The sequence below is a fragment of the Glandiceps talaboti genome, chromosome 8, assembly GCF_964340395.1.
Source record: "Glandiceps talaboti chromosome 8, keGlaTala1.1, whole genome shotgun sequence".
Taxonomy (NCBI): domain Eukaryota; kingdom Metazoa; phylum Hemichordata; class Enteropneusta; family Spengelidae; genus Glandiceps; species Glandiceps talaboti.
The window spans coordinates 15,654,668-15,726,756 of NC_135556.1; the positions used below are offsets into that span (position 1 = coordinate 15,654,668).

Genomic DNA, 72,089 nt, shown 5'->3' on the forward strand with positions numbered 1-72,089 from the left:
AATATCCATGGTCTGAATAAATTAATGAGAAATCGATGTTTCGGGAAGCCAAAGTCCTGTATTTATATATATTAGTAAGACAGAAATTTCGAAGCGAGTCATTATCGCAAGCCAGAGCTCATATTTTTGCTGCAGAAGAAACGAAATATTGGCGGTGCGTCTTGGACGGTGCCGTAAAAGAGGCTGTCGTTTACGACGACGACGACGACGACGACGAAGGGAGTGTGAATTCATAGAAATAAACGATGTTGTCCCTAACCCAAAAGAATGATGGATATTATTAACAACCTAACAATTTAAAAAAAACCCTCATGGTTTTAATGGTATAAACAATTCCCAGCATGCATTGAATGTTGTCCATGAAACCTCCTCTCCCAGTTTGACCACTCTATGATTACCATCATTGAAACCCAACCTTGCCGGTGTCCATGATATGATTACTAAAGGTCCATAAGCAATCACCATTCCATCATTTACCACTATAGAGGAATGTCGTTATCTTTTGAAAAATTCATCACTACTTCCTGTTATTCCGTCATGTTGTATGTCGTGACCATATCAAATACCTCATAATCCATAATTTCTGGGAAGCTATGCCAAGATAAAGAGATAAAGAAAAAAGACCTCACAGTGCTTTTTAACTACATGATTGTTATATTCGTCTTATCTTGATAATCGCTTAATGACTTTAATACGTGAAACCAGTAGTTGAAAGACAATATATTCATTATTACGCATGATGGCAGCAGACATTGAGTCGGATTCAGAGAGTTTCGTGGTTTCAATGATATGGAATTAATATATATATATATATATATATATATATATATATATATATATATATATATATATATATATATATATATATATATATATATATATATATATATACACACACACACACACACACACACACACATATATATATATATATATATATATATATATATATATATATATATATATATATATATATATATATATATATATATTGCGCTCTGCCACTGCGGTATAGAGCACTATCTTAGCAGATTGGACCAGGATACGTATCCGTATATATATATACATATATATATATATATATATATATATATATATATATATATATATATATATATATATATATATATATATATATATATATATATATATACGGATACGTATCCTGGTCCATCAGCAAGACAGCCCAAGCGTACAAGAATAAAACAAAACGATGCAACCTGTGTTTAACCGGACAGCTAACCATTATCAAAGCAGACAAAAACTCCACACTAAACAAAAAGAACTGAGTTGATATCTAAATGCCGACACGAGAGTAAGTTTTATTTGTCCAACTTCAATAGAGCATCTATCACCTAAACTAAACCCGTTAACTAACGGAACACCAAAGCCTGACATGAAACAACCCGCCAACACCTACTTGTCCGCACCCAATACCTCATACAATAACAACCAACACCTCCAAACACACAGCACCAACCCACCAACACATAGACAATAGTGATGATACTTCTATTGTCTGCACTCTATATAAACAGCACACCCAAAGAGTAGAAATCAGTTGTCTGATGATAGCACTATGCGTGAAACTCCGAGTTACAACCAAGAAAAAACTATATATTATATATATAGTGAGTATCAATCTGCTAAGACAGTGCTCTATACCGCAGTGGCAGAGCGCAATATATATATATATATATATATATATATATATATATATATATATATATATATATATATATATATATATATATATATATATATATATATATATATATATATATATATATATATATATATATATCTCGGTGAGTATCAACCTGCTAAGACAGTGCTCTATACCGCAGTGGCAGAGCGTATATATATATATATATATATATATATATATATATATATATATATATATATATATATATATATATATATATATATATATATATATATATATATATATATATATATATATAAGTCCAATTTACCCATCTTTACCCAACCCTTGACCCACATAACCACCATCTCAGTCCAGGGGTAGTACGAGACGCAGTGTGTCGGAGTCTATTCTCTCAAAGCAGCAATTTTTAGTTTAAAACACTGCAATCTAGTGGTGTACATCTTCAACCTTTTTCTTGTGATGACTTGACAGCCACTTTTCCCGAACGTTCAAGGGAAAGCTTTATAAGCAAGTAAGGTTACTAGTTACATCAACATTTAGAAAATGTCAGATACACAGTAAGTTGTTAATCGTTGATTCGCTATGATATACCTATATGAATAAGATGCCACCTTGTCTATTTACATCATTATTTCAAACATTAAGTTCTTTTTCTACAGTTCATTTGAATACTGTCTATCCCACATCGACTATTAAAGGTTCGAGGTGCTTAGCACACACTGACAAAACTTCAAGGGTTATTCCCGAGACGTCAGTTTGTTTTATTAACTTCTGTGGCCCTCCTTGGACTGATAACATTCTACTTAAGCGTGAAGGCTTAAATGTATTGCCATGCTGAGATATCCTACAATCTGCACTCTAAGAAACATTCATGTCTAAATAACCAAAAAAACAAATAATTAATACAGGGTAAAGACTGAAACACACTAATCACATATCATGGCATAATCTATACAGCGTTATCTTTACCCCTCTAATTGTCACATCCCGCTACAGCAAACGCGTGAACTCTATGTATCCAATCACATATATGAAATAGACGATGTTACGGACAGTACACTTTTAAAAAAAATCATTACTCAGATATCTCTTACGCATCTATACTGTGTTCATTTTCTTTTAAAATATAAACTATTATGTAAACGACTTGTTACCCAATACTGTCACAGATGACATATTTATATTTTCAGTAAACTGAATATTTTAACAACATCGCATGGCCTAGTTTGACTGAAAGGTCAATAGACTGTCTCAAGGATATTGGATTTAGACCACACAGGATTCCAAGCATACTCGAATACATGAGACGACAGTCTGCATTTCATAAATATCTAGGATTCATAGTGATCATTCATCAATGTTTTAAAATTACTTTTAGGGTATTATAACGCCCATGAAAACTCTATATGGAGTGCATTAATTATTTGGCCATTGGCCATGCGTTATGTATATTTAGACTTTAAGGACGTCACAATAAAGCACACTGAGACAGGCACTTCAGGTCAGATTTGGCAAGAGGACTTGGCTTCGCGGAAAGTCAATGAACGAGGCACTATGCTGGGTGTTTGCCTTCGTCTCGAGTGTAGATTTATACACAAACTGTGTAGTCTGAGCTAATTCCCTTTAAAGTTCAAGTGTGATCCTGGTACGTACATACAGAAGTTGAGTCAGATATGAGATATGAGAGTGATTCGGGCGTTATTACTTGGTCTATCAGCTGTGTGCGAAGATCAGTAGTAATATTGGTGGCGATCCGGGGCTTGAACAACCATTTGTGTGTATAATGAATCAAGTTTGAACCTTACGAAGACTTACCGAAACCTGATAAGAAGACAACACGTATCGCCATTGGGTGAGTAACAAAAAAATACTACATCAAATGTAAAATGGATGAACTGAATCAACAAAACGAACATGGACATGAGTTTGCTGATGTTATTAATGATCTGCGTCAAAGGATAAATACAATAAATGTTGTTTCCGACATACTTCCTCTAAAATACAGTGGGAATGACAGTCCTGATTTATGGCTTCCCAAATTTAATGCATATGTTGCATTCAAAGGATACAATGACAGACAACGCAGAAATTTGTTTGGTTTATTTATGAAAGGCAATGCCGAACTTTGGTTTGCGACTTTACATGATGATATCCTAGAGAACTGGAATGACTTAGTGGAGGCATTTTTGCTACAATTTCATCATGGCAAACCTAGATGGAAACTTGACAGTGAATTAGACTCTCTACGTCAACAGCATGGTGAATCTGTACAGGAATATGCTATTCGTGTGAAACACATGTGTCATCAATGCCAACGGAATCAAGATGAATTATTAAGTCGATTTATTCAAGGATTATGTCCCTCGATTATGAAGTTTACTGTGACAAACAATCCGGTTGACTTTGAACAGGCATGTGCATTTGCCAGAAGATTTGAAATTATTGACAGTTTGTCTGACACTAATGGAAATACCAAGGATTTCAAGAAGACAGTACAGAACAACTGTGACAGTAGTAAAGACAGTGTGACCTCCGAGGATAGACATTTGACCTCTGTGAACTCTGTGGACAACATACAATACGGACAGACAGTTGAACAGCTGCAACAGACATTGATTAGTCAACAGGTGCAGCCGCAACGTTCATTAACTCAATGGGATGAACGGGAATTCCTGAATGACAAAGTAAGCGAGGAATACATTCCTCACAATTATTTTCAATCTGACTCTAACTTTCAGCCATTTTATCCAAACCAGTTTGAATGTCCAAGCTGTGACGGACAACAACACCACAATTGTAATAACAGAAATCGTTTTAGTCGATCATCTTCTAAACATTTAAGACGAAAATGTTATAACTGTCAGAAGCATGGTCATATTGCTAGTCAGTGTCGACAAAAGCGACCATTTCATACTTCTAACTCTACTGTAAAGCATGCAGGAGGTATCAAGGTAAATACATCCAGCATGCTAAATAAACCTTCTTTAAGTAATATGGAAATTGATGACTTTAAAGTTTCAAATAATAACATGATAAATGTTGACATATACAACCACAAAATTCCAGCACTGATTGACACAGGTGCAACAAATTCAGTTATTTGTACTACTTTGTTGAAAAAGATACCTAAATTAAATCGTTTACGAATTTCGAAATCACAACATCGATCTATAAATTTACCTTCCGGTCATCAATTGCCAATTATTGGAACTATTGTAATTCCAGTCAGATTTGGGAACCGTTGTATCAATATGCCAGTCCATATAATTAGAGATTTACACAAGAATCTAATTATAGGGATGGACTTTTTGACTAAACACAAAGCTGTTGTGGACATAGCCAGTCGAAAATTGTCACTGCGATCAGCATTATTAATGCGCGCAAATGAGAAATGTTTGATACCTGCTAATTCAGAATGCATTATAACTGCGCGACTTAGGAAAAATTATCCTAATGGTGTTTTAGGTATAACACCGAATATAAGTTCATTAAGTCATTTAGGTTTGGCTACAGCAAGAGTGTTAACCAAAACACACAATAATTTGGTTTCTGTTAGAATAGTCAACACAAATGACAAAGACATAATTCTCAGAAGGAATACTCGTTTGGGGTCATTTTCACCACTACCAAATGACACTGAACTATACCATTTTGACAGTGACCTACATACCAGAGACCGGACAGCTGTTAACACCACAACTACACAAGGACAAGACGAATTCTTTTCACAATTTAATCTCAATGAGGATGACTTGACAAACCAACAACTACATGACCTTCGCTCAATTCTTTGGAAGCACAGGGATGCCTTTGTAGATAAATCTGGTAGATTAGGGTACTGTGATTTGATCAAACATCGAATTGAGTTGGAACCTAATGCTAGACCAGTATCTAGACCACCATATCGTGTTTCACCAGAGAAAAGAAATGAAATTAGACGACAATTAGATAATTTGCTAGATCAAGGAATAATTAAACCCTCCACATCACCATATTCGTCACCATTACTACTCGTTAAGAAACCTTCAGGGGCGGGGTGGCGCTTAGTTGTTGATTATAGAGAATTGAACAAACAAACAGTACCGATAGTATTTCCGTTGCCAGGGGTAACAGATGCAATCGATATGGTGGGAAGTCAGGCTCCAAAATACTTTACTACATTAGATATGACAAGCGGATTTTGGCAATTGGCTATAAATGACAAAGATTCGTACAAAACCGCGTTTGTTAGTCTTGATGGGAAATTTGAATGGAAGACTTTACCACAGGGATTACGCAATAGTAGCTGTTCGTTTCAGCAAACAATGCAGTTTCTGTTCCGAAAAATGCTGTGGGAAAACTTAGTAATTTATGTGGATGATTTAATTTTGTTCAGCAAAACATTTAGTGATCACCTAGATCACCTGGAAATGGTCCTCACACGTTTGCGTTCAGCTAATCTCAAACTTGGTCCAAAGAAATGTCATTTTGCCAAACGAGAAGTTAAATTTCTAGGACATATCTTAAATGAGAATGGTATTGCAACTGACCCAAATAAAATACAAGCCGTCAAAACTTTTCCAGTCCCGAAAAATGTGAAACAGTTAAAGTCCTTTTTAGGCTTAGCCGGCTTCTATCGTAAGTTCATAAAGGATTTTTCCAAGATTGCGGGCCCATTATATGATCTATTCAAAAAGGACAAAAAGTTCGTCTGGGATGATAAATGTCAACAGGCATTTGATGCATTGAAACATGCACTGGTCAATGCTCCGCTATTAGGTTATCCACGATATGGACAGCCATTTATCCTTTATACCGATGCATCTGCGTATAGTGTTGGCTATGTTTTAGCACAAAACCAGGACAATGTAGAACATCCAATTTGTTATGGAGGAAGATCGCTTAGCCGTAGGCAGCGAAATTATACAACGACTGAACGTGAGGCTCTTGCAGTATTGCATGGTTTAGCTCAATGTGATGCATATCTTCGTGGAAACCGTTTTACAGTAGTTACTGATCATGCAAATTTGCCATATCTATTCAAAACAAAAACATCTAGCGGTCGTATAGCCAGATGGGTATTAAAAGTACAGGAATATACATTTGATATCGAACACAGATCAGGTTTGAGTATTCCACATGCAGATTGTCTATCAAGACGTAAATATCCAAAAGAGACATACAAAGATTCAGATTTTAGTACATCTGATACTTGCACAAGTCAGGCCACTCAAACTTACGATGTCACTCCCTCAGTGTTAACTCTGGAGATACCAGACAATACTATCATACCTGAAATTGCACATATGCAAACAAAAACAGCTGATGATTCTATTGTTGATATAAGGTATTTATATGAGAAATCTGATAGTGAAGTTGCATTAAGCCGGCAAAATAACTCGCGAAACTCAGAGATTACTTCTTCACTTAATAACGTTATAGATGTTGATGACTTCGACATAAGGTCGGAACACATGTCAAAATTGCAAAGAGCAGACCGGCACATAAAGCCTATTATAGCTTATTTGGAGAATGGTGAACTACCAAAAGAAGCAAAACATGCACAAAAATTAATTCAAGGACATGCGAATTATGTGTTATTAAACAATGTCCTATACCATTATTGGTCCCCCACAGGAAAGTCGTACAAGGCGAAAGATTGTATTAGACAACTTGTCGTGCCTAAAACATTACAACTTTACATACTAAAGCGAATTCATGATGATGTCACAGGAGGTCATTTGGGAACTTCAAGGACATTACATGCGATCAGAACAAAATACTATTGGGATAATCTACTTAAGGACGTCAATGATTATGTAGCTTCATGTTCTCATTGTCATATGAGAAAAAGAGGGCGTCGTTATAGAAGTCAATTATTGCCAATACCTGTTAATGGTTTAATGGACCGCATTGGTTTTGATTTCTTAGGCAAATTAAAGACTACGAAACGCGGAAACAGTTACATTCTGGTAGTTACAGAATATCTTTCCAAGTTTGCATGGGCCTTCGCTCTTCCGAATACTCGGGCGGAAACAGTCGCTAAGGTATTATTTGAGGATATTTTTTGTGTATATGGATTCCCAAATTCCGTGTTATCAGATCAAGGAGCATCGTTCATGTCACATCTTATTAAGGAAGTATGTAGATTTTTTGATATTACAAAGACACGTTCATCTGCATATCACCCAGCATGCAACGGGCTCACTGAACGTATGAACAGTACGCTTTTAAATATGTTATCAATGTATACATCAGACGAATCTGATGATTGGGATGTATATCTCCAATCTGTGTTATTTGCATATAGGGCCACACCCCATGAAACTACGAAAATGTCACCTTTCAAAGTGATGTTCGGTACTGAACCTAGACTTCCGGTTGATGCTGAAATATTACCGCGACTAGGTGTATCAAGGAATGTCGATTTTCATCTTCATGAAATGGCAAGATGTAGAAACATGGCGATACAGTTAGCAAAGGAGAACATAACAAAGGCACAAGTAGTTATGAAAATGCGTTATGATGCAAAAGCGAATACATCACATAAGTTTACAGTAGGTGATATAGTGTATCTTCATCATCCAGCCGTAAAAGTTGGATGCAGTCCAAAGTTTCATCATCCATTTCGGGGACCTTTTCGTATCAAGGAACAAGTCTCACCTGTCAATTTCAAACTTCAATATATTGACAGTTCTAAGAAATACAATAAGGTGATTCATGCAAATAGGTTAAAACATGCCCGTTTACGGCCAGACCATCTTCTAAGTGGCAGAAATACTGACATGCACACTTCAGACGATGTAGAAGATAGCCAAGGCATTGATCCGTTAGTGAACCAAAGAACACAAAGTACAAACTACCATTTACAATCTGATACAGAATTGTATAGCATCCCACAGGACCAGAGTGCTCCTGAAACAGGAAGCAAGCAAATACAGACTACAGCCTCTAAAACTTGGCGTAACAATGTACGCACACGTGCTGAGAGACGGAGGTTAGAACAGAGTGTTGAGAATGACTCTGATGTAAATACTGATAAAGACGACAATGATAACTATTTTAGTATAGAGAAAATTATGAAAGGACGGTACAAAAATGGTCAATTGCAATATCTAATCAAGTGGGCTGGATTTTCATCCGACAAAAACTCATGGGAACCTAGTCAGAATCTGAACAAAGCTGCATTAGAGGTCCTCAAACGTGCACCAGTTCCAATTATGGGGTCACCAAAAGGCAAACAAAAATGTCCATAATCATTTATAGATACAAAGAAAATTGCACCCATATACTCGATGAGAAAGGACTATTTTCACTTGAGCAGCGTGCATAATTTCTAGTGGTATTGATTCAAAGGGTATATTGAATTGCAATGAGAAAATTACCAACCTACTTATGGTCAATCAGGTTACTTGTAATGAAAACTAAATTGACTTATTGGATTAATATTAATGGTCTTAATAGTTCTGTACAAGTCGTTAACATACTGAAGATGTCAAATTTTAAACATGGATGAACAGCTAAGATGCCTGTAATGTTTAAATAATGACGTAGGGTTTCTTACACGACAATGATGGTGTTGGCGCGACTGACTTCTCTTGATGACTGTAACAGCTGATTAGTTAGTGTAACTTAAGGATAGCTGTAAGACAATACATTTAGGTCAGTGTTCTTGATAGCTGATATCAGGGTGAAATCACAAGTTACTAGACTTAGATTACTTGAATAACATTGACTAGTTAATTTTGACTTCACTAAACAAAGACGACGTCACTGACACACACTTTTATGCTACACCATTTTTCATAATATTGATTTCGTCTGCAGTTAAAGATTCAATTTGGAATATGATCACGAATATGGCATGCTGACCATTTGTCAGTGACAATTTTCAATATTGGCGTGATGAAATATTTAAGAGTTAATATTTATTCATAGCATAGATATTTAATGTCATCATTTGATTTTACGAGACAGATACCTACATTCCTTTCAGATAGGAATACTTATGTTATAATTTAGTTATGTACACGATGAATCGGGTATAACTTGGTCAACATTAAAACATTCTCCTATTTATATTTCTTTATGTTCAACTTTTAAATGCTGCAGATATAATATTCCTAGCAAAGTTCTTCAGACCTGAGAATTCTATTGATGACTGTACTTGTCTGGTAGTGTTAATGAAAATAGAGGGGGCCCGAACAGTACGTTATGGATGGTCATATCTATCAGTATGATTGTGTGAATGATTGAAAAAGACTGGCCAGTCGAACGTATGTTTGTGATGTGATTGAGAAGTACACAATTCAATAGCCAACTCAGGATTTAATTATTCTACGATTCAATTTTCGAATTATCTGTGATGTCTCTCTTTGATGTCATTTATTCATTGAAGTACATGTTGACTAAATAAGTATATCTGGTTCGGAATTTGAGATTTTAGCACTCTTAGTTTTCAAGGGTCGTATAAATTTTACATTTCTAACACTTCATACGAAACAGCATTAATTACTTCTAAGACTTTTCAATTTTCATTTATGAAGGGTAAATTATTTTTTAGATATTTTAGTCTGTAACGAGGGCGTTACAAATTTTGGAAAGAGGGGAAAGTGTCACAGATGACATATTTATATTTTCAGTAAACTGAATATTTTAACAACATCGCATGGCCTAGTTTGACTGAAAGGTCAATAGACTGTCTCAAGGATATTGGATTTAGACCACACAGGATTCCAAGCATACTCGAATACATGAGACGACAGTCTGCATTTCATAAATATCTAGGATTCATAGTGATCATTCATCAATGTTTTAAAATTACTTTTAGGGTATTATAACGCCCATGAAAACTCTATATGGAGTGCATTAATTATTTGGCCATTGGCCATGCGTTATGTATATTTAGACTTTAAGGACGTCACAATAAAGCACACTGAGACAGGCACTTCAGGTCAGATTTGGCAAGAGGACTTGGCTTCGCGGAAAGTCAATGAACGAGGCACTATGCTGGGTGTTTGCCTTCGTCTCGAGTGTAGATTTATACACAAACTGTGTAGTCTGAGCTAATTCCCTTTAAAGTTCAAGTGTGATCCTGGTACGTACATACAGAAGTTGAGTCAGATATGAGATATGAGAGTGATTCGGGCGTTATTACTTGGTCTATCAGCTGTGTGCGAAGATCAGTAGTAATAATACCACATTCACCTGAGCTGTTCGTGATAACCGAATGGGGTTTTACACGGTATCAAGCAGAATCAAAAGCATGAACAACTTTTGAATTCGAAGAGTGATGATCAAGAGCTTATAAAGCAAAATCACATTCGTTCAGTACAATACCACACCTTTCGATGTTTGTTTCATTGTTTGTACCTTCGGGTCTTCTGTTAGCATATCAATAGTCGGTATATGCGAAACATGCCAAAATTCACTGTTAAATTGGACAGATGTAAATAGTAATGCGCAGCCGTAGGAGAAATGACAAGGACATGGTTAATGAATTTCACTTCATATTTACATAAATATTGTAACGCGTACGATAGCACAATAATTTATATATCCATAAACATACTTAGTGTTTGTAACTTCACCGATGTTGGGATTCGTCCAACGTCACGTGATCTCTAAATGAGTTAACCTACGTATGACGTAGATGATACCAACATTGTGTATGTCAAATACTGAGAGTGTATACACATAGTTGGCAGATATGCAGTGGCTGGCATAACAATTGGTCGTGTCCAATTCTGCTCCCCGAACTACTACTAACAGTCGAGTTTGCTTTTCACAGTCTTAAAGGCGCTTGAACTTCAGACGAAATAAGTGCAGACAAAAGAAGCGAGAAGTATCAGCAACGTCGATATTGACAATGGCATTCTTCGAGCAATACAGCAACACAAATTTCACACAACCGCCGGAGTATTGGGCTGATTTAAGAGCTGAAATTATCGCGTATATGCTTAACCGATCAGCTACGGAAGGAAGATACTGGGACCGCAAAGAGATAGCCGTCAATCGCACCGGGGATAGCGAAGAAATAAATTACCAATATATTGGCCTTCCAGACAGCTGGGTAACAGCTTTAATATGTGCTTTCAGTTTCAACATAGCGCTTTCAATAATTGGCAATGTCATAGTTCTTGTCGTGCTTACGTGTGGTCGAACAAAGTCGGATTTGAATCTTTTCCTGGTGAACCTGTCCCTTGCTGATTTGACCATGGCTATTTTCTGTATGCCATTTACCTTCACCACTATAATGTATGGACATTGGATTTTCCGACCTGAAATGTGTCCGACCGTGGTATTTCTGCAACAGGTAAATACTATAAAATTTCTTGTAAACGGTTACTCTTCATCAGAAATGTTCTACATATTTCGGCCAAATATGTCTGTGTTTTTGTGTGTAAAAGCAGACTTAGCGTTGTTGAATTTCAGAATTAATGCACGACAGTTTATGTTCCTGCCCAATATAAACATTGCTTTTAGTAACTATAGAAAAAAAATATAAACGAGTTGCTTGCACACCAAACAACATAGGTATAATTTCAGTGCGAAAATACTTAAACTTAGTATAAATGTAGTGGCAACTGCAAACATTAAAGCTAACACCGCAAAAGTAGCATCTGTAACGTTATTTGCCAAGGTGAAAAGACAATGCATGCATGTTATCCAATATGTCACAACGGTGTCTTTGCAATGATGCCAAAGCTCTAAAGGGGTTGTTGATTTTAAACAAGAATATCGTACTCCGTACTAAAGAACTAACATCTGCTGTTTTAACCATTCTGTTACATGTAAAAGTGCCTGATATTTCACATTTACCTTTCTCAGTAGTAGATTGCAATTTACGTCTACAGTTCAATACATTATTGCTCTTTCATAAGGAGGAGGTAAATATTCCTTTGAGTTACACGTGCAATGTCGTTACCAAAAACGCAAGCTGTAAAAACAAAATATATCCCCCACCCCAGGGCGAAAAGAACATCCAAAATTTCATTTGTGGGTTTGGACACAGACGAATACGTATGTATATGGTTGTCAATGATATTCATTGAAGACATACGCCATCGCATCACCTTTCGTGAAACGTTCTACTATGTCAACTCACAAATCATGATGTTACAACGTGTTAACTCGGCGACTTCTATATTCGATGTCTTGATGGAAATATAATACTTTGATCGAAGAGCCAAGTATTGAAGTCCTATCAGATATGTTACTCGGTGAATGCAAATAATGTCCAGTCAAATGGATGAAAATCATTGCATAGACTTTAAAAGAGATCCACTCGCACCAGACGTCTCCCATCTGTGCAATCGATAGGCAAATGAATTACTCGTTGAAGCGCTTCTTCATTGGTGTCGGTTTGGTTTCAATTTAACTGTTGTGAGACCGCTGGAGTTGTAACAACGTCAGTGACTGATTTTACTATTCGTTTCTGTGTTTCCAAAGAATTCGTGATATGTTGATAATATGCCAATCATTTAACGTAATGGGCTGTTAAATGACAGCGTTTAAAGACATTAAAAAAACTCTAGCTAAAGTTTGAGTTCTCCTTAGTATTGTCACTGACTTGACATTTTCAGATTCTGTATACAAATAATATGACTAAAATGCACGAGTAGTAATAAATGAATTTATCAATCGATATATCGATCTATCAATCGATGTGCATTGTTTCAGATATTTTCAAAGTATTTTCGACAAATTTCTATGATTTTGCCCAATCATAGCAATAATTTGTATTTTAAAACATTCACAACATATTGTCTTCTTTAGGAATAGATTCTGAACCCTATGCTAATTTCCAACGTTCCATTTTTAAAATTAAAGAGAAAAATAATTGTTCGCATAAATGGATTCAAGTTGATACGTTTTTATCTTGACTTATCAACACAGTGATTGAAATGGTACGTATAGATACCGGCAGTAAACTAGCGTACGTATGTGCTTGACAGCCGGAACTATAAGTTTACAAGGCCCCGGCTTTTAATTTCCCCAGCGAATTTTCCCTTATCACATCGCATTTTCAACATCGTCTAAGTGGTGAGTGTAGAATTGGTCAAAGTTAGTCGGACTCTGCTTAGAATGGATAATATAATATATTTTGTACGATAAGGCTTGAAGTGCGCGGCATAAGTAAATGAAAGGCGGAAGTTTTTGAAGCTGTTCGGTGAATAAAAGCAAATACAATGTATATCATTGCCATTTGCCAATCTATCCTTGGACTTGGAATGTCAACGTCGGTTCAAACGTGACTATCAAACTTCTAAACCCTACTGTTCGACTGCCCATATCATTCTGTATCCGAGACTACCAACCACAACAAGTCTTACTTCTAGACTAGCTAGAATCCAGTCCATTGGTTTTTGTAATTATAAATATTTGTGTCTTACATAGAGATCCCGAAGGAATGCAACTGCTAGTGAAAACGTGCATATATATCGCGGTGTACATAACATAGATATAATGGTTAATGCAGCCAACATATTAACCACCAATTTGCACCAGACGTTGACTGTGGTTAATAGGTTTCATATGGGGACATTGGATGTTTGGGGATAACTTTTCATCTCCGATAGAAATATTAATATTGACAGATTGTGTACAACTTATCAATCCAATATTCATTACTTTTAAGAATGGCAAATATGTAAATAATTGAAGATAAAAAGGTCAATGATTTTTATCCATTACGAACTACGTTATGATAGATGATACATTGATTGTAATCAGTCATAATACCACTGTTATAATGGATATAGCTTAAAATAGAATAATTACTATAGTAACGATAGTATTCACATAAACACATACTTAAACCTCACCTAAACGAAATGCCCCAAGACATGAACGTTACTTTTACGCTTCTCTATCTTTTTTCCCTCGATCTAAGCCTGTATTTGGATACTCGCTCTGAAATAATCTGAGCAAGCAAACACAAACCTATAACCGTCGTTCTTGCTTAACTCTGAATCCGAAGTTTTAGATAATGTGATATGTAGGCGAATTTGGTAGAATCGTTGTGGATGTACATCCATTGTGCTATTAAACGGTTCAGTGTAAGTGTTATTTAATAGAAATGATAACGGATAATGTTGTCATGGCACGCGATCCCTTATTTATGACACTCCAACATTGCACTTAAAAATAAGCGTACATGTATACGCTTTACTTTCAAGATGGCAACATCTCTCATACTGAGATATATCAGCACAAAAACTTGAAACTTTCACTTCAAATCTAATGATTGAATCTCGTGTTGTAATTTGATCTTGTGTTCTATTGCCCAATGCGTTGTGGATAACATGTCTCGAGTTTTTATGGATTTAGTACTACAAGTCAGGGGCGCCGGAACTGCTCGACAGCCTGTAGCCATTTATCACCATTAGCTCTTTCAAATCTCTTCGACCTTCCAATTTGTATGGTATTCTGCCTATTTCAGAAAATATCTTGGTTTCAAGAGTTCAGTCATCAGTATTGCTTAAAGAGCGTGCCGCAAATGTCCAATAAGAAGTGATGATTTTCTCGTCGAGGATGTTGAAATAAATAATATATTTGATATCCGCGCATTTGTGAGACATGCTCTATTCAAGTGAAACATTAAACCATCTACAGTCATGAAGACAGATTATTACAAAACTCAAATACACAAATCCAAACTCAAAACCCACTAATAATTGATTCGAAAGAAATCAACTGGATTGGATTATATTCGAAAGAGACAGTGGATTATGATATTTATGTCTGTTCTTCCGTGTAACAAGATCCTTTCTGACCAATTAAGTAAAAGTAATTAAAAACTAGTAATACAGATTAAACCAGTAAATCATCCGCATTGATAAATGCTGGGGATTTGCAAAGATCTGTGTACTTTTAGATCAATAGATATATTGTCAATTTGATATCAGTATTGCACTAGATTTGGACTGAGTGTACCCCAGCTCGGTATAGTTATTCGTGACGATTTGCAGCCTTACAGTAAAGGAATTTGTAACATATAGAAATGCAAAATATTCCTCAGATGTTGGGGGCTGAAATAGCAATCGTCAAAATGTTTAGTCACTCAAAATTCTGAAGAGTCAAGGAAGCGTGTAAACAACTCTTCTCGATCAACTCTACACGTTCTTTTAGTCCAAAATGTAAGCTAAATAATGTCTCTCCAACAATATACTGTGGTAGATATTTATCAATAAGTTAGGAAAATAAAAAAGAAAGGAACATAAGAACAAACATTTGCAGTCATTATCAAGGTCTAAGAGGCATTTCTATCCTTACTACTATGTGATTTGAAAAATGAAAAAGTAATTAAAATTACCTCATAGAAATAAAATTAATATGCTAATTAGTATACTTAATATGTACGGATTTCATTGCTTTTAGCTATTGCCTTATAAAATATATGTTCCAAATTTTAGATCAATTAAGCAAAGTAGTTCTTGTAAATTTGATGACACAGCCAGAGACAGAAAGCCGGAAGGACTGACGGATGGACACACACACACACACACACACACACACACACACACACACACACACATGCATACATACATACATACATACATACATACGTACGTACGTACGTACGTACACAGACAGACAGACAGAACGACAAACAGACATAACTATGGAAGCTAAACTAAAAGATACCTTCAAAGGTTAAGAACCTACGCGAACCATTTATATGATGACATTTTTTTATAACGAGGGTCTACAAGATTTGAGCTTCAAGCTACCTTCATTATCCAGTATTAAAGAGCTGACTCTATTAAAAGCAAGGACATATCTTGTTTCACAAGAACCCCTTGCCACCAACAGGATTATATGTCTAATTGCACATATTAGCTAATTACGTTAAAAAGATGTGCATGACTTAAGATTAGTTTATATTAGTCAGACAGGCATTTCCTTGTTCAAATCGTAAAGCAATTTCGAATCAATAATTACTTTCAATGAGGAGGACTAGGTCTCTGAGACACTCGGGATTTGCCAAGCCAATTAGAGCAGGACGGATGCCGTACATCATAATAGTTTATTCCTAGCTGAGCACTTTTTTTTCAATATATCCTAGAGCCCCTAGAGCAGTGTTACCATTACTATGCTTCTTAATCATGTGTTAAGACAGAGGGCGCTGTAATATCACATTACATTTATCTTTATACATGCCATGAAGATACTGGCAGAATAACTTTGATTAAAACAAATAGTAAATTGGGATCAACAACCGTCGACTATTTAGCTATCCCCTGCAGTCGATGTTCTCGCTCCGGGTTCTCGCCCATGGCCACCGACGGTTACCAGTCATATTGAAATCAATTGGTAGAAAAGAAACCATATATAGATGGACAGAAGCCAACCAAACACCGCACAGATGGGTGCCCTTGTCCTTTGGCAGTTACAACATAAATTGAAAACATTATGCGTATGTTATAATGATGTTACAATTGGGAAATCACACAGCTCCAACTGAATTAAACCACCTTGAACATTTCAATGTGTATTTTATCCTTCAGTCTCTGTGTTCGGTCAATTACGTCACCGTTATAAATATAAATGGAAGGTGCAAAAAATAGTGAACACAAGCGTATCTAATATTTTCTCTACAAAAGAAAAGTATAACTAAGTATAGAGGTATAAGGTAAATAGGTTCTTCGTTTTTGACATACGAAATATGTTGAAACAGTTTTTTGACTAGCAGCCCTGTAAAATGAATTTAGACCATTGAACGACTAAGGCTAAGCCTTACAATGTCAAGTCAAGAAAAGAAATGATTTGTGAAGGAATGCAATCTCATATTTTCTCTTTGACAGTAATATGCATAAAGTTACAAAGTGAGTGGGTTCTTTTTTCTCTCAAAATGTTCTATATTTTTTAATGAATTTTGAATAAGAAAGAGAGCGATAATTAATTGAACCGCTCAAAATCTTTCAAATCCAAACAAAGAAATTATTAGATTGCTACATGAATTCAGAGATCGAGAAATTATATGGGTTCGGAGTTCCTACAGTCGAGCATTTATGTCAAATAAGCAGAACAGACTGACTTGATCCCCTAAGATACAAGATCAATGTATCACGAGAATGATACGTGATATAAACACATTAACCCTTCAAGTTTAGTTTCTACAGGAGACTGACTCTGCAAATATGACATCATTGCACTTGGCTATGTCCGGCGTTTTGTTTGCCAATAATTGGCTTGAGTAAAACGTTAACTTCGACTTCAGACATCCTTGTCGTCATTAGCAAAGACTTGTACCAAGGGAAATGAAACTGTATAAGTAGATAATAGGTATAGATAAATAGTTAATGACCATAGAATCCATCATACAGTAGCAAGAGGGTGACAAACAAATTACAATCTTGACGGAATTAGTATTATGTCACAGTAGTATGAAGCCATCGGAAGACAATGGTGTCTAGTCAACTGCACAAAATGTTAATCGAAAGGAAATTACATCTGAGCAATCTAACGGCAGTATTTGATGAAGGTTAATAAAATGACTCACAACTGTTCAGCAATTTTAGATTGAAGAGCACGACTGCTGTATATAACAGCAAAACAGTAGGCATTTAAATGTTTCCCTTCGATACTGAACGTTACATCCGCAATGTTCCACAGTATGTGAAGATCTCATCATTTATACCCATTCGCAAGCATGCGTGACACACATATGCGTGATCCCAATTTTAAACTGCTTGGGATTTGACTTTATGTATACTCCATATAAAATATAAATGTAACAATTACGTAAAAGCACGTTTTCGATCCTTTTTAGGGAATGATGCAAATAAAGACAAAAAGAAAAGTATTTTATTCATAGAACCTATCATAGGGAATTGAATGTTATACAGACCAGACTTAAACTCTATGAGAACAAAAACTTACTTTGTCCAGTAAGGATAAAGACTGATGACAAATCTGCACAGAATTTTGGTATTGTTTAAACCCAGCCTTTCAGTGATTTGTCAGACCATACTAATCGCTCACACTAATGCGAGACCTCAGACTATCTAGTAATCCTGATTAGACAGTTAATTAAAGTTGTTACCTTTGCTAACATAAGATTAGAGATGACGTTATTCTATCAGGAAAGTGTGATATGAATAAATAATTGAATTGAATTGAATTAAATTGAAATTTATTCCACCAGAAAAGAAATATATATACACGAACATTGAAAGCAACGGGCAGAACTGATTAAAAATCTGATGTTTCATTCTTGACGCAAACAGTGAACATGGAGTACTGCTGCAGTTATGGATGTAAAAGCAATGTAAAATAAGATTAGCCTTTCTTTGATCACTAAATACACAATGACGTCGTAATGAGACTATACTGTCAATTAGCCTCAAGTGATTAACGACACGTAACAGTAACGCAACATTTTCATCGATGAATATACATTTTTTTGACATATTTAATAACAAACGTACTCTGCGTGAAATGTACAGAGATTACAGTCACACTAATCGAGAGGGCATTCTTGTGTCAAATGATATAAAAGATCTCGCTGGGAACGATTTGCAAATAATTTGATGAGAGAGACAGAGTGAGGGCATTTGAAGAGATGTTGGTCGGGGATAATATATAGGCTTGTAGGCTTGTCATGCTGTTTAGCTTTTAAGATCATAAAGACGTTGTTCCATATAGACTTCTGCATATATATATATATATATATATATATATATATATATATATATATATATATATATATATATACACATATAAATAACATAGTATTAAGTAAGATACACAGGGGCCATTATAGTGCTTCACGCTGTGGCGATCATCAGACGACGAACACTGGAACACTATGTAACAGAATTGAACACTGTTTACTCCAGTATAGACATATTGCATATACTGAGTGTATACATATATATATATATATATATATATATATATATATATATATATATATATATATATATATATATATATATATATATAGACATACAGAACGCAAGCATGATGATGGGGAGTAAAGTTATGACATTTATATCCGGATATACTAACTATCATTTAATCTGAATGGTGAAATGTCAAACAGCATGACACGCTCATAACCTCGACTAGCAGTCGTTGGTTAAAACTAATCAAAAAATTTGAAATTAGAAAATTGATTGATTATTTAATTGATTAATGAATCAAATAATTAATTAAAATTAATCTGAACTTCCCACCGTGCATCTTATGCGACCGTTACGTTTTATAGCAAATTGTATGATCATTAGAGGAAGAGGTGTTGTGAGTTGATTGAAACTAGTTATTGCAAATTGTATCAAAAAGTACAACAGCTATTACAGACTACTCCATAAGTTATTGCAGATTAATCAGTACTATATTAGAAAGTACTAAAATTTAAACTCAAGTGTCCGTCCCATGACCCGTTATGAATGGCTGTTTAATAATTTGACATGACTAGAGTGTGCAGTGGAATGTATCCTGTAACAATGTTGTATGCTAATTTGTGTTTGGAACAACAGTTGTTGACTATGATACAATATAAACAAGGTATTGATACAGCTTCTTTGTTTAATTACATGCAGGTGTCCGTGTTCGTCAGTATCTACACCCTGACAGCCATAGGTATCGACCGCTACTATGCTGTAATCTATCCCCTGAGAGTGCGTGTTACAAAACACAGAAGCAAAATACTTCTTGGAGGGATATTCATTGTAGCGGGATCACTTGCTGTTGTTCAAACAGTATTTACTAAAACGCACCAGGTATTTCACGACGGGCGCATGGTAGACTACTGTTCCGAATGGTCTCCTCAAACCGAATTGTTTGAGGTTTACGAAGTGTTCATAGTGCTGACTACTTACTTTATCCCGATGGTTGTACTCGTGTTTACGTATACCAGGATAGGGGTCAAACTTTGGGGTAGAAGTATACCCGGTAACGCTGACAACAACAGGGACAAGTCGTATGCGGCATCAAAGAAGAAGGTAAGACGTCAATACGTAACCACAGGGAGCAGCGAGCATGCGGTCGATATTTTTCTATTTTTAATTTTTTTAAGGAATAAAACTGGGTTTGATGTTTACTAAATGAGAAAAGAATATAACCTATAGTCTTTTCATTCGGTTGAACACCCCCCTCTTTATCCTCTATCTAAATACACAAAATCCTAACCTTATAATTACCAAAGCAAGGCCTACCTTACACCTAATTAGTGTATGATGTAATGTATATTCAATGTGGTATTCTCATTTAATATAAGGGGTCCAGGTGTAATACATGGTAAGCTGAAACATCGCTAGCTCATTGCAGACAGAGAGAAAACGACATGTATATTAGCTCATTAAAAGTTTGGGTTAAGAACAACTTTCGCTACACTGTGTTAAATCTATCTAGTTAAGTATAATCTAATGCAGGGCATGACAACTTTCCGATAAGAAAATGAGCTCGTGATCCACTAACAAAGATATAAGCCACACCGGCTCATCAGTATGGATACTTAACGACGTAAAAACACTTGAGGACTATGTGAAGTGAATTTGACGTGAAGGCTGAATACAAAGACTCATTACGTTCTAATATTTAACGTTTAAGATAGGTTGCCGACTTTAATATAATCGTGTGTTGAATGATAACATATGTATGCCAAGGGTAATGGTCATGGCTTATCAACAGTACCTCAATAGGTCTATAGGCCCTAAGTGACTATTTGAGTACATCTCTGTAAGCATCGATAGTTCCCCATACTAGAGCTCACTTCATAAATACTTATGTCGTACACAAGAGTCATGCAAGTTGTTAATTTAATGCTAACATTTTCCTACTGGGGCTACGGTGTGATTGACCACAAGATAGAATGCTACTTGACTAGTTAACGCAAGCATACATTCTTTTTCCTTACTCTGAAGTCACTATCTTTACAGCCCAAAGAAAGAGCAATTCCTAATCAGCACAATTTGTAGAAATCGAAATTTTGAACACCCTGCGATATGATTGATATGTTTGTTCCTTTTGTAAAGATTATATTGAACTGTATTGTATTGAAATCCTGAAATTTTCTCTCTCTATATATATTGCTTTATGTATTCTCCAACCGCGTTATTCTCATGATGTTCTGAAAATGTTATCAGACTCTATCACGGACAGCGTGATACCAGACAACGATGTTTTCATGTCGCTAAATATGCCCCTAACTGTGTCACATTGAGTATTTCATCCAGAAAAATTCAATCACTTCACTTCCTTCTAAAGATTTCCCTACTGCGTTTGGTAAATTCAAGTGGTTACAAACATTTTATATGAGATTCCCGAAATGGTTTACACTCGTCACAATACCAGCAATGGTAAATTAATTCCAAATGTTGTACATCTGCAAAAGGAGAGTATTTATTTGGATGAAATGCCAGTCATGAATGTTTGTCGCAACTTTTCTATTTTACTATTGTATCTTCAATTCTCCAATCACACGTAATGTATTTCATTAGTACAAATAGTGTGCTGCCTTGTCAAGAACTCAATACATTCACGTCATCCAACGTGCGTGTGTGTATTGACATTATAAGAAAGGTCTCAATTTTATTTCACGTATTTGAATAGACCTTTAAAAGCAGTGGATCTCTCTGATGGTAACATTGTGTCGAACAGGAAAGATGTATCCATTCACTATGTCAATATTGGGATGTATGTGTTTGTGTTAATGTATACATGTGAGTGTTTTCGTGGCCATAAAATAGAATTTAATTAACATATAGGACCGGATATGGGTGTCTTTTGAAAATGCGTGATGTATGTAAATGCAGTTAATTTGGTACAAGTAGGAAATTCAATCTATCTCTAGTAGGATGATGTAGTCCCATGGTCAAGTAATTGAAAACCTCTTGCAAAACCTCCTTATTTCCATACTTTTGGTAACGACCTGGATAGTAAAAATGCCTTTATGTGATGGTTTTCAATAGGTAGCATATTTTGTCAACTTGAGAATAATAGATACCTTTTCTTTGCCGCGCGTGCTGCATCGTTGCCGAAAAGAGGTCTGTGGTTTTACCTCAATGGGTATTCCTACCCCTACCCCCCTCCATGGTCGTAGGCGTTCCACACCTTTATGTTCAATCTAATCCCATGAAACCTTAACAGAATAAGAATAATAAGATGTACGGTTTTATTTAAAAATATAACCAGTAAAATTAAATGGCAAAAACTGTATGCTAGAAATGAAATTATCTCGACAATAATCCCGCTTTGCCAGAAACAAGGAAGCTACTACACTATCCTACCACTTCCCGTTTCATGTTATAGTGTTCACTGGCCCTGTTTGATATAACCATACATTAAGCAATATGTAACTACACATCCTATACTTCAAGATAAGATTGCAATTTTTTGCTACATATTGTCTAAATCACAGTAACGTACTGCAACTAGAAAGAGACACGTGGGCGCCAATGTTTTGATGTGTACATGTTGATGTCTGCTAGGTGGTACGCTAGTTCATTTTCTTTTACTGAAAATGTACCTAAAATTCATATTCATTTAATCTTGCTATCTTAAAATGTAGCATGTGTAATTTCTCACTGGTTTCTGCGTGTTTGTATCAAAAGGATCCAGTGATATTACGCGGAATCTCTTGATGCTTTCAAGTGTCAACAGGCAACATATCTTGATGAAAAAAGCCATTTTGTATTTATTCAGTTGTTTGTTTGTTTGTTTGTTTGTTTATATATTTATTTAATAACCTATATTTACTTGTAAATTCAATACCATATATCAGTTGTGCACACACTAGCAAAATATTCAATATATAAAGAGCGACTAATTATTGAAGATATATTTTTAGATTTAGATTTTTAGATTTGTGTCACAGAAGTCAGGCAGACCGAACGCTTCATTTCATGAGGTACTTTCTGTGGGTGTGCCCAAAAGGTACCATTGACATAAGGATAGTGGGAAACGACACACGAGTAAACCTGTCAATGCTATATGGATATTGAATGCTCTATTCAATGCAAAAAATAGCATAAATATGATGCAAGAGGAGTTTATATATATATATATATATATATATATATATATATATATATATATATATATATATACATATAAATACATATACATACATATATATATATATATATATATATATATATATATATATATATATATACATATAAATACATATACATACATATATATATATATATATATATATATATATATATATATATATATATATATATACATACATGAATGAAGGAATTAAACATTTACAGTTTAAAAGCATATAAATTAGGTAATATTTCACATACATATAAATATATTTCGTATATATATATATGAAATATATGTGTATATATGTATATATATACATATATAATATATATATATATATGTGTGCGTGTGTGTGTGTGTGTGTGTGTGTGTGTGTGTGTGTGGATTGTAGTTTGCACTCCTCGCGAGATATAATACACATAGGGAGAGTACAGCATGCGCACAGTCGTTTTCCTTTGATATTGATAACACGTCTTAAATGTAGATTTGAGAGATAACTTAATGGTGACCTTGATGTGGCAGTCTTAACAACGGAAATCATAAACCCTGAAACAAAACGTCGTCTGGCTCAACAAAAATCTCGTTAACAAAGCTACATTCTATCGGGTGGCTAGACAAAAATCATACAACAGCGTTTCGTCAATTGTCTGGCGTGACAGACATCTTTACCGATATTGTTACACTTTCTATATGCGTGAGCTACCATTATCTTAGGAGATCAACGCCAAATTCATACCAGGCAGGGTGGTAAACTTAAGGTCTGGCGCGTTCTTTGATATTTTTGAGACAGTCAATTGACTAAAATGTATCAATTGTAGTTCAGTTCTTGTTCAGCCAGACGATAACATGTGGAACTATTAATTAGATTTTTGTCGAGCCAGACGAGAACATTTACAACATCAAAGAGATATTTTGCCTGGCCAGACAAAAACTGTGGCAATGTTAGTGAGATTTTTGTCGAATCAGGCGATGTTTTGTTTCAGGGTTTGTGATTTCCGTTGTATTTTAGCAATCCTTTAAGTGCTAAATGTCATCCAAATATAACACATCATTTCATCTTTAGAAACGCATCCATCGGCTTTCTTTAGAGTTTACAAATTAGATCTAATATCCGCAATTCAAAACAAAGTGACACCCACTGATGATATCACTGCTAGCGTCTGGCTCACTTATTACAGGAGATCAAGGGACACTTTGTTTGGCATCCGATGTCAGCGGATATCATTTGACATTTCGCTATGTGCGTCATCAGAATAGAAGTAGAGAAGCGATGCGATAGAGTTCTGTGCCTTTAAACCAATCTTTAGATAACTATAGCATTGATACTAATTCTATCTATTACAAAGTGATTTAATGCAAATTGCATCTTTGGGGTTATTACCTAATATGCAATTTATCACCATGGTTGTGGAAACGTTAATGGGACAACATTATATGCGTGTATGGGACCTTGTCAAAATGAATGAATGGAAATTTGATAATAAACGATATTGCATTAAAAATGAATTTACCTTTAAATTCTCATGTGTTGGAGACAGCTGCCTCATTTAGTACCACATCCTCACAGCATCTACGTACTCATAATTGTATGGGGGAATATACATGTGGGTGTAGATTTGCATATCCCTTTGCACCAGCGTGGTTGATGAGTTTTCGAAAAATATTAAATGCAATAACTAAATAGCGAAATAGATAAATACAATAACTATGACATGTTTGTTTAGATTACTGTTAATCATAAATGGTTATAATCCGATAAATGATACATGTCTTATTAAATAGTATTTAAAAATGCTTTCATAAATACCGATAAATGTATACGAAGCAGTCACAGTTTCATCCATAAACTTCAATTCTCTTGACACACACACGTTATCTTCAACATGTGTTTAGAAAAAAAATCGCAAGACTTTTGCGTTTAATAATCCTGACGTTTACAAGGTATACATGTGTAAATCTATACTTCACCATGATATGTAACTACTTCTTCAATTCTTACATCAGATACCGGCAAAGTTGTCTCATGGGGTAATATGAGTAAGGTTACTAACTAACATATTAATCCTATAATTTCCACTGACTTTTCAGTCAGTTCGGCTTATTAAGGACAGTACATTGTCGTCATGGAAGGATTAGCATTAACTATAATTGATATCGTGTTTCCACAGCACAGCTGGACGTTCACAATCTTTGTATGTACGTGGTAACTACCTGTATGGAGAAAGCATCTGTTTATAACCCTTACCCAGTATAAAATCGCTTTATTCTTTGATGTCACCGGCATTGCCATATAGATACTTGACGTACCGAATGTTTCATAAATTACAAGTACAATCAAGAAATCGAGAAATATCGCATTTCGTTTGATACTTTGAACGTTTTGATAGAGTTACAGTAGACCGAAGTCAAACGATGTTAAATGAATAAACTGTCCAATTAAACGCAAAGAGGGATCAAGAATGTTATAAATGTGCGTGTGTATGTGCGTATGAAGCCGTCGCTGTTAATCCGTGGCACTACGCGTCCATTTCCTTTTCATTCCGGGGAAATAATGAGTTTCTATCAATTTCTTTCCTGAGTTCTAAATAATATCATCGAAATACTACCATTTTCCTTTTCACCCTGTGTACAGTTGTTGAAATGCTGAAAAATTTCTTCTGATGAAAAAGTGGGTCCAGCAGTTAAAAAAATCTAAGACTTATGGCAGCTCTGGAAAGAAAGAAAGAAACAACGTCTCTTTTTCAAAAATATCTTTTTCACCTTTTCACCTTTTCATTTTTTGTAGTTTCCCTGAATATAAAGTAATCTCATCTAAATCTTTTCATATGTTATTTGACAACAACACAAGTTAATGATACGCATGATACATTTTGATCAAAGATGTGCAGCGGTTGCACTCGTCACATATAAATGATAATATATTTTTTAAATTTTTTTTAAATACAAATTTGAAATAAATTTTCAATTTCAAAGACATAACATGTTTATCTTTATCACAGGTAGTGAAGATGTTGATTGTCGTAGTTGTTATGTTTGCTGTCTGTTGGCTGCCTCTACATATTTTCAGTCTGGTGAGGACCTTCCGCCTTGATGTCTACGATGAAAAAGACCCAAACATGCAGGATAAAATCCGAAAGATAAATGCGTGTGTATTATGGTTGTCGATGTCCAATAGTTTTATGAACCCAATCATTTACAGCTTCTTGAATGATGGTTTTAGGGTAAGTATTGAAATCTGAACTTTGAAAATCCGTAGCTATTCGCGGCCATCAATAAAATCCTTTCAAAAGGTTTCCAGATATTTTGACAATAACTGTTAACTGTTTTGTTTTCCTTTACAAAGTGGTCTGTTGAACAATTTTTACGAACTCATCAACTTTTATCATTTTAGCCTCCATTGACATGACCAAATATTCATATGTATTGCACGAAAATACCATGCTGTACTGGTTTTGTTTGATCACACTTTGTATATTTATATCAGAAAGAATCAAGCACATGTCTTTTGCTTGACATCTTAAAAAGGAAAAGGGAAAATACGCAAATAAAGTGAAGCATGTTCTTGTGTCTCTTTGACAGTGGCAATCAAACGCACAAACCAGCAAAACATATGTGCAAGGGTATTCCATACATACATACATACATACATACATACATACATACATACATACATACATACATACATACATACGACACTTGCTGTTAGTGATCTACAGATTTATTTACATTTAACCAGTGAGAATGAAGCCTACTCTCACTCCACTACATCATCAACAAGCGAGGATAATTATAGCGCTAGTGACATTGTATTTGTAGACTGGTACGTCATTAACAAGATGGGATCATAAAATGTCTAGTGGCACAGGGCACAAGTTGATTCAAAACTAACTGTAGATACGAACATTCCAAGTATTATTAGTTTCTCTTAGATTGACAGTTACACTAGATTACATCAACTACGTGACATCGTAATGCTTTGGTGTTGTTTTTAGATACGGCGAAATAATTTCTTTTGGAACAAGTTTCACCTGTCAGCTTATGCTTTTCGTTTTAACTCTACTTCTCTTCATTTTCGAATAGTTGTTGTTTCATCAAAAAAAATCTCATTAAATGTGTCAAGACGTTCTAAGGTGTGATCGAATCACACGTTTTCAAGTCATGACTCAATATGTCCTGAAGACAAATCTTGTACTTCGTGCCCTCATACGCACATCGGTCTCTATCATATATATCTTACTGTGTTTTGCCAAGAGACGTATAATTAATCAAAGCGTAAGACAAGACTATTTGTATAAAATCAAACGTGCGCATTCTCTCGTTGTAACGTTAATGATTTTTAACCAGGAAAATGTTAGATACCCTATTCGGTTTGTATTAATGATTGTGGTGGGGGCTTATCATCTCCTTCATTTTGATGTGTTATGAAAGATCATAATCGTGCTGAAGGGTAGCATTGGAAGCTTGAAGGGATTATACAGGGATTCACAGACTCATAGGAAACATGAAGAAGCTAAGTTTGTGTCGATGGTGTAGTACAAACCTTTGACCTGGATATCCAACTAAGTTTACTAAGCATTTTGGGTGTCAGAAATATTGAGATCAAATATTCAGTCCTAGTAGAATTACAGAATAGATTGTTTCCCCTGTATACTTCGTGACGTGGTTTTACACGTCGACAACAACTGGCCATGGGACTGACTTGTCAAGTTTGATTACGCATTGTATCAGAACAACTGTCAAGAAACTTAAGGTGTTATGTGATATTTTCGAATATATCTCAGGATCAGTATTAATATTAAGAAAATTATCCACCTTTCCACAGTGTGAAAGTTATGAAGTTGTCACCTCTAGTGAAACTGAAATCTATATTTGAATGTCCCTGTAGAGAACAAATAGGTTTGTTATATATGAAGAAGCTCAGTTTGAACTTCTGTATCAAAACTGTGTCGATGGTGTAGTACAAACCTTTGGCCTGGATATCCAGCTAAGTTTACTAAGTACCTTGGGTGTCAGTGCTTGTTGGGAAATATTGAGGTCAAAATTCTATCTTAGTAGAATTACAGAATAGATTGTTTCCCGTATACTTCGTGACGTGGTTTTACACGTCGACAACAACTGGGACTGACATGCCAAGTTTGATTAGGCATTGTATGAAAACTGTCAAGAAAGGTGTTATGTGATATTATGCAATATGCATCCAATATTAATATTAAGAAAATTATTCACCTTTCCACAGTGTGAAAGTTATGAAGTTGTCACCTCTTGTGGAATAGAAATTTATATTTGAATGTCCCTGTAGAGAACGAATGGGTTTGCTATTTTTAAAATAATATGTTGACATGTTTTTTTTTAAACTAACAATATGATCGATATCGCTGAAATTATCTCACAGAACAATTTGTAGGAGCAGTTGATGCAAGTATGACAGTGTGAACAATAATCTTGATAAAGCTTAGATATATTAAGACATGTAAGATAATATAGACAATTCATGTAATTATAAATGGATATTGTCTTTTTTATTAGATATTAAAGAATGTCTATCCCAGATTACACAAACATACACATTGCGCAAGTCATAGCATAGGGAAAGGCGTTTAGTTGCCTGATTAATGTAGAAAGCGTTGTCCGACTAATGTGTTCAGGGCAACAAAGAAGTCTATTGAACAGTACAAGAAATATTGAAAAGCCTTGAATCCAAATTGGCTGACGAAGCAAAACAAAGCAAATGGAAGCGAGTAATTTGCCGAAAAGGAATGAGAATCCAGCGAAAATGTTCAATGAGCACATAGCCGTCCAGCAAGACCGGAAATAAAATTTTTTTTTTTTACATCTGCTGAAAAAGTCGAGTATTTTTTTTTTTACAGAAACACTAACTAATTATGAAAACTTGAAAGAGAATGAACAACGCACTGGTGACAATGCTAGACAGACGAATACTCGCATACTTTCACTAAAATACCACTAGGTTGCATAGAACACCCATGCAAAGATTGACTCCCATTGGCCAGTAGTGAGCAGCGCTCTTATCTAACATTTGACCATCCGGATAACTTACAATTCTCGATACGTCGATAAAAAATCAAAATCAATAAATCGATGTAAATAATAAATAAATCGATGTATATAAAAAATACATAAATAAATAAATAGTAGATAAAAAGTAATTGTATTTGCTATAAATACAGTCTGGATGAAATTTTATAAACAGAATGAGTTGTACTAAAAATGTTTATACTATATTTCCAGTAAGTCGATATCTACTGTTAGATGTTTGGATGTGAGTCGTTGAAAGTAAGATCTATTTTGCAAATATAGGATAGTTTGTATTAAAATGAATGTCATTTCTAAACATTTCACGAGGCCTGCAAGATGTTGAATTGATTCTGGACATCGTGGTTCAGAATGTTGTAAAATTGTCATCGACGTCATCAATTATTGTCTTCATACTTTACAAATATAGTAAAATTATTTGAGAAAGCATTTGAAACATAAATGTTAAGCCTTTTGCACTGGCTTATAAAAACTATCGTATAGTAGTATATAATCCTCTTTGACAGGATAGTAGCATGGGATAAAACGAAATTGGGACTGTGTAAGGTTCGCCACTTCAGACACAGTCTATCGTCAAGTTGCAAAAGTTTGCGTTTGCCCATTGGAGATGAAAAAAAAGATTGTTTAGTATGTATGCAAGGTTTACAGTGTATTTTACTGAGAGCAAAATAAACGATTTATTTGAAATCGTACAAATGAAAGAGCTAAATTGAGAACTACTACCTACTTTTACTTATTTTTTTCTTTTCACCGCTAATCGTTAATTTCACATGTAACCTTGAAAAAACACGAAAAGAAGACATTCTAAAATAGCTGGTATATACCGAATGTAATTCATTCCGTGTATCGTGACATTTTAACATCTCTTGCGGCGAATAGACAATATCAACTTTTTAATACACCGCAAGATATAAAGTTCAGTGACTGTGTGCATTTCATTAGACGTACTTGAAACCTCAGTGGTTAAAAATGATGCAATATGAATCATTGCAATCTCTCGACATATTGACCTAGGCAAAACATTACAATAGAATTTACTACACTTTCAGATGTATTTATACATTACGGGATTAGATAATAAAACTTGGAAGTCTACAATCTCGCAACACATCGACCATAAATAAAAATTAATACATGGATTGAAAGAGATTACTAAAATTTCGTATGTACTACATACAACCATGTAATAGGCTATAAAAATGTGAAATGTAAAATATATCAAAAATTGGCCGAGGAAACAAAATCGATGTAGTCTTGACCATTCACTGACCCTTACATTAATCACGTTGCTATACACGTCTTTGTGTTATGGAAAAGATGGATGGTAGGATCCGCAAGAATAATTGGAAACATTTTATTGGGCAGGAAACGTTACATGTATAAATGAGATATATACAAAGATATGAACACAAGTTCCAAGATTGAAGTATGATATATCCTCCACTGATGCTGCTGAACGTGAAACGTTGATCAATGTCTTCTTCAGTTGTGATTGCTTGATGTTTCAAAACAATTCCTAGAGTATGTTGATCTTACATAATGACACCATGATTTCAGCTAGAGGCCAGCGTTAAAATTCAGATTTATATTAATTATTATTATTCCTATTACAGAATAGTAATTGAATTCAGACACATAAAATTGATATACATTGTATCTGTTGTTAACCTCGTGAGTAAGTGATGTATTTTCTGTTCCTAGCTAATACAACTCAGTTACTCTATTCATTAAGATTCAATCTGATCATCAGTATTCATCGATCAACGATGAATGTAATTTGTCCTGTAGTTGTTACCTTTCCTCCGGCTTTTAAGTAGAAGTTATGACAGAGGGTAGAACTGATGGAATTCAGTAGCAGATGAAGTCGAACCGATTTAACGAAAAGAAACAACTCATACACTCATACATAGCATGTGTCCTTTAAACATTTTGTAGCTTATAATCTTAACGATTCATTTGCATACTTAACGATTCTTCGATAATTAGGAAATATCTTAAGTATGCAAGGTCAAATTATATAATTAATTTTCCAATTAAGTGGTACATCATGTATGATAGTTATAGCACAGAATGTTGCATACCAACAGTGTGTGTAGAAACTCTATGGTTTACCCTTACGGGAGGCATAACGTTTACATCTGGTTCATTATATTCCAGTCTGATTTGAAAGATATCTGCTTACGTGTGTGTTGCTGTAGAACAAGACGTCGCCGATCCTCTATTTCGTACTACAGAAGGAAGTCTAAATCTAGATCCATCTCAACTTCGTCGTTGTTCTCGGCGCCGTCTCAGTTAAGTAGATTTCTGACCTTCAAGACTCAACGACACACCAAAGAAACAGATGGTATAGAACCGAAGACCATCTTGTGTGAGTAATTCTTATCTCTTAAATACCTATTGGAACACACACACACACACACACACACACACACACACACACACACACACACACACACACACACACACGTTACACACACACACACACACAGTGTGCGTGCGTGTGGGCGTGCATGCGTATGTATGTATGTATGTATGTATGTATGTATGTATGTATGTATGTATGTATGTATGTATGTGTGTATGTGTGTGTATGTATGTATGTATGTATGTATGTATGTATGTATGTATGTATGTATGTATGTATGTATGTATGTGTCAGTGTCTGCTAATTCGCAGCTCCTTATTATATTTCCCCATAATTTATATGTAGTAAATATGCTTCCTATTTTACACAGAACCACCAGAGCTATCGCTGAAGAGGTTTTAGAGAAGGGCGTGACGTCGTATTTACCTTATTGTACCCCCAACAAATATTAAAGGTGAACGATATTGATTAGCTACAAAGCGGTACATCAAGACTAGGCAGACATAGACACGGGAAACCGTATATGACGTCGAAGACGTAGGATAAGTCTCGCACTGGTGTGAAAGGAAAGTTCAGAAGATTGTTAGACAGTCTACAACATTTTTTACAAGTCATCTATTTCACAGATAATGGTGGCTCATAAATGTTATCTTAAAATTAGGAAAGGTTACAACTTTTGATAATTACAGATATTTATTGTTGTGAAAGAGCGAATCGTCACTAACGTCCTTGTGCCAAATAAGACTCCCTAACCCAATGGATATTCTGCTATTCTTCCGCGAATCTTCTTAAAGCAATATATGTAGTAACTTGATTATTTAAAAAAAAATCATATGTATATTTGCGAATTGGATACATTTTAGAAACCATTCGCCAGATATTGTTAGAATGCCGCAATTGTGAGTCGTTACTAGCGATGTACAGTTTCTAAACAAGAGTGGCCATAGAGTTTCAATCAGGTGGTACGATGTAGGCTTAACAAAAAAGATTGTGTGGTTTCGATTACGCTCAATATTACAATATATGGGGTAGGTAGATTTTTTATTTTATCATATTTTTTTTCAGTGTAAGTCCAGATTGTTAATTGTTTTCCAAATGGTTGATGTGTTGTTTATTTCTTCCTATCAGATGTAACATTACAGGCTGGAAGAACAGTTTTAGTGTGTCTTTTTAAGTTGATGGCATTTTCCGCAACTCGTGAGAATGCACAATGTTTTTTTTTCGAATACGTAAAAAAAGTTTAGGGTCGGCAGTGAAAAGTTACACGGGGTCGGGTAACCGGAATCGAACAGTTATTTTTTGTTAGGCCTTACAAATCACCCAACGTTTCTTTGCTACGAATTACACAAACAAAACACAGGCATGCACACTGTTCGCCCGCACGCACAAGACCTGTACATTTTATCTCTCGACTAGTACATTCTATCTGACTGTGAACACAATTGTTGTGTTGTAGTCTTCCTTATTTCATCCAATAGGGATGTTGAGTTTTGTTCAGAATGAGATAAAATGTATCATTTATCTGTTTGTGTACTACCAGTGTCTGTATGTAATTTGCGAGAGACGTAAAATACGTCGTGCTGCCTAATGGAAATTCTATAGTCACTCTGGTTTGGTAGTAATACGATTTAAATTTAATGTGTTGATATTTAACATCATAATTAGGCGTTATCATTGTTATGTTTTAGATTTCAGAAAGTTATATAGCTGTATGAAAAAGAAATCAATATATTCACTTTAAACTGACATGGTAACAGTTATCAGTTAAAATAACTGAAATATTTAGAAAAAAAAACCAAAACTCAACAGTCTCAAGTGTCGCTATTTTGAATGTAATTGGATTCTTATGGTTCTTAGATATTATAACTAATAATATTCCTGGGTAAACGAAATTAGCCCGCGTCTGCAAAAACACTTGTGTGAAATAAAGTGTAAGTAATGACAGTAAACCTAAGTATTGTTGCATAGTGAAGTAATTTTCGTGACCCTTTCGTCTTGACGTTGAGGCAATATTCTACCGGCAGAGTGACTATTAGGAATAGTAATTACTACATGTTTGACGCTAATTGGCGTTACAGAGTAAAGTAATTTGTTTGACCTTTTCTTTGTGAAACCAGAGTTTACAAACTTACATGCTTTTAGGTCATATCATATAACTGGATTTTGTGTTTTTTTAAATTCTTTTGTTCACAGTTCATTTAACAATATCTTTGAGCCACTACACAGTAATTTATAACGTGTATTTTTACATGAGAAGTCCCCTGCCACATTTTGACATATAATACCATGCAATACCACTATACTACCTTTGCATAGAAATGCTGCTTATCAGCACGTCATTTTATCAGTGGTGGACTATTGGAACTGGCTTTGTAGGTGCCTTAAAGTCTTCTTATCACACTGTCATACATTGATACAAAAACAATAGCGGTGCCTCACATGTAGATGCATGCCATGCATTTATCACTGTGTTTATGTCTGTGAAAGTTAGACATACTGTATGGCAATATGACTATTAACTTCACAGACATAAACAAACTGATAACAACATGGAGTGAACTTACATAAGGGACACCCAATATTATCTTGTATTAATATATGCCTGTTTGATATTGTGGTAAGGAGACACGTTCTAATTTGACTACTTCTGGCAAAACGATATTCTGATCAACTGCCTTTCTAGACAACTAGAGAAAGGGTTGTAACACTGCATGATTGGTCACATCGATCGACAACTTGACAAGAAGTCCTATAAGTCACGAGATCGTTAGATGTACCGTGAGCTATGATCACATCATCTTGGTGTATAAACTAGCGTCATGTAAATGGTGGGATATTATTTGTGTAATCCATACAGTAGTGAAAATCAACTTTATTTATGAGGCATCTATTTGAAACGTGTAAGACTTAATCAAGAAACGGAAATACCAAACTTGTGAAAGAACTTTAATAACTAGATGTTTTATGACTAATGTTTTCTTTCTAAACCACATTTATACTTAATCAATATCCAAAAAAATTACAATTTATCAAGGCATATTTATAACTGAGCAAATGCCACGGTGGGATCACTATGACTTTGGTTGAGATGAGAATGCACTTTTTAGCTTGTTTCAAAGAACATCAAGACACCACCAAAACCAGATACAATGTGGTATTAAGAGGGAACAATACGACGCGTTTTATTTATATATTGTTTTTTGTATCATTTGTTTGGGTGTAATTGTTACCAAATATTGAAAAGGACTGTACTGTTGCATTCTATTATACTGTGACAATGTTTTCCATACCATTTTGGGTCTTTCACTATATAATTAATGAACGCTTTATTAATGAATAACTGAAAAAATATCACTTTTGTCATTAATATTTATTATATCTGGTGACCTTGACCATGAAAAGTCAGGCTCACGCATTCAACAGATAGCCAATAATTGAAAACAAGGAAATAACCGTTTATTTGTGTCTATACATTACCTTGTAGCAGAGATATCATAGTTTATCTCAATGTTGAAGTATCTTAAAATTTGACAATGGTTACCATAGTTACGCATTTAAACCAATTTAGCTACATTTCTCATATGGCCACCCAGAATCGTCATAAAGATCGTATTCTGAGCTTTCAGAAAAGGTATGATGGAACTTGCCCCCCCACCTCCAAATGATACTGATAGCCTATTTTTTGGAGGTCTGGCTCATGGACTAATCATGCTATCAACTGTACTAATAACGTCAGAAGACGATTTCTTACGTCATTGAAAGCAAATAGTTACCCATATTAATATTATATACCAACAGTGTATTTGAGGTTTTCTGTAAGTAGTTAACCAAGTTTATAAAACTCAGTTTGTAGCTTGTGAAACTACTTTGGTATTTTTAGGAAGTGATTATTATTAAATACAAATTTTATGATCGTTGTAATGTGTGCTGTACAGTTACTGCATCTTTTAGCTTCGTATATATCTTGACAGCGTAAGGGGTTTGTATCCTTGAAAGAGTACAATATATGTAATCTTATATGTTTTTGGTGTTACGTTTCTGTGTGTAATTACGAATGCTGACTTTAGTCGAAAAGTGGGCCTGAATAACAGAGTGTGACACTTTACAGAGCTTTGATAGAATAATTCTTATCTTTGCAATGATATAACGCTGATGTCTCTTCCTCTAGCAAAAAAGTATTGGATTTAATCATTACAATTAAAACAGTATTGTCAAGTTTCTCGTTTAGGAGAAAGTTATCTGAAACATTTCTTCCGGGCGTAGTTAAATGTTATAAACGATGTGTAATTAATGTATTATTTTTTGAAAACAATCTCTTTGTTATGAAACCGTATCTCGTCCAGTACGTAGTATTGAAATGTGTAATGAAAACTTTCTTCTTGTTATGAAATCACCACTACGAAATAAATGTATTCATGAAGATAATACTAGCATGGACCATTATTTCCTACTTTCAACCAAATGCACGCTTAGGACCCCAGTCGGGCATTTAACCTTTTAACACCAATACTGTCAGATAAATAAGATAAGTGCAAAATGTATCCTTGTGGGTCTGGCTCTATCATATTTATGTAACCAGTGTCATTATTCTATTTATTGATATCTAGCTTTCAAAATACTGACACTATAATCTTGTAGGACTAGGAGCGTGTCGTTCTAAATCATTTTCCTAGTGCATTATTAACCAGGAAGCATAAAACACGGTTTGTGTATTTTTAACTTATATACATGCTTAATGAAATCCATTATACTTTATATACTTATATGTTATGTATACTTTATGCTTTTATTTTTCAATTGATCAATGTGTTTTCACTACATATTATTATTAAGACTAACGTTTCATAACAAGCATTTACAGTACCTAAAGTTGTTGGCATTTAGCAACGACTTTAGATTTAACACCATGGTACTTCTATTTTTACCAAATGTAAAGTGAATGCTTTCTTATTTACGAAAGGGCAAAAGCCTTAGAATATTGTTCAACACACGATACAAGTTGAAATGCAATTCTGAGCTATAGGTATACATGATTCATCCCTTAATTGGTAAATTAATTATACCAAAGTTTATGAAATCTAAAGCCTGCATTCTTACGATATTGCCTAATTACCGAAAATCATGTACATACATCAATACGACAGCTACGTCAACATGCTTTAAAGAACACATGCACTTTGGGTTAATAAGCATCAACAAGCTTAATACAAAGAATGAGCTCTGTTCACATCAATGTATTTACAAAATTACAGGAAATCTAAAGCATGCAATCTTAAGATATTGCCTAATTACCGATTATCGTTATTTATGCAAATATCTCATCAACATTCATATGATGCTTACCAAAACCTAATCTGTTCCAGCCATTACCGTTCAAAACTGGTGTACCAATTTTTGACACACACAAAGACAGACACGCAGACTCTCTCTCTCTCTCTCTCTCTCTCTCTCTCTCTCTCTCTCTCTCTCTCTCTCTCTCTCTCTCTCTCTCTCTCTCTCTCTCACACACACACACACACACAACAGACAGACAGTCATCACAAAAACATAACTTCCCTTACGGAATGGTGCATGTTTCCCTCTCCTTATTGTATAAGCTATTTTATCTATAAAAGAGGAAACTATTCTGTAAAGGAGTGCGGTCTGTGTTATATGGGATAACATGTGAATTTCGATCAACCTGTACGAGAAACTTTTAGACTGAGTAACGACATTTCTTGTGTTTCCCAAGTTGAGCAATAGTTTGAGTTTATGAAAACCCAGTCATCCGAGACAGACAGCGACAAGTACGGATAACGTACAGGTGAAAAGGTTAACGAGTCTTATTCATTGGATCGTTTACAATTAATGTAAACTTATACCCTACAAATGACGTGAAGCATTCCCAACCCAATTGAACAGAATGTGCAAATATTTGAACACTTTATATATGAATTAAACCTTGAAAATTCCCAAAGAACGTCTAATGATTCACTATGCCTGCAACTAATGAAAACCATGTATTCCTCAATATCATTTATTAGTACGAGTAAGTTCCACGTTAATCATTAATTAATACTTCATTTACCAATTAAAAGGCAACATGGGGGGGGGGGGGCATTCGCAACCAAGTATGTTTGTGAGGGGAAGGAAAGCAAACAATTCGTTTTCTAGTAACTAGCCGAGGCTGTTCCAAGTTTCGAGTCTTTGAAATTACACATACCCAATGTCAGAAAGTCAGACTAAACTGCTAAGACATACGCCGTATTAATACGAATTGTGAACATGTAACAGCAAAGAATATGGGATCAGAGTCATTTTGTAATCTTTTGTTAATAAATGTACTTTTTGATGTTGATTGCTATGCCATTCCATAAGTGACTGCGCTTGTCTACTGTCTAACTTGACTTTGCCCTAGGAATGCATAATGCATTTCTCACATTTCGCCATGAGTTGTACGGATGATTGATTAGGGTGACACAATCCTAAGTTAGTGACCAAGTTAATTCCACTGCCAGACGCATATATGCTTGTTGGTCGTGACCTATCATCTCATTTCCTTGGAGGAAAGGAATGATATGCATATCAATGAGGTTCTCTTCAAGCTAGAAATTGACTGACTGCCTGTTGACAGCGAAGAACTATCCCATTTGTCCTCAAATTCACCTAACTCCAAGAGTAAAGGTACGAATGACGGACAGTCCATCATTAGCTCAATTAAGATACGTGTCAATATGAATGGTATTAATCTTTCACCCATACTGCTTATATGAATAACCATCCACAATGCTTACAGTGTCATCTAAAAGTAAAGATGAATTGTAAAGCGAGCGCATATACATTTGAATATATGTTCTTAAAACGTACAAAGGTGTCATTTTACTCACTTTGTGCAAAGTTTGTTACATAGCGTATTCATCAGTAGTTGCATCTAGCAGATGTCTAAAGAATGGTGTAATCTTGAAACCTATTTGGAAAGGAATGTGATGTGAAGAACCAGTTTGGAGTGAATCCTTAAATCATTTCTAAAGATTGTATCCCGAAAAGACTATTTCACTTTGATAGTTGAGGTTTATATGTCTGATTCATCTGCTGTACAGACTTTTATGTAATTGTCGTATGTTACTGTTATATCTGTTTGAAGTGTTGAGCTATACCATAATAGTTTGTTTTAAGAGAAATGCTTATTTGCTGTTGTGTAATGGTGTACACAATCATTTCAACAACGTTTAAATATTAATTACAATTGACCGACAAAAAAGAACACAGATAAGTATGTCGTATTTCAAAATCTGCAATATCGCTTTCAAACAGAGACAAATGAATTTGTTAAGTCGTTATTGTGGTTTGCTTGATTCTATCATGCGTGCTACAATCGATGTTGTCAAAGTAAGTTTACATTCATGAAATACTCGTTCTCGATAACACATCACAAATACCTTCTTGATCCTATAATTTGTAATACAATCTATGCCGTCGTAGTAAATTTACGTTCATTAAACATTGTTGCTGTCGATTCCATATCGCAAATACCTTCTTGATTCTAAAATTTGTGCTAAATTCGATGCTGTCGAAGTAAGTTTACATTCATTAAATAAATGTTACTGTCGATAACATATCGCAAATACGTTTACGGTCTTACCATCAAAAGTGAGTCTCTTAAGTATAGCATAGACGTTGATATGATTAAAGAGACACCTTTGATAATAAATATTACATACAGCACAAGAAAACTGCGCCTTCTTTACAGCGTAAATTTGATTAGTGAGGTATATTCAAAAGCTATCCAACCATTCTGATCAGAAGTTGATGTGTAATCTCATGGCAGTATCATCTTCAGTGATATGCTAACTCTTCTGATGACATTTTTCACTGATACGAAAGCGCATCTTTAATAGTTGAGATATCAAAACCCACTTTCATATATAGTATGGGGCATCGTTGACTGTTTATTTGATCTTGAGAGTTAATATATCGTCCTTGGGTATGCGCTTTTTAAAAATAAAATGTTGACCCATAGCTGTAGGAAGTGGAAAGGGCAATGACATTCTTAGACTCTTAGGCACTAGGCACATTAGCTTTTGTCCACCCCAATAGAAGAGTTCACATACACGAACTTTCTGTGTAAGGCCATCAGGGAAGTATGTACGAGCTAGGGACTGGTTTAATTCGATCAATGCCTCCAACATAATCATCCCTTGTACTTCGGTCATGAACGTTGAAACGTAATCAGAACTGACTGTCTGACTTTATCCCAATCGATGGCTTCGAAATATGATCTGCTATTACATATAACATCAGCGCACGTTCTGAACGATGACTCCAAACTCCTACTCGAGTGCAGCTCTACTTAAGCTAGAAAATCATAGTTCAGAATTGAATCGAAAATCAGGGCAACCATATACCATCACATATCAAAGGATTGATTTTACTCTACATAGACGTTGACTCTCAATAGGGTAAATTATATTCTTTTTTGAACTGTCCACATCATTCTGTTCATATTGATCATGGCGAAAGCAAGCATATTTCATTTAATGACGTGTACCTTCACTGAACCAATCGTACGATATTCATCTTTACTTTCAAAGAGTTCATTCGTCAAAAAGAGTTATGCCTAAGCCTTCAAGAGATAGGTGTATTCATAGAAAGAAATTTAGTTTGCATGAATTCTCATTTGTATGCCACCTTTATTTCTTTTCAATGAGTCTAATCAACCAAGAATTCAACACACCTAATATTTGGTAGTTTAAACAAATGTTGTTTCTCGTTATATATATATATTTTTTTTCACAACATAAATTGGTGAAAGTTAGGTCTGTCACAACATGCTTACGATGTAAGTGTGTAATCAATTTGTCTGTTGGTGTGTGAGAATCTCCCAATGGTATATAGGTAATTGAAACGCCAAGATGAGAAAAAACCTCAACCATGGTGTTCCCAAAAGGCGCCCATATTTTCGGCGGTGAATGTTGGAAACATCAAAGAATGTGATGAGAGAGAGATGGAGATCTAACGGTTATTCCCCTTGACTCTTAATGATTCGTCTGTGATGCCAATTTGGATAAGTATAGAAACTTCCAACTCTTTCTGTAATATCTTTCTATCGCTTATATGTCCTTGTGGCATCTAACTACATCTAGAATAGATTCCATCCACTAAAATTGTGAAATCTCGCAAAGTTTGTTATGAATTGAAAAAATGCTGATTGTTTAATATGAATTCATAGTTTGAAATTACCGTCAATAACGAATCATGCCATCTCTAGATTGATTATGATTCGTTAGTCACGCACCGTTATTCCAGCCTCTTACATGTGGGGGGGGGGGGGATGCTTCTAGTGTTGATGAAAATAGACTTTCGCTTACGGTGATAGATGTTCCGAATTATAGATTATATTAGCTATGTTTTTAAATTTTCGGACTTCATCTTTGGTATTTGCTTTGAATTGGTGTCATGAGGTATATAAATACATACAATGTCAGAATAGTAAATCCAGCACACGTGCATCTTGAAAAAGTAATCATGTAGTCAATGAGTAATATATTTTACTTGAGAATTTGATATTTTACTCGAGATTTTACTTGAGAAATCATGAAAACATAAAATCGAATAAACATCCCTAGCATATCAGCGGCGTGATAAGTTTAGTTATACGTATTAAACTAAGTCGTTATAAATAACTTACATTCAATTTTAGAATAGGTGGGGTAGGTAGATTTTTTATTTTATTTTTTTCTTCATATGTAAGTGTCTAGTTCAGGTAGTTCTGCTTTCCGTTGTTTTCCATATGGTCTCTGTGGTATTGGTTTCTTTTCATATGTACAGCCAGTACAGATTGGAAGAACAGTTTTATATTGTCTTTTTAAGTTGATGTCAGTTTCCGCATCCACTATTTCTTGCAAGACATCAAGATTTTCGCGATTTTATAATTTTTTCTCGAATACCGAAAAAAAGTTCAGGGTCGGCGTGAAAAAATAGGTGGGGGCGGGTAACCGAAACCAAACAACATTATTTTATTTGGCCTAAAGGCTTGAAAATCGAAGAAGGTGTCGGGATTATATCGGTTATCATTGTGGTATTCAATACCCTGATGAAACATGGCGACATCGTTTTGTCAAGACTGGTGTACGCTTGAATAATAAATGGAATTTAAAAAGAGGAAATATTTTATTCAGTACTTTCCTGATAGTATGTGATCATTCATATCAATGGTGTTTTAGTAACATGAAATGATACATTTTGTTCCTGGATATTCCGTCAATTGATCAGACTTCAGTGAATTCTTTCAGTGCCAAACAAAATTTTACTTAAAATCTGAAATTTGTAATTGTTCAACTTGAATTAATACTACACAAATCTCAAGTGACATCTTTTCACGCTGTGTAAAGGTTGTTGTGCAAAGGCTACATAAAAAAGTCCATCATTGCCCTAATTTATCCACGGGGATATCTTCTTCAGGGGACTGTAGAGTGTCTAAAGTGGTACTTCGTCTTATACTACACCTGAACACAGGTGATTCAGATGTCATTGGGTAGCAGGTGTGGTAACAGATTGGCTAACGGTGGATAAAGAAGACTTTTCGAAGAGTGGTGTAACTGCCAAAGCAATACCATCATCTACTGTATAAAAGACACGTATTTACAAAATTCAAATAGTTGGATAAAGTAATCGAACTAGCTTATCCCCGCATTTAATTTCTCAACCCAATCTACTTTTCACTCAATAACATTTTGTTGTTTTATGATCAGGTTAATTATTTACTGATCTGCAAAAACTGCGTAGGTTGAGTTTCGAATGGTTTCGTTAGCTTCAACATGTTTTCATCCTTTCAAAATCTCCCATGGGGTTTACTCTCTTTCCGGTTACCTGCCAGCCAAACGTGACCTTGCTGCTAACATGTGGATGATAGAATAATTCATCCGTTGCAAACGTGTTGGATCATCTTTTCTCTCAAACGTAATGACTACGAAAAGGTATAGGTGGGCATAGTGTATTCCCTATAGCTATCACTTATTTCGTTTCATGCAACACGGTGTTTCAGATTTCAAGTGCTGGTTGTAAATTTAGTAATGTCAGTCCATTACATACACAGGTATAGAGGATTGAAAGGCTTTTAGTCCACCCTGTCGAAGTCGACAAACGTATGTAGTATATTGTGATCCTAGCTTAACCATGTAATTTAAGTCGTGTGAATGATGGGGCAATGGTCAAGGGGTTATCACTGGCTAATTTTCTTGTCACTTTAACAGTTTCTTCGTGCCGCCTGAATAAAAGTATCCCATCTCACACCCATTTCTGTTTTATGTGCTTTCTTCTTTTTTTTGGAAGAACCATGCTTTTAGGTCAACATTTCCAAGTATGAAATTCTCTCTGCTGGTAGTTAAAGTGTTATCACTGATTCATTTTCATGTCACCTCTACATTTGCTTCGTTCCGTCTGATTAATTAAGGTAAAGTCTCTAATCTCACCATCATTTATGTATGTATGTATGTATGTATGTATGTATGTATGTATGTATGTATGTATGTATGTATGTATGTATGTATGTATGGATGTGTGTGTATGTATGTATGTATGTATGTATGTATGTATGTGTGTATGTATGTGTACGTACGTACGTACGTATGTGTGTGTGTATTTGTTTTGTTTTTCTTTATTTTTGTAAAAGATGCTTTTAGTCAATATTTTCAAGTTCGAAACGTACGTACATATGTATGTATGTATGTATGTATGTATGTATGTATGTATGTATGTATGTATGTATGTATGTATGTATGGATGGATGTGTGTGTGTATGTATGTATGTATGTATGTATATATGTATGTATGTATGTATGTATGTATGGATGGATGTGTGTGTGTGTATGTATGTATGTATGTATGTATGTATGTATGTATGTATGCATGTATGTATGTATGTATGTATGTGTGTATGTATGTGTACGTACGTACGTACGTACGTACGTATGTGTGTGTGTGCATTTGTTTTGTTTTTCTTTATTTTTGTAAAAGATGCTTTTAGTCAATATTTTCAAGTTCGAAACGTCGGCGGTAAAGCAAATCTCAGACCATTGTACAACGTAGCACTGTGGATGCTGAATTATACGGATCGTAATAACTCTTGAATGCTATGATTAATAAGACAACGCAGTATCTAAGGATGAAAGGCGAGGATAACAGGTGAAGTACTACACTGGTGACGAGATACACACACATTTTATGTCTCTAAACGTTCGTTGTGATCATGAACTGCACCACCATTGACAATGCATGTAATGGTGATTATTGCCAATTTTCTTACTAGGGTTTGACCCCTATGAAGGCTGTATAACATCATTAATTGTACAAGCAACACATTTTTTCCGATAACTTGAACTATTGCCTGCAAACAATACATCTGTTTGAGTTAATATCAAAATTCAAGCAGCATACCTTCCAGGCCAAACTGTGTTGCAAACCGGTGTCCATTAATTGTGTTGACACAATGTCATGTTGAAGTTGGTTTTCTATCGAATCGTAGACTAGTCGGTGCCCTCCCTGCATATAATGAATGTTATTTGCAAACCGACAAAATATAGGCTATAAACTGTGTTGGACTCACCAGTTGGCGTGATGTCTTTTTTCTACGTACACCACTTTTCATTGTGCATGAGGCCTAAGAAAATATGTGTGGTTCCGATTACGCTCAAGTTCAGAATGGGTGGGATAGATGGATTTTTTTTTTCATGTGTGAGTGTCTAGTTCAGGTAGTTATTTCTTTCCGTTGTTTTCCAAATGGTCTGTGTGTTATCGTTTTTTCCCATTAGATGTACACCCAGATTGGAAGAACAGTTTTAAGTTGATGTCAGTCTCCACATCCACTATTTCTGGCTAGACGTCACGATTTTCGCGATTTTATTATTATTTCTCGAATATGTAAGAAAAGTTTAGGGTCGGCATTGAAAAACTAGGCGCGGCCGGAGTAATCGGAACCAAACCATTTTTGTTTCAGGCCAAACCGAGATATTTTAATCCACATTGGTTAGGTTTGCTAATTTCAAGATGAACTTAAAAGTTCTGATTTGAAGGCTGTGATTGATCTGACAATTGCAACATAGTCACCACTGATTAATTTCCCTGTCACTTTCATCTTATCATTCAATCCTGTCGTTTGATTAATTACCACTAGTTTCTCTATGCTTAGGCCTAATAAAAAGTCTGTGTGGTTCTAATTACGCTCAACTTTATAATAGGTGGGGTAGGTAGATTTTTTATTTTATTTTATTATATATTTTTTTCTGTGTGATTGTCTAGTTCAGGTTTTCCATTGTTTTCCAAATGGTCTCTGTGTTGTTTATTTCTTCCTATCAGATGTACAGCCATTACACTGTCATAGATTGGAAGAACAGTTTTATTTTGTCTTTTTAATTTGATGTCAGTTTCTGCATCCACTATTTCTCGCGAGATTTCAAAATTGTTGCGGTTTTATTATTTTTTTCTCGAATATGTTAAAAACAGTTTAGGGTCGGCAGTGAAAAGCTAGTTGGGGGTCGGATAATCGGAACCAAACAATTATTTTTAGGCCTTACTGTAATTTACAGCGCATACGTATTTTATTAAGCAAAAAACATTAGTCTAGCCTGTTGTTGAGGTGGAGGTAGATGGACGAATGTTTTGATTGTGAGCGATGAGCTACTATAGAACGATGAGCTACTATATTACAAATTACCAATCAAAACAACGTGAAAATCGGAGATGTACAGATTGTACAAGCAACATACAAGAAAAACGGTGTGGTACTTCCCTCAGGAGAATTTGTGTTTTTTGTAAATAAAGGTACACATTTCAGCTCACGACTATTAATACCCGAGGCACCATACACATAGCGGGGTCTTCTATCTAATCACATCGAAAAGCATTGATTCTATTATTACAGTGTAGGAGAAACAGACTTCTGTTGAACTGATTGCACGTGGAATTGATAATTTCAATGGCTTCAGTTATTTACTTTCCTATTAGGCCTAGAAAAAGAGTTGTTTGGTTCCGGTTACCCGACCCCACCTAGATTTTCACTGCCGACCCTAAAAATATTTAAGTATACGAGAAAAAAAAAGAAAATCGCGAAATTCGCCAGAAATAGAGGATGCGGAAACTGACATCTACTAAAACAGACGATATGAAACTATTCTTCCAATCTGTAGTGGCTGTATGTCTGATGAGAAGAAATAAATAACACAGATGGCATTTGGAAAACAATGAAAAACCTAAACTCTTCACTCTCGCATGAAAAAAAAATGATATAAAAAATAAAATAAAAAATCTACCTGCCCCACCTATTGTAAAATTGAGTGTAACCGGAACCACACATTTTTTGTTATTAGGCCTTATACGCAACATGGTCACTTGTTTGTATCTGCTTCACAACTGTGCCCGGCGCGTTTATTTAGGGTTTGAAAATATATGTACATGATATTGTAAATTAAAGATGTTTTGACTATACAGCAGTTATACAGCAACATAGACATTCTAATCGGGCGTGATTAAAATATTGCTATATTTTTAATACGAGTATCTGGTTGTAATACAATCAGAAAGTATTATCAATAACCACCTTGTAACGTTTTAATATACATCCAGAGTGTAGATGAAATGTATTACTCATTAGAATGGTTGATTTTTATATTTCTGCGTTTGCAGGAAATTTTGCTCATATACCACCCGTATGTTGAAGTGACTCGATACATCAATACTCTTTTTTCATGATTTTTGTGTCAAGCAGAACACTTTTTTTGTGGTTCATGATTTTCTGTTATTTTATTTACCCATTAGTCGAAACAGATATTTTCTTTATTCATGTTTCGTAAGGCAAAACAATTGTTGGATTCCGGTTACACAACCCCACCTAGTTTTTCACTGCCGACCCTAAACTTTTTTTTACGTATTCGAGATAAAATTATACAATCGCGAAAATTGTGAAGTCGTGCCAGAAAAGGTTAATGCTGAAACTGACATCAACTTAATTAGACGATATAAAACTGTTCTTCCAATCTGTACTGGCTGTACATCTGATGAGAAGAAACCAATAACACATACACCATATGGAAAACAAGAGAGAACATAACTACCTGAACTAGACACTCACACATTAAAAAAAATCTACCTACCCCACCTATTCTAAAATTGAGCGTAATCGGAACCACACAATTGTTTTTGTTAGGCCTAATCAGACAGAAACATTGTGAGATTCAGGAAGATGCAATTATTAGTCTGTAATGGTATCGTATTCTTGATGTTACATATCGAAGGTAGATACATCTTTTACAGTGGCCGATCTACAGTCTGAATGAAACTGCTAGAAAAATATGTTTTTAAAATGAGTACCTACTTTGAATTTGCAACACCCAGTTTGACAGTCGTGTCACACTTCAAACACACTCTGTAATAAATCTACAATTATTTTTGCGAGCTGGTGGAAAGACAGTAAGACGTGCAAATTAAAGGTAGTGGCAAAATTAGCAAGACTTGTTGCAGTATCAGACTGCGAAGATGCTATGTAGCTAGCAAAGTCGTGTTCATGTTACGTATCATGTAGTGAATATGGTATATATAGTACTCGTTAGAAAGACCAGTAATTTGTAATACACGGTTACAACTGACGTCAGAAAGTCTGCCATAGATTAAAATTGAACCATACCTCACTTTATTGACTTCAGTGGTAACACAATGCAATTACTCTTATTTTGTAACATTTGTTATCAGTCGGTATGTCTGAAATGTTGTCTTATATACCGTATATTGTAGAATACGTTTGTAGCATACACATTTCCAGCGAAATACTAAATCTCAGCAAAACGTTCTCAATTCAAATCTAACGTAATTGGTGTTATTCGATAGTTGTTGTTCAATATGATGGGTTCCTTACCTAGGTACAGTATTGAATTTCAAGGTTTTCATGCTTCATAGACACGGATACGTATCTAATTATAATTCTAACTGACTTGAAGAATAAACGTGTAATCTTAGACTAGCATCAAGGTAAACTACATATTACCAATATGACAGATAGGGATTTGAACAGAAGGTATAGAAACTTGAATCCGAGCTATATATATTCAGCCATACCTGAATTTGATACCACCCCCATAAAACACTGACCCAGGTCTTCATTCGATGTTCATAACTTCCTGATATGATATCATCAAGGAGTTGTAATTATACAGGACAAGCCTGGAAGGCCGTGCTTCAAAAGCTATAATGATGACATTAAATTCACATTACTGTTGTATGATATACAATACGCGTCCATATGTCTTTGAGAATTCGTTCTTGGTTGTATTTTCATTATCAATAATAGCATAACGACCTGATCAGAGACTGAAGTCAAATCGATTAATGTGATTAACGTTCGAAAGGCATCATGAACAGCAAGTAATCCCAAAAATGTCAGATAAAACAGTTGAATAATATAACTCTGCTAATATGTTTGTAATTTATTACGTTCGTCAGGAGAAAACCTGACACAAAAAATTCCAATTAGATATGCACCTTTATATACTCATTATTTCAATGATAACCGTTAAACCACAAGAATACATATTTTGGTTGAAAAAATACAGTAATGTTGAAAGAGCTAGTCTTAGAACATATCAGGTCAAGATGCACAATGTATCACAAAACTTTCTTTGATTAAACAAAATCGTCCCCATTTAAATTTAATCGGTTTAGCGGCAAAAATCTATCTTACAGAAAAGTATTCGAACGGCATCATTATTAATGACAACGTAACGAGATTTTTAGTGTTCTCTATTTGCCTAAGGTAACACGTACAGCATGCACATTTCAAGGTGACTTTGATCACAAATATGAATATCAGTTTGAAATATCGCATTTACAACAACAACAACAACAACAACAACAGCAACAACAACCACAACCACGGATTTTAAACATATTTGATTGCAATTATTTCTTTTTCTCCAGTTGCATTTTAGTTGGTACTAATAAAACGTAGTGATGCAGTAGCAATATTTATCTTTTTTTTAATTAACGTGATGTATTTTTGCAACCTTTTTTTCTGTTCTGTTCTGTTCTGTTCTGTTCTGTTCTGTTCTGTTCTGTGATGTTCTGTGTTGATAAATTATTAAAGTATGTGTTAAACATGTATTTGTGAGTGTATAGTTAAACCTTCTTAGCCGTCCACATTGGCTTCTGTCAAAAATCATATCATGGCCATCAATGTGAGCGATATTATATATTTACATAGGATGATAGCAAGTCCCTTTGAGGGATGCGGTGGTCTTGGCTGATAAGACAACCTTACTGAAAGAATGATTGTCAACACTCAGTACCTGTAGAATGTAATAAACAATACAACATATTGAATTTCCTCTTTTATGAGCGTGACGTATATGCTTTAAAGCCCAACGGATTTGTAAAACATGAATAAGGAAGGAAATGTGTTTAAGACGATTAATTCATAAACATTGGTTTTCATTCAGGTGATTTACGATAATATTTAATTCATAGAAACCAACAGACTTGCAGTAGCATTTTCACAAGACGTGTACAACTTGCCAAAATTTGCTCGTAATAATGTAGAGCAAGGTAATCCCCATGTTATGATTTAGTTTAGCACTGTCTCGCGTCGAGAAACAAACCAAAGAACCTGCAGTACAACCTGCAGTATGTATCTTTGCGACGGAAAAACAAAGAGCCTTGTGTTATATCATGTCGCTTTTACCTGCTCTGTAAAAGATTTGCAATATATGGTTTTGGAATACATGACAATATCGCAAGATGTGATCGCAAGATATTCAAATACAAGGACAACAGATTCTCAAAGATAAGCAACAAATTCACAAGACGATGGAAAATATTACTTTCAAAACATAAACAATCGAATCACACAACAAATGATTTGCAACCCAGACAATTACAGTCACAAGCGCAACGGCTATCGAAGGATTTTCTGACAAACCCAAACACAAACACAAACGCAAACGCAAACACAAGCTTTGAGAAAATGATACTCAGATTGTTGAAGTTATCGAGAGCTTAAAATATTTCGTCTTTGTTATCAATCGGAAGTTAATCGTATATAATGTACTGATGAGTATTTATTTCCTATTCTAAATATACAAAATATAGCTTTCCATGATTCTTCATAGTTGCCTAGCTACGTCAGTGAAAACTGATTTCTTTCAATATATCTTCGATATTGCCCTTCCTTAATCATTCCTGTGTCTTAAGGGTAAGGTCGGACAAGGGAAAACAGCTTGACGTTGGTTGAAATGCCGTACCGACGTCGACATTTATACAATATGCATAAATACATTAGTGTTCTATTTTGTATGAATGTAAAAGATAATTGTGACACGCTTCTAAAAAATATCAACAGAATAGACAAAGTTTAACTTTGAACAACTATTGTTTTTATAACATAATTAGGTGTTCATAAGATTACAATGAAGCCACCTAACATGGACTATACATTGTATATCGAAAACAAACGAATAAACAACTGGTCCGTAGAAGATGTCTCCTTTTTCGCTGCAGAGGGCATTATCTTTATCCCTATACAGACTTATGTAAAAGAAGTTTCTTCCGAAAAAACTACCTGACGCAATTCAATTTTGTGATGTACATTACCACTATACCAATTACATACTATACATGCAAAAAAATATCCACTTGTTAGTAAACTACAGTTTTGACAGATATCAAGTTACAAGAAATATCAACCCATGTACATGCGAGGTCAAAATTCAATTACATTTTCTGCAAATCTCCCTAATAATACTAATGATGTGATTGGATTAAAAAACTAAAACTTAGTATTAAGAGAGAGAAACGTGCGTTGGTGTCTACTTCCTCCATCTGTGTCGGAAAATGGAGACGGTTGCACCTCTTGATCGATGGTGGTTCCACTCAGGGTCAATTTAGTAAATGCCACATCTCTTTATTTAATCTATTTTGGTATCCTAGCCGCCCTGTCTCTCGCAATCATGATCAATTGTGGTTTTCTGCTTGATTTGATAGAATTTCAAAAGCAATGTATAGAGACCAAGTCCTTTTAATGTGAAAGCATAGAAATATATAACATATGTAATTCTGTTTCCATCTATTCAGTAAATAATGTAACACGTCAATGTTTCGCTGGTCGACAGAGTTATACTCGAGAGTCGGATACACTACACTATTACACATTGTTTTTTTAGAATAGGAAATATACAGAAATCCATACTTTTATAAATTGTGTCTTTTTTCCCTTAACTATGATTGGGGTTTCCAGTATCCGAGAAGAATTACTAATGCCCACAAGCGTAACATTTACAGCGACTTTGGTTGAATACGCCATTTGCTAATGATGAGATGTAGTATCACTGAAAAATGCATGGTTACATCTACTTATTACAATAAATATCGCCTAAAGCAATATCCACTCATAGAAGATGTTCTTGCAGCTAATAGACCATTTTTATCCTCAACAAAGTGACATTGACTATAGAGGAAAGCAAACATAACTCTATTTTCTTAAAGAATGTAGTATAACTTTTAGATCTTAGGTCTAATTGGCTTTCGGCGTGTGCAGCGAGTGGTTATTTACCAAAAAATCTGTTAATCCTTAAGCAGGTCATCGAGATAGGAAACTAGCAATGTTTGCTCCCTTTCTATTGCATTCTCTTGTTAGACGGAACTCTTGCCTGGAAGGCAACACTGTACGATCGAGAAGACCAGATTAGAGATGCGTAAAGCATACGCATGGACAAACCAGGTACTAAGAGCGTGTTATTATAGACTGGAGAACCTTAACCGTCTACAGCAGCGGGGAGATACCAGTTTGAAATTCCCAAAGGGCGAAGCGGAGTAAGAACACAAGCTTTGTAATATATCAAACATTGGACAAATATTCGATGAGTATTACTTGACATATAAATCATTTTCTCAAATTTACTTATACATATGTAGCTATTCAGTGTCGTAATGCAAGCCTTTGACAAATTTGACACTTTGAGCCTTGGGGACCAATTTCCCTCAAAGTCAAAGCTCTTAAAAGTTCTCCAAATTTCGACATCTGACAGTTTATTCCTGGTTATTTTGAAATAATAAACGAAATTTGGGGGTTCACTACCTTGTTTGCAAGGAAACGCGACAATCTTTTATTTGCCTATAGCGTTAACCCAGTAGTCGGCGGCCATATTGGATTCTACGACAGGTTAATATTTTCACATTTACTTATTTATTTATTTATTTATTTATTTATTTATTTATTTATTTATTTATTTATTTTATTTATTTATTTATTTATTTATTTGAGATGTCTACAGGATTACCCCATTTACAGACACTCTGAAATTGGAAAGACTAAATACATACAATATTTACAAAACTAGTAAAAATAGAAATGAAATAAATTAAAAGAAGATAAAAATTACCGAAATTGCGTTAAGTTCACACATCAACTATTTCATTTAGGACATCATTTCTAAAAGTACTGAGACTTGAAAATATGTCAGTGTTTTGCAAGGTGTTGATAAAATTGAAGGTCCTAGGTAAAAACATTGGCAACAATAAACATTGAGTTAAAAGAGCCATTTAAGCATTTATATAAAAAGACTGCATCCAGCAATTTCCTACGAGATTGAAGACTTTGAATATTAAAATACTGACAAAGATTACTGTAATGGAGGTTTACTCCTTTTCCAGGGAACGATTTTCCAAAATAAAGGTAGTTGAGGAATTTATGCTGGACCCTTTCAATTTTAGTGATTAAATACTTCTGATTGGGTGACCAAACTTGTGGACAATACTCTAGTTGACTCCGTATATAAATTAATGATACAAGAACTGTCATGGAAATGCTTGCAGGTACGCTTTATCAAACCAACTAGCCTGTAAGCCTTTTTGATGATGTCCTGAATGTGTAACTCCCAGCTTAAATTACTTGAAAGGACAACGCCAAGATCTTTTACTTGGTTTACACGGTCGATTTTGATGGCGTTAATAGTATATTTATGAAAGATGACAGTCTTCTTCCTACTGAAAGTAATCACATTGCATTTCTTCAAATTAAATTTGAGGTGCCACAGTTTGGACCACTCAGAAACGTTATTAAGATCATTGTGTAGTCTAAAACAGTCTAGATCATTAAAAATTGTCTTAAAAATCTTGGAGTCGTCTGCATACAGCAAACACTCAGACGACTTAAGAACATCAGGAAAATCGTTAATATACAGGTAAAACCTCATTACAACGAATAACTTTGGACTGGGCAATTTTGTTCGTTATATCCGGATTTCGTTATAACCGTAGTGACACTTGGAGTGCCAGTCAATATGGCCGACATTGTACTGAGAGTACGCACTCATTACTCCCACTCGATTTTGAAACAAACATCACACTAGACACACAGGAATCACATATAGACGCATATTCAGTTGGAGAAAAATACAACAACAAAATGTACAATTTATTAATAAATATTAAAGTCGGTAACGGTACAGTTAGTTACACATAATGTAAATTGAAATGAAAATTTTCTCACAGAGGAATAAAACGGAGCGAAAATGATGTCAACGAAAGTTTCAAGTACTGTGCACTGTATGAAATGGTCAGCGTTCATAAAGTCCTGAATATGGCTTACTTCAAAAAGTCGGTAATCTTGGTTTGACGGCGACTGGAACACATTGCGCTAAACATTAGGTCTTCCATCTTGGATAGCTCTGTAAATACGGATGGGTCAACATTTTACGGGACTGCATGTAACATCGTAAGTTCAGTAAACACTGCATGGCTTCTGATGTTGTTGGGATCTTGTCAGCACAGGCAGCATTTGGGCGATGTTTTCTGAGTCTTCATCTTCACTGTTCGGCTCCTCATTGTGGTGTTGTACTGCTGATATAATGTCGTCATCTGTCAGAGTTTCTCGCGAGTTTACCACATCATCATCGGTTGCAACGAAATCTGAAAATGACAGTTCGGGTAAATCGAGGTGACGAGACAAACTTTCCCAGAGACAGTCTACTTCATCGTCACTTGTTTCTTCTTCGGTTTCTATTGTGTTGTTTTCGGCTTCGGATGACGTGTGAACAAACTCTGCTTTCCGGAAACAATTTGCGATCGTTGTATCTTTGACCTTCAACCAAGCATAGTGTATCATATCAATAGCGTCTTTGACTGTGATGACGGGTAAACCTTCCCCTGAATCAAGAGACATTAGCATTTTCTGGACCACTCGATTACGATAATAAGTCTTCAAATTTCTAATCACACCTTAGTCCATCGGTTGTAGCTTTGACGTGGTATTGGGCGGCAGGAACACGAGCTTCGTTGACTTGAGATTTTTAACGGCTGGGTGGGCGGGACAGTTGTCAACGAACATGAAAACTTTCCTTCTTTGGCGGGTAAATTTCTGATCTACCTGATGAATCCACTGTGAGAATAAGTTGCTGTCCATCCAAGCCTTTCGATTTGCTTGATAGTCTACGGGGAGGGAGGTAACGTTCTTGAAGCATCTTGGCTTTTTAGATTTACCGATTACTAAAGGCGTCAGTTTTTCCGACCCATCCATATTGGCGCATACCATCACAGTTATTCGATCTTTACTTTTCTTGCCGCCGGAGCAGATTTCATTCTTGAAAGATAGAGTGCATACTAAAAAGGAGCGGACCCAAGATGGAACCCTGAGGTACACCTGATAAAACATTTCGCTATGTAAACGAGGTACCTCCAATGACAACACGCTGTTGTCGGTTATTTAAATAAGAACGAAACCATTCGAGAAGGCATCCACTAATACCATAGGATTTCAACTTGTGTATGAGAAGCAGATGGTTAACAGAATCAAATGCTTTCGAATAATCAAGGTACAGCGAATCCACCTGTCTGCCTTTATCGAGTTCACCGCTCATAAAGTCAATGTACTCCACAAGATTCGTGGTAGTTGATCGACCCTTGAGAAATCCATGTTGGCAAGAATCGAACTAAATATGGAACTTTCAACATGCGCATATACAGATTGGAATACGATCTTTTCAAAAACTTTGCTGACTAACGGCAGTAAAGAAATGGGACGATAATTGGTGACATCAGATCGCAGACCTGACTTAAATACAGGAACAACATGGGCTTTTTTGAAAAGTGATGGAAAAACTCCAGAATTTAAAGATTTGTTAAAAAGGATTGTCAACGGTATACATAACTGAGATGCACATTTGTGAAGTATTACACCAGATACTCCATCAAGCCCACAAGCCTTACGAGGATCTGTTCCTAACAAAATTTCCTCAACTTATGTTGATGTTACAAAGATCTTATTCATTGAAAATTCAACAAATGACTTACATTTTGGATATTTACTGATAATATGATTAGAAAATGTTGTTTGGAAGAAATTACTGAAAGCATTAGCTATGTCCTGGGTTGACTCAGCTATCTGTTCATTATAGGTGACGTGTAATGGAAAACCGTTGTTGCTACGTTTATTGTTGACAAATGACCAGAAACGTTTGATATTATTACTGATGGAGTTCTGAATATCGATGATGTAATCACTGAAGACCGCCTTTTGCAACGACTTGAATTCAGCTCTGAGGCGAGAGAAGTGGTCATAGTCCTCCTGTTGACTGGTTTTACGGAACTTGAGCCGTGCGTCTTCTTTCTGTATGTTTAAGTAAAATGATTATATTATGATCATATTATTTAGAAAGATTGTAAGTTGAACCCAAATTTTCTTCCTTTGTTGACAATGGGTTTGAATTTTCTTGAACATAGCAACAGCAAAGTTTTTTTCGAGGCGCATTCTACACTAATACACGTATAATCAACGATGTGATTATATCGTGACATGGGAATTGTCAATAGTACTATATTACTTTACATCAAGGTGGGCCAGGTTACCGCCTGGTATAAGTTGTGACCGGTCTAGGGTCCAGGAGCATAAATGGGAATCATTCGTTTTGTAATTATTAAGTTACTGTAAGCCATGCAACTGGTTTTTCATCTGGGTAGGGATTAGTTTTATGTCTGTGATTAAGTTAGGTTTCTGTGCTTAATCTTTTCATTACAGATCTTTCTGTGCAAGATATTGTTACATTATTCTTTATCAATTGTAATTATTTTCAATCCTATGTATTAATTTATTTAATTAAGTTAACCCATCCTCTCTCCCCCTCACCGTTTGTACTTCCTGTGTTTTTTCTGTAATGTATTGTTTTCCTTTATATTGTCTTGCAGTTGTATTGAATGTTAATAAAAAAAAAATAAAAAAATAAAAAAAAATGATAAAAAAAGAAAAATAAAAGTTGTGACCGGTCTGACGTCATAGTAGTTGGTGCTTTGGTCTGCGCAGGAACAGACGATAATTACGATATGATCCGATATTTCATTTACAGACACGGAATAGGGCAGTGTCTTTTCTGTTTGTCATGAATTGCCTGTGTTTCTCACGAGAGTTTTCTCTTAGAAGTTAAAACTTTTCAGATTGGAGATGAGGTGGAACACACAGCCAAATACGAGTAATGCAGAAACTGCAACTGAAAAGAATTCAAAATATTGAAACATGAAATAGTCTTAACCAATACACTGATGAGAATAAATGTTGGCAAATAAATACTCGAGGTGACCCTACAACACGGAGGGAAACCTACAGTGGTGTATGTTACTAGTAAGTTGTACTCCCTATATCGTCTAGTTAGAGGCAAATCTGACTGATGAAGTATGGAATCAGGTATATATGAATTAGTTCTCAGTCAGAGATCTGAAGGCCGTCAGACATTTAGTCTGTGTGACTGGCTAATTAGATTTTGAGTCCCCGTTTATTTGAAGCCCGCTCTTAGACATTATAAAGCCACATATTAAATGTCTAGTCATATATATATATTCCAAGTATCAATCACTAAGCAAGGATTCAAAATTCCACTGTTTATTCAAATAGGGCAAAACAAAGTTGCAATCCGAAAGTCGCGTTTTGGAGGCAAAGTCAAAGAAATATAGGGTCGGTTGGGTCATGAGAGATGTTAACATAAAAGGGGCCGCCCGAAGAGAGACTTAATCAGGTTTTATTGGCATTTTAATGTTCTATTCGATAGAAAATTGCTACCAACTCCAACGGTGTCTCAAGGCACTTGTTCCACATACCCTATTCAAGTTAATATGTCTCGCTTGATGAATGAAGTACATGATGGGTCTTGTTGCGATGTGGGCCACAAGTACTGAAGAAGTGAGAAAGAACGCGTACGTTGTCATAGGTTTAACAGTGTTTGGTAAAAGCAACTTCTTGTTCAGATATTAATGGTACACATTTTAAAAGTACAGATGGCTTGTTCTGGCAAATTATACTACTCACAAGGTCTAAATATTTTAGTTTTGTGTGTCGAAGGGTCGCGGACTTAAGGGCACCGGTCAGTTACTTCGGCAGGGGTGAGGGGGTGGTTGGATAGATAGAGGATCGCCCTGGTTTTGAATTTGGCAGTGGGGGATCATCCTGTTGTGAAATATTTTGAGGGGTGGGGGTCATTGTGTTTGGAAGAAAAATCCATTCCTACGAAATATGGTTCTTGTCCCCGTTTCTTACCTATATTCGTTAATATTACTCCACCTACATTTTGTAGAGTGACATCTACATATACACATACAGAATATACATGTATTACCCACCACAAGTAGATTAAATGGTCTACTCTTCACTATGAAGGGAATAATACACTATTGCGGACACTACATGTTATCGACACTACAATCACCTCATCTCATCAGATTCCAGTTTCTATTATACATAGTAGATATGAGCTCCTAAAGTTCTCTAACATGCCACTGACTTTACTACTATATCTGTAATAATAATGTCAATATAACAATGTTGTAGACTCTACCATTTTTATGTTACATGTGAAACTGAATAAGTTTCATTGTGGACTTTACCTAAAAGGCTATGAATAACCTACACCTTGTCTTAATAGCGCCAAGAGACCTCTGATCTGCTAGGGAGAGCACCTATATTACATGTGAAATTACGTATATACTATCAATAGCTAATGACTTTTCAAGAATATTACATGTTTCTAGTGTGTGCAATCAAAACATGCATTACTCCATATTTGCTTTAGATCCTTTCGAAATAGTTTAAATGTTAAAAGCAGGCTGTGTCAAAACTGAATTTTCTTTCCTGGTGTTTTCTGAATGAAGTAATAGGTTAATAGGGCGCATAGTAATTATATGTGCTTGGCTTGATAGATGACTACCAAGCCGCGACTGTAATGGAAATTGATTTTTGTTATTTTTCCAATTACATTACTAATAATACTGTCCATGGGGGTCATGGGAGCTGCACATCGTTCACATTAAGACAGTCCTTACATGTGTTAATGTGCAGTTAGCATGGTAGCACGGCTAAGATGTCCCGCTTGGAAGTTTCGAGTTCGAGCCTCGCCTCTGGTATTTGTTTCTGAATGGCTAAAGTGGAAAGTTTGAACCACGATTATCGACCAGGCTATATAGCTTGGGATCTTGTAGGGTAGAGCGTGCTATGTGACGTATTTAATCCTATACCTTTACAGAGGCAAAGGAATAGATGGTGTGCTCTCACTGGAGTTGATGTATACAGCATAATCATCAATTTGGTCATGGCTTGGGGGGGGGGGGGGTTATGCTTCAATCTTTATCTTTGAGTAGACTTGCCTATACTACAAAGTAGGTGAATTGTTCAAAGAGACAGTCAACAAGTAGCTAGTGTATCAATAAATCATGTAAATTACGGTTTTGCTGTCACGATAATATCAATAATGATATCTGCAATCACAGCGAATATACATTCTCATTAAAGTTACACTTGTCTTGTAATACTAAAAAACGACTTTTAGTTAATCATTTCTGCTGTGATATACAATAAATGATTTGATCGTATAACGACGTTCTTCAAGCTGTGTTGACATTATGTTATCAAGTTTTTTTTCACAGTTTCAAAACGATAAGAATTAACATTCTAAAAGTGTACTATCCATCTTTTGAGATATTCTGTTTATTGTAGCGGTTAGATTAGATGTAATACCCGTGTTTAGATTAATACTCGTGATACTTTTAATGAAATAAATCACTTTTTACATAACATGACTGCAGTGATTAAAAGAGATCATATCCAGCCATGTATACGTTACCTACTCAATCAGTAAAATCAGTTTACTTTATTTCATAAAGAACTCTCATAAAGTAGCTATATATTGAGCAATTAGTCACCGTACAATCAAACATTGGTGTGTAATCCTTATCAATTTGACGCCGGACACAAATCTGACAATTGTTCACAGTGGACAATTGTAAGGAGATTTATCCGGGCTTCCAAATCCCTTCAAAGCATGAATGTGCATTGATTTGTACTCTCAGACTTTCTCGTACGTGTCAACGTTGAAGCATTGACTTGAATATAATACATGTTTTGAAACAGGTCACGGTGTAAACTGAATACCTACTGTAAGGGCAAACATGGCATCCTTGGTATTGTTATTCCTGCACACATTGTTGAAATGAAAATACTGAGCTGCCATCTTATGATCCTCTTTTTCTCAACTAGTATTTACTTGTGTGCAAGCAATACCCCCTTGGTAAATTAATTATGCAAACCTCTCTTTAAAGTTTGTTTACTACATCAATAAGCTATGTAGGACAACTGTAGTTTGCTATCCCCAATGGTACGTACGAAATGTAATTCGAAGCACAGGTGTGTAAGATATTGCCTATCAAATTACCAAAAAATCAGTAGTTATGCAAATGACTCATTGTAATACAACCTGCACCGTCCGTCAAGTTACATTGTATCCGTTATAGTCAATGTACATGTGTTTAACAAATCATAAGAAATTTGAAACGAGCATTCTCAAGATGTTATGTACTTACTACTAAAAATCATTAAATATGCAAATGACACATTACATGAGTGTAGATTATTAACTACATCATCAAGCTATAAGCAAAGCCCTGTGCTTTGTTAATACTAATAAATGTACAAAATCATATGAAAGTTGAAGCCAACATTCTTAAGATATTGCCTAATTACAGTGAACCGTTTATGCCATTGACTCGTTACAAATAAACATTACACTATCAAGCTTTATAGGTCACATACGCTTGTTTATCATCAATGTAGGTACCAAGTTGTATGTAATTTGAAGCTTACATGCATTCTGAAAATATAGCTCAACTGCTGAAAATGACTAGCAATAATCATTAATATTCATGGCATTAACCAATACATATAGGCCTGATTAATTCTTGCTATTACGATGCGAAAAATGTGTAGCACAGTTCATGAGAATTAATGCAGTAGTTTTTGAGATATATCTATGCAGACAGACGGACAGACAGACAGACAGACAGACAGACAGACAGACAGACAGACGCAAACCTTTGCGGAAGGTAACAAACAAACAAAATGACACTCCTGTGTATTAATAGCTTTGTTTTTATTTTACAATAGTTATCATTTTCTATTCGGAAGACTGATGTCAAATAATAGGTTGGTGTTAAGTGTAGACGTACGTTTACTTTACTTTCTAACTTTAAGGTGTAATAACCTTAATAGACATTGCTAGGCTTTAGTGCTCAGAACATACATGGATGATGCACATTAAAATCCATTCTGGGGCAATTTGGAGAGGTTGAGTAAAAATAAGCACACGCTCACGTACGTGACATATACATTCAGTGCATCCAGATTTGTTAACATCGTTGCATGTTGGAGCTTAAAGGCCTGAAGATATAGATCGTCGAAGGATGAATTGAATCTGTGTCATGTATTATCTCACGAGCTTTGGAAGCAATCTGAAAAACTGACACGCGAGAAATGGACTATGAATACAAAGATTCATCTGCAGGAAAACTACTATAAGCTTAATGCTTGGTGATTGTGCAATTCAATATCGTGTGTTTTTTGACAGTGTAATTCCAAATTGTCCATATCATGCGAAATGCTACCATACGATGTCGTGCTAGTTTTTCGTTATATCACTTATATTAATTTCATACAGAAATGTACCACCCACAGCTAAATGGGCTGCTGTGGAAATGCATATAGTCATTACCCTTCACCGTGCAAGCCTCGATGCAAAATGTCGTTTCAGGAGTTTAAGAAAATGATATGATGCTAGTTTAGATGCAATTGTCCCATGCAATCAGTGTATCTTGAATTAAAATTTTGATATAATGATTGAACATAATGTGTAGATGATGGCAATTTTACACAGAGGTATATTTAACCTTTGGTGGCCTTTAGCGCATAATATTGATAACGTATGATTGGTGCTTTCATCTGTACGCCTTGGCGATTGACATTATTCTGTGAGTCTGAGCTGTTTCTTTTCACTGCATGTCCTGATATATACTGAAGTGAAGGTATGGAGAAGCACATGCGTATTAAACACATGTGTACCTATATCTAAATGGAAGATTATCTGTGGGTGTGTGTGTGTAGTCCAAGTAAATTCAAACCTTACGGTATACATACGAATTAATGATGTTGTTAAAATAATAAATCCCATTAAACAAAAATTTCAATTCAAAAAAGTCATTGGAAATGTAGTTTTAATGTCCATACGAACGGCATTATTGGCATATGTGTTTGTGCATAGTTGTTTACGGTATATTGTAGAATTATCTTCAATATTATTCTATCAATCATGTTTATAAACTATCGGCTCTATGATAAGTTAATTCCAGTGACATCAAATTTGATTCCAAAATATCCTTAGGTTATTATTTTTAGCAGTAATATTTCGATAACGTCATTCTTTGTGAGTTCTACGATCTGAATTCATCATAGGGAAATACAGGAGTAGGACGAAATAGTAGAAAGCCTCCAACTTACATCACTGCAGGATAGACGTACGCCTGATATGACTGTCAGGCTAATATTTCTATGCAGGGCGGGCGAGGGCCTAGTACCAGCAATTCAACCAGCGGACTATCTTCGACCAGTAAGGCCAAAATGTCTATAAAAGCTAGGAAATTACCGGACTGTATGTCAGCTAACATTGTTGAACACGTGTAGGGTCTATGGTTGAACTAATCGTTACTAACAAATTGACAATTGTAAAACTGCTGTCATTCTTTGTAAAAAAACATTAATAGACTGGAACCATCTGGACAATAGTACTGTGTGCGCTAAATCTTGTGACGCCTTTAAAATGACAGTCTCTGTCAAAAACCATTCTGACCTAATGCTCTCCTAATTTCTTCCCATGACTTACACTGTAATTTTACAGATACAGACTCAGATGAAACACATCGAGAATGATACAACCACAAAAACAACATATAACTCGATTCTGTCTCTTCTGATTAGGAGTATTACTGTATGCGTGTACATTCACCACAGGCAACCTCTATAATATTTATTAAAAAGTTATTAAAAAAGCTCTTACCTTTTCCCTAAACCCCGGTTGATTAGTATCTGACATTTCCTTCGTCCTCGGGTACACTTCTAACTTAAAGTTTTGCCCCGATGTTAGCATACTCGCTATGATTTCAAATATAGGACACTTGAAATTGGACGTTGGCAGTTTGTATATAATACATTTATACGCCACTGTATAAAGACTTATACAAACTTTGATTAAATGATTTGATAGTAAACCATATGCTAGCCTAGGCCCAAGGGTATTCAGTGCCGTCTTTAAAAATATCCCTCCCGAGGTATATATGATTGCAGTAAATCCTTGTTCAAAACCAATTATCTTGTCAAGGACATATCGCGAGAGAAAGAAAAAAGAACCATTGACTAACTTTCGTCATTCTAAGGCAAGTTCTGTATAATATATCATGATTCGTTTTGGTTGCGTATGATCTCAGATCAATTGCATATGTTATTTCGACGGAAGAAATTTTAAGAGGCCGACCACATGACACTATGAACTAACAGGACAAAAGTAACGTTTTGATGAGTTTATCGGGTCATTACGTAAAAGCAGTAAGCTTAACTTTCTTGGGTGATCTGCTTTATGGAGTCTTTGACTACAGCGATGATTTAAACCTCAGCCCACTAAGTGGTCTGAGTTGAAACCAAAAGTACTCGTTAAAACAAAATAAGAATAGCAACAAAATACATAAAAGTCAATTTCGAATTGGGATAGCTTTCATGTTTTCAAGAAGTACTAAAAATTGAGATAGAAATAATCACTCTGGGCATGAAATTATGTTTATAATGTTCGTTTTTCTATACAATATTATAACCATATGGGTTATCAGGAATGATTATGTAGGCGAGTTATACTATAATAAAGAACAGAGCCGATAGCTAGAAAGTGTCCTCCTGGAGAGCATGCAATGACGTACAAGCAATGAGGGGGAATCATATACGTCTACCAAGCACTATCACATAAAATCTATCACAAACATGTACACATGTACATTATGGTTTAATACAAATGAATACTACAATTCTCGAATTCCGTATACAGTAGAATTTTGAGAACTGGTACATACAGCTTGGGTTAATAAGAGTGTCAATTCTATATAGGGTTGCCATGGTAACGCTTCCCCAAAACACTTGTAAGTATATTAGGTTGGAACAACGTATATTAGGTTGGAACGACGTATACCACAAATGAAATTCTATGAGATGATTAGATACAATGCCGAGTATATGTTTCAACCTCAGACCTTCTATAGCGGTCAGGGATAATAACAAGATAGTAATGCTGTGGCAAGATATTTCCTAAATGTCTGTAAATGTAAGCATCGAATTCCTGTATCAACCTATCTATATGGCTCATTACAAATGAAGCAAATAATCCTAGGTATACTGGATGTTTTGATTATTTTTCATGTCATCAAAAATATATGAAAGTCCATAAACACGCCTTTCCTATCACAAACATTTGCAATGCACATGACTAAGGTTGCAAGCTTTTAGGGTACCAGATTCGCGCACGAAATTTTGCATAAAAGAGTATTAATATTACCCCACATCCCGATCCACGAACAAAACGTTTAATGTGGAAAAAAGCGAAATCATAACTACCGATTATTAGCGTTTGGAATGTCCGACGTTACTAATGTGATTTTCTTGATAAATGAAATAGTTTCCCTTGGGAAAAATAAAAATAATACTAACTGATGTCGTCCCCAATCGAACAACACCAAAATCTACTGTGAAAGGGATTAAACTTCTGATAACAATTGGACATGTTAGTAAAAATGATTTATTGAAGAGAGTGGATAGTATTGCGCGATTAGAGGTACGTTGTACTATATGGGCCTGAATTAAGTGACCTACTGTACGCAAATAAATTCAACAAAACTATCAAATTCATCTGTAAAGATGCAAGCTTGATTGGCGCATTGTTTGATATAGTTTGCCGAAAGGCATGCCAATATCGTACTCTCACACATGTAAAGTGTTAGCTTATGTGTGCTTAATTTGACAGCAGCACTGGTACAGCTGGACCATGATGAGGTATATTCTACCCGGAGAGAATATATTTACACATATTCTGTAACATGCGAATGATTTAGGTTATGCTTTTCTATGGATGGCGTCAAAAATGATTTCAAACGGAAATGCACATCATTAAATTGTATACATCCTTCCCCGGTCACATGATGTCTATTTTCTACAACAGTTATATTTGGAATTATATACAAAAGTATTATTTGTGAGTGAGTGCCGGTAATTTTATGAAAAAACTAATCAAAGGGAAATTCGCTTGGAGATATTTCTAAAGGCCAAGCCAGCTTAAAAAAACTACTAGTCATGTCGATATCGACTTAGTTACATGTAATCAAATCTTCAGACCTGTCAATCACAATGTGTAAATTTTGTCTGAGTCGAGATATGGTGATCACTTTTCATCATGAATCTACAGCACCCTTCCAAATTTGTCAGTATCATCGACAGGGAACAAAACATGGATAAAAGAAAGAAGAATGTCTGAGGCCATGTACCTCAAAGTCAACAATCCATCACTTAATGCCAGTGTAGGAAAATATGACGTTCCACCTATCTACAGTGACATCATCACAGAAGGTGGACAGTTAGGTGTACGTAACTGACAAGGACACCTGAATTTACATATACTGAAGCACCTCTGGCTACTCAACACTTTCAGCAACTTTGGATCATTATGTCAGATCCAGTTAGACATTGAAGAAAGACAAGTGATTTGTTCGAAACATGTCTATTTCTCAATCAAAAGTGGAAGATGAGAACTTGTGTATGGATCTTACAACTTACAACATTTCCTTCAGGCCAGGTATCAAACTTACATAATTAATTATGAGTGTTGACATCGTGGTTATCTGAGTCTATATAAATAATTTGAAATTGATATCTTTTCCTATTTTCATCGGGCAGATAAAGAGGTTATTAAATAATCAATGTCTGACAAATAAACATATCTATGTTTCTATAGTGATCTCATCTTAGCCTAGAAATAACCTTGAACGTATGTGAAGTCGCGGTTGTTGGAAAAAAAAGATACTATCACACGTAATTTAACAGTTTTGAGATCTGATATAATGTTTGAGCGATCAATTTCGAAGGTAATAAGAACGTGATTTGACGCCGAAACACGTCGTAATGGATGTCAAAGGTCACGCCTGTCACGAGTACGTCGTGCTCGTGACTGGCGCCTGTCAGCAGACACGGCCAAAACAAAGAGTTGAGAATTAAAAAAAAGTTGAAAAAATAAAAAAAATAAAATAAAAAACACTAACAAAATATATATTTTGACTTTCAGTTTAATATATATAATCCTTAAAAAAAATTCTGGTTTGACGAAAAATAAAACAATATTCTCAAATAAATGAAACTTATTTCAATCAAAATAATGTGAACATGGAATTAACGTACATAAACGGTTAAAATAAGTTTGTAAGTACGAAAAATATAAAATACTACAGCTAAAATAAAATAACAATTTTGACCTGAAGGGCTTGCCATAGTTAGACACCATTTATTTAAAGTTTGTTATGTAAATTCGTAAGTTATTTGCTAGAGTTTGTAGTTGCATTATTTCTCCACATTGTGTTTCCTGTTTTATTATTTGTTATGAATCGTGTACTGTGTACTTCAAGTCACCGTCATGCGTCAATTCCCTTACTACTTAAATTCACTTTTGCCGTCAAACATGACGTTATAGTTTGTTTTTTAATTTCGAATGTGTTGTGAACAACGTAATGCGTGTTGTTTTGTTTAGTTTCATTATCATAATTTATCAGACCAAGTTCTTTGGGGTTCATTTACCGCTTAGCACAGTAATATTGATAACAGAAATTAAGGTACAGATATGAAACAGAGAGTTGGAAAACAGGGGAACAACATAGGTAATCTTATAAGGTCAACCCAACACATATTACATTGGTTATTCTAGCCAAAAGCCTGGGTCCGGGAGTTTTAACACAGCCTCTTATCTGCACATTCCTAAAGCATTTCATCAATTCAGGAAAAAGTACTTCACTGTAGGGAATTTAATTCCCATAAGAAACTCCTCAAGTAAAATTGACCGATAGATGTCTTTGATTTCGTCTGTTCCATCTGTGATCACTCGTCCGCCTTTTTTGTTAATCTTGCATTGCAGTTATAAAAGGTGAGAAAATTGAAATTGAGAGGTAAAATTTTAAAATGCAACCTGATCACTTCTGTCTTAACCATAGCACATAAAAAACATATTGCTAAGAAGTGATGCCACAAAAGTTTTAAGTCTCACACCACAATATTTCAAGGCAACAAATCCTTTTGCTGATGTGCTGACTATCGACGTAAAGAGGATCATATTGGCACCATTCCTTGAAGATATAATTGATATATATATATATATATATATATATATATATATATATATATATATATATATATATATATATATATATATATATATATATATATATATATATGTGTGTGTGTGTGTGTGTGTGTGTGTGTGTGTGTGTGTGTGTGTGTGTACTTCTTTGTTTATTGAAGTCTTTATGCTGTGCCCAAAGTGCTTCTACATAAATATTCAATGTTTTTGTATTATAGTAAATTCTTATCAATTCACTATCTACGGCTGTTATTTTGAATGAATGTCATCAGTGGGTTATCAACATGCAATCTTATATATACACTGATGATGTATTAGAGTATAAAAGCTTTTCTTTCTCATCGGCGTTCTTTGAAATAATGGTCGCTTCCTAATAAATCATTTACTCGTTGGCTGCTGTCCTCATATGTGGAGATTAGTATTTACTTTCCATGGGTTCACTTACCTCACTACCCTTTTTGTAAGAAAGTCGTATATAATCACAATTATTTTCTAAATAAATCTAAAAGGGGTGAATAATAATCGTTTGAGTTATTGCTCTTATTATATATAATACGTCATTTATTGCCTATTAATGTTTCAAAGACAAAATAAGCTCAGAAAATTGTATCGTAATCAATCGTTACAATTGTTTTCCACACCTGTATCTTGAATAGGGAACTTCGAAATTCGTCATCTTGAAAGGTGCGTCATGGGAAGTGCAATATCATTCCACTTTGGCAGGACTCGGCTTCCTAACACTCAGATCATTGTGTATTACAAAAATTAGAAAAATATTCGATTGACGCTACTGTCAATGGGCAGTTCTTTCTATCGTTAATAATCTTTAGTTTGGATTGCAAGCCTGCAATTCTTAATTCATTGTTTCTTCCACACAATATGTCATGCCATATAGTACACAGGTTGCAACGATATGTGTTACATAATACATGAACACTGAAATCTCCCACTGTCGCATCGCAGAAAGCTTCCGTAGATATCAACATTACAAATATGCTAAAAGAAACTGTAAAACACAAAGGTGAAAGGTCAACGAGTTTCGTGTAATTAGCTTTGATGCATGTATTCACATGGCATGCACTGTGGGTGTTCAGAAATAACGGTTAGCATTACATATGAACGTCAAATGTTAGCAATATGTTACATAAGCTGCACTAAGGAGTTTTAAAGTTGACATATTACACCAGTAAGTGGATTTACAAAAGGTGTATGATACTATATTCGAATGCCTGGATAAAGGTTTCAATTCCGAAGAAATGTACAATCATCTTCTGGTGATTAGGTGTAGCCCCGGATTCTCTTGTCGCCAGTGGTGAATCTTTCATCAGAAATAACTCGTATGTCTGAGAATACGAGTTTACTTATTTCTGATGAATGATTCACCACCGACATCATTCCAACGTAGGAGGTAATGGCACTGTAACTAGGTAGTGAAATTGTGTTTTTATTGATATAGACATTGTAAACAACATAGTTACATAGAAAGCCAAGAGGTTTAGACACAAGGATTCCTAGTGATAATAATACATTCACCCTTCTTCTCTTCTTCGTCTTTTCTAACTAATAACACGAAGAGTATTTTCCTATTACCCGAAAACTCACGATTCACACTTCTTGTAATCTGAAAAGGGAAAATGCCAAAGTGAACATGAATAAAACGTTCTTAATTATAAAGTATTACTCTATGAAACACGCATAAATCTGTTTGAAAAATACTGTTCGTGCTTTTTTATGTTCTTGTTATTGATGTTATCAATCTCTTCTTGCTTTGCCTTTGCTTATAGTTACGGAAAAGGGATAATAAAAAAGGCAATAACTAACCTGCGAGGACATGGTGAAGTAGGACGTTCTACTTTGATCGTTAGACCAAACAACGGCATGCAAGTTACTGAAGACGACGTGATGTTTGTACTAACGGAAACCTAACTGTCGATCAGCGACTGTCAGTGTTTAAAATGCATTCACCTATATGCATACTACAACTTAGGGCAACCGTACTTAATGTTATGTTCCACATCGTAACACCTTAAAAATGATGAGTCAGTGAATCGGTTATGAATTTTAAAAAAGTCTTCGAAAAAGTAAGTTTATATATACACGTTGGTTATAATTTCACATTCATAATCGTACTTTAACAGTCTGAATGACATAGAAATGACAATTAAAGTCAGAGGGAAACTTTGAAACATTTGTATTATTGAAATTTCCAAAGTCAATTTGCGTTAGATACGGGCTCGTGGGGTTGACATCAGACAATCAGTGACATTGTGATATTCTCTAATCCTGAGTAGAGGGCGTCGATTTAAATTTAAAAAATCGCTAGATTGGAGAAATATAGGATCAGTCGGGTCATAAGAAATAAGGAATTAAGTAAGGCTACCCCATTGGGTGATAAGCAATAAGGATCTAAGTAAGGCTACCCCATTGAGAGAGAGAATAATAAGAATGGGAAAGTAATCTAAATAATGACGGTGTGAAGAAATTAGATTTTTTAAATTGTTCACTAAGTGTAATTCTCTAATTATATGATTTAATTTCTCTTTTCACTGTCATTTCGATCAACTTCCGTGTTTAATTGAGCACCTCTGTGATGCACTTATGAGAATGGCATTGGAATTTAGAACATTTTCATCAAAGGCGGCATTGCTCTAAAAGAGGTCCGATGGTCGTTTACTAATTGTGGGAAATACTATAAATAACTTAGGAGATCAAAGCCAAAAGCGAACAATCCCCATCGTTTGCAGATACGTACAGTGGCGGGCAGGCAGGAGGATTTAAAGAAAGGTTTCACACACATAGAGGTGAAACTACGTTTGAAGATATACGCACTATTGCACACTGTCACAAAGATGATCCAAGCTCTCCGTGTTATTTCTTGCTGCTCAAGGAGGAAAGACAGGTAGATCAGACAGACATTTAGTATGATTTATGCACACATATAGATAGACAGCAGACACGAACAAACATCACAAGGAGATTACAATCCTTGTGGTTTCAATATCCACACGTTGGCAGATTAAAACCTATAGAGCTGTTTGTCTCATTTCTCATAGTTATGTATAAGAAATAATAGGGAAAATAGACCACTTATTCTGAAAGAGATCTAATGATTTAAAAAGCTAATTTGGAGCAATTCTTCGTGTCCATGGCCTTCAGATAATGCATAGACAGCAACAATAACATCTGGGGCGTTCGGTTAGATTAACCGTCAATATTTCAAAAATCTGTTTTCAAGTTAGCAAGTGTATTAGAGAGATTCTGACAGTATCTGTAACGAACACAAAGAACATGGTTGACAACGCAAGCCATGATTCCGTCTAGTATAATGGGCTTTAAATTTACGTATGGAACGTGAATAAGTAATTGACCAATTTTAAAGTGAAATTCGGCTTGACTGTGGAAACGATTTCATGTCAAGAACACCTGGACAAGAGCCAAGAAAAAAACACTTTCAAATAGATACATACAAAAGATAAAAACATACCTTTATCTACAATGAAATACACGTTCTCGTGGAATGTGTCACTTTAGATATTTTTTTTACAATTATAATTAATGTGTAAATGTGCTAGGATTAGGTTACAAGTAACTTAATGCTTTATTGCAGTCAAGTAACAGTCTTAATTATATAGGCATTGGACATGAAGTTAGTGAGCCTTCAGAAATTACAAGAAGGGGAGAGGGTCAGAGGAAATCAAACCCGGTCTGTTGCGTAAAATATGAGTACGTTTTCTAAAAAATGGCCGTCCATCAAATTCCATTCTCTAAAAAATTGCCCCCCCCCCAAACAAAAACAAAAACAAACAACAACAAAAACTTTTCAACTAATTCAAAAACACGGGTTAAAATTCTGTTTGACGTGAAAAGGGACAGAATCAATGGTAAGGACTCTGGCATTCATTTCTTTTGCCTACTACTACTGTTACCATCACAAAGGACTTTGTGTGAAGGCACTGCAATAATCAATTAATTAATTATTTATTAATGCCTGTGTTAAGATCTAAATGGCAGATAGCGAAGGCAAGATCTCTCAAAGAACAGTAGGCGCACTACCGAAATTGCTGGATCGAGGTCAACATCGATATCCCCACTCCCCCACATTAGCCCCAATATCTTACCACCCCATACACCCTTCACTAAGGTGAGACACACTTCTCTAATCACATCAAAACTAATAATTCATTCACTGCATGCTTGTCAGCAGCGATCAGACTAATATATATATATATATATATATATATATATATATATATATATATATATATATATATATATATATATATATATATATATATAACTCGGTGAGTATCAATCTGCTAAGACAGTGCTCTATACCGCAGTGGCAGAGCGCAATAGATTTGGTAGTACTGTAACTCTTTCTTGGTTGTAACTCGGAGTTTCACGCATAGTGCGATCATCAGACAACTCAGTTGTCTGATGATCGCACTATGCGTGAAACTCCGTGTTACAACCAAGAAAGAGTTCCAGAACTACCAATATATATATATATATATATATATATATATATATATATATGAGTACGTATATATATATATATATATATATATATATATATATATATATATATATATATATATATATATATATATATATATATATATATTGTAATAGCAGCAGCAGTGGTGTCAGCGGTAGGACCACGCCAAAATCACTAAATAATATAAAGTTATATAATACAATGAGTCAAAGTACGATGTGACCCTCTACTAATCCCATATTTCTAAATGATGGGCCTCTCCCGAGAACCAATTTGTAAAAGGTTACAATCCCCATTATGCCCCATTATGGAATGATTTAAATACGCATAGGTGAATGTTACTTAACCTATTTATTTATTTATTTATTTATTTATTACACCTTTGCAACGGTACATACAAATGTATTAAATAAGATAAAAATATAGACACAGAACAAATACACATGACAATACAATCAAACAAAACAACAAGAAACAAGAATGGTACTCCCCTGTCAAATTACATGCATACTTAATATGCCAATAACTCTTAGTGACTCAAACTGGAATTTCTTCTATCCCATAACGATCTTATGAATGTTTTTGTCAACTTTGTGACCATTTCCCCAAGGTCATGGTTGACCTCCCATAAAGCCCTACTAAAAAGAATATTGAATTTAAAGTTCAGACCCCCAGAATAAAATTTACTGCATACATTATCATCACCAAAGTTTACAAATGTTTCGTTTAAATGCAAGAAAAATGTATTTCTTATGTTGAGAA

The 72,089-nt window shown here is 35.1% G+C and overlaps 1 protein-coding gene across 1 annotated transcript; it reads left to right on the plus strand.

The window, feature by feature from the left end:
* The first annotated feature begins 11,367 nt into the window (after positions 1-11,367).
* On the plus strand, positions 11,368-32,555 carry LOC144439046 (prolactin-releasing peptide receptor-like). The gene is made up of 5 exons (XM_078128293.1): positions 11,368-11,966; positions 20,203-20,604; positions 26,662-26,883; positions 31,874-32,084; positions 32,452-32,555. Coding segments are annotated over exons 1-5 (1,284 nt in total). The 5' UTR covers positions 11,368-11,519; the 3' UTR covers positions 32,454-32,555.
* Positions 32,556-72,089: the final 39,534 nt, after the last annotated feature.

Bases quoted from the DNA above. Each gene is read 5' to 3' on its own strand.
- LOC144439046 (XM_078128293.1), top strand. From the start codon at position 11,520: ATGGCATTCTTCGAGCAATACAGCAACACAAATTTCACACAACCGCCG. The intron at 11,967-20,202 runs GTAAATACTATA...AATTACATGCAG, and splicing joins CCGTGGTATTTCTGCAACAG to GTGTCCGTGTTCGTCAGTAT. The intron at 26,884-31,873 runs GTAAGTATTGAA...ATTATATTCCAG, and splicing joins TCTTGAATGATGGTTTTAGG to TCTGATTTGAAAGATATCTG.